This window comes from Ranitomeya variabilis, chromosome 2 (assembly GCF_051348905.1).
Source record: "Ranitomeya variabilis isolate aRanVar5 chromosome 2, aRanVar5.hap1, whole genome shotgun sequence".
Classification (NCBI taxonomy): Eukaryota; Metazoa; Chordata; class Amphibia; order Anura; family Dendrobatidae; genus Ranitomeya; species Ranitomeya variabilis.
Genome location: NC_135233.1, coordinates 721,113,732 through 721,185,820, shown reverse-complemented (window position 1 = coordinate 721,185,820; position 72,089 = coordinate 721,113,732). Strand labels below are relative to the sequence as shown.

Sequence of the window (72,089 nt, the reverse complement as noted above, 5' to 3'; positions counted from 1 at the left end):
TGAACATGCTGCGTTTTTTACCGCGATGCGTTTTTTTCACGGACAAAAACGCATCATGTGCACAAAAATTGCGGAATTCATTCTAAATGATGGGATGCATATTGCGTGCTTTTTTTTTGCGGTTTTATAGCATTTTTATCGGGAAAAACTGCGAAAAATCAGCAACGTGTGCACACAGCCTAAATGTTATAAAATTCTGTGTAATATCTGTGAGTTAAAAATGCTGGCTATACCCTTGGATAAAATCCTCAAGGGGTATATTTTCCAAAATGGGGTCACTTGTGGGGGTTTCTGCAGTTTAGGCTTCTTAGGGGCCCTGCATATGCGACATGGTGCCCACAATCTATTTTCACCAAATTTGTGTTCCAAAATTCAAATGATGCTGTCACAGGTTTACTGCGACGGAGGAGCCAAAAGACCACAGCTTCTGATTTCTGCAACTCCTGTCCTGATCAGAAGCACTTTAACTTCATATTAAATGGTCGATGACCACCATGTCTCCACAAGGCTGCAACGTCAGTAAGGAGGTTGCAGGATCATGTTTGGGGCCGGAATCATGGGGACAGAGCTGGTAGGCCGCATTCTGGTCCCTGAAGGTGTGAAAATGGCCTTGACGAAGAATATAGAATTTCATCCATGGTACAAAAAGAAGAACCAAGCCATTCGTAGCAAAAAGGATCTCATGTTGCAAATAATACCTCTGACTCATTGGCTGCGATAGGCATGAGAGGAGAGAAGCTCATGGTGTGGCCACCATCCTCTCTTATCTCAACCCTATTGAGAACCATTGGAGTATCCTCAAGCAAAAGATCTATGAGGTTGGGAGGCCGTTCACATCAAAACAGCAGCTCTGGGAGGCTATTCTGACATCCTACAAAGAAATTCAAGCAGAAACTATCCAAAAACTCACAAGTTCAATGGATGCAAGAATTGTGAAGGTGATATCAATGAAGGGGTCCTATGCTAACATGTAACTTGGCCTGTTAAGGTATTTTTGATTAAAAAAAGCTTTTGATTATGGTAAATGTTACTTCTTAATGCTGCAAATTCAACAAATTACCATTCTCAGTTCTTTACAACCTATTCCTCAAGTGCTTGCCTCTAATCTTCCACCTGAAGGTTCTCACATATACTTGTAGCTAACGTGTAATTCAGGCATATTTCTGTTCATATGGTTTGTGGCTTGTGAGGCAGGGAGGGGGATAATATGCGAGGGTCGATGTGTATTCCCCAGGATACGGATGGAGTCCTATTAGACCTGATGGAGTACCTTGTGGTCACAGCAGGACGCCTGTGAGTCACAAAGCAAAATAAAAGTAAGCATGGACCTGGTCAAGCTCTTTGGCCAAGACATTGTTCAGGAAAACCCGTTATGGGCTTTTATTTTTGAAACACACTACAGGAAGGTAGCAGTGCGGTCCGTTTCCTCCAGGCCGGGTCTTGCAAGTGGCCCATGGCCACAGATTCCAGTTAAAAAAAAACCCTGCAGCAAGGGTTTGCGTGTGTCGTTTTGGAGTTTGCAACTTGCGGAGCAGTTGGCTCTGCAGAAGCTCAGTCCGTGTGTTAACACAGAGCCAGCAGAGCAAACTCCTTGCACCCTGCAGTGTGATACAGTGGTGCCGTTGCCCTCAGCAACCGGACTCCCACAGACTGTTTCGTTTCCCAGATGCGATCCGGAGGATGCCGTATGCTGTACACTGTGTGAGTGTGGACATTAAAACACGTTTTCTGTGAACTTTTCCTGAGGTCACTGCCTGTCACACTGAACCAACCCCGCTGCACTACAGGCTGTAAAGAATGCTACTGCGTGCCGCATATGGCACCCAGGCCACAAGTTGTGCACCCTGCCATAGAGGGTTAGGAGAACATACCTTTTCCTGTGAGAAGTAATGATAATCAGACCTGATCTCTGAAGCTACTGTTTAGTATACAGCAGAGATGAGTATTATTACAAACACTTTGAGATTTTATCTCATGGCAGTCAGTGTGGGGAGAGGGGTATACTACAAAGTCGACTGTGAAAGGAGAGTTGTAGTTGCTGAGGTGTTTAAAGTCACTGTTAAAGTGACATTACTGCTCTAGTAACAAAATCAGGAATGCAGCAGAGGCCAGAAGCCGATGTTGGAATAAGGGTGGGTGAGTATTGGATGACTTTGGAATTATATGCATTTTACACAGTTTGGGGTCCATTTTACTGAAAGTGTATGTCCCCTTTAAGTAAAAAGTAAATGCATTTCTATATATATATATATATATATATATATATATATATATATATATATATATATATATCCTCCTTCTTCAACTCTCGCTTTCTAAAACTCAATGTAGACAAAACCAAACTCATCATCTTTCCCCCATCTCAAGTATCCCCCCCTACCTTATCTATGTATTACGGTAAACGGCATCATGCTCTCTCCTGCACCTGAAATCCGCTGCCTCGGGGTAACTCTCGACTCTGCCCTGTCCTTCAAGCTGCACATCCAAACTCTTGCCAGCTCCTGTCGCCTCCAAATCAAACATATTGCCAGAATCCATCCCTTCCTCAGCCCACAATCTACTAAAACTCTTGTGCATGCCCTCATCATCTCCCACCTCGATTACTGCAACACCCTCGTCTGTGGCCTCCCCGCTAACTCTCTTGCACCACTCCAGTCTGTCCTCAACTCTGCTGCCCGGCTAATCCACCTCTCTCCTCGCTACTCCCCTGCATCTCCCCTCTGCAAATCCCTCCACTGGCTCCCAATTCCCAAACGAATCCAGTTCAAACTACTAACACTGACCTACAATGCCATCCATAACCTGTCCCCTCCCTATATCTCTGAACTAATCTCCCACTATCTTCCCTCACGTAATCTTCGATCCTCCCAAGACCTCCTACTCTCCTCCACACTTATTCGTTCCTCACACAGCCGCCTCCAAGATTTCTCCCGAATATCCCCCATCCTCTGGAACTCCACGCCTCAACACGTCCGATTATCCACCACCCTCGGATCCTTCAGACGGAACCTGAAAACCCATCTCTTCATCTTCAGGAAAGCCTACAGCCTGCAATAACATTCTGCCGCCTCACCACCACCCGAGCTGCCACGTCACCAACCGCCGGAGCTGCCGCGTCACCAACCGCTGGAGCTGCCGCGTCACCAACCACCGGAGCTGCCGCGTCACCAACTGCCAGAGCTGCCACGCCACCAACCGCCAGAGCTGCTGCCTCACCACCGCCAGAGCTGCCGCTCCCCCGACCTTCTGTCTAATCCCCATTATCCCGTAGAATGTAAGTCCGCAAGGACTGGGACCTCTCCCCTCTGCACCAGTCTGTCATTGTAAATTTGCTTACTGTAAACGTTATCTATAACCCTGTACGTAACCCCTTTTCTCATTTCCAGCACCATGCAATTAATGGCGCAATATAAATAAATAATGATAATAATAATATGGGACCTGTAGTTTTTACAGTTATAAGGGGCTGTGTTCTCACTCTCTATGTAACCATGATGAGTTTCTGGTGAATTTTAGTCACTGTGTGTTTTTGCTTCTTCAAAAACACAGCGTCTTACAGTTCTAGCAAAGTGGATGGGATTTATAGAAATCTCATGCCCATTTTGCTTCTTTTTAAAGCTGCGTCAACGCCACAGCATGTCAATTTCTCATGTGGCTATGCTGATTTTTTTGTGCAGTATTTCCCCCTAGACTTGCATTAGGTGCAGAAATTCCGCAGGTAAAACACGCATATACGTTTTTAGTCCATTTCCATAGCAGAACGCATCAAAAACACATGTAATCCGCATCTAAGTATAGCAATAAATTTTGTCAAAGCAAAAAAACAGAAAGTATAAAAAACAAAGCAACTTTATTTAATTCATGACACACCACAAAGAGACAAAAAACACAGCAATAAAAACATGTTAAAAAATGCATACCAAAGCGCAATGAAAAAAACTAATTTAAATAATAGCTGTAGAAATGGTGCAGAAATTCGGCAACATAAAAACCGCACAAAAAACTCATCTTGGGAACGTAGCCTTAGGAATACTGCTCTATGGGGGTGGCGGTGGCATGGGGGGTGGGCTTAGAACAGTTAGTAATTTAAGAAAGAATAGAGGTACAGAGAGTAACATCAAGTGCATGTATACTAATGCCAGAAGCCTCGCCAACAAAATGGATGAATTAGAACTAATGTTGTTGGAGCATAATTATGACATGGTGGGGATATCTGAAACATGGCTGGATGAGAGCCATGACTGGGCTGTTAACTTGCAGGGCTATAGCCTGTTCAGAAATGACCGTACAGATAAGCGAGGGGGAGGGGTGTGTCTATATGTAAAATCTTCCTTAAAACCCATCCGGCGTCTCACATAAAATGAGAGTAATGGGGATAGGGGAAAATATGTGTAAGTGGGTTGAGAGCTGGCTCAGGGATAGGAAACAAAGGGTGGTTATTAATGGAGCACACTCGGACTGGGTCGCGGTTAGCAGTGGGGTACCACAGGGGTCAGTATTGGGCCCTCTTCTTTTTAACATATTTATTAATGACCTTGTAGGGGGCATTCAGAGTAGAATTTCAATATTTGCAGATGACACTAAACTCTGCAGGGTAATCAATACAGGGGAGGACAATTTTATATTACAGGATGATTTATGTAAACTAGAAGCTTGGGCTGATAAATGGCAAATGAGCTTTAATGGGGATAAATGTAAGGTCATGCACTTGGGTAGAAGTAATAAGATGTATAACTATGTGCTTAATTCTAAAACTCTGGGCAAAACCGTCAATGAAAAAGACCTGGGTATATGGGTGGATGACAAACTCATATTCAGTGGCCAGTGTCAGGCAGCTGCTACAAAGGCAAATAAAATAATGGGATGTATTAAAAGAGGCATAGATGCTCATGAGGAGAACATAATTTTACCTCTATACAAGTCACTAGTTCGACCACACTTAGAATACTGTGCACAGTTCTGGTCTCCGGTGTATAAGAAAGACATAGCTGAACTGGAGCGGGTGCAGAGAAGAGCGACCAAGGTTATTAGAGGACTGGGGGGTCTGCCATACTAAGATAGGTTATTATTACACTTGGGGCTATTTAGTTTGGAAAAACGAAGACTAAGGGGTGATCTTATTTTAATGTATAAATATATGAGGGGACAGTACAAAGACCTTTCTGATGATCTTTTTAATCATAGACCTGAGACAGGGACAAGGGGGCATCCTCTACGTCTGGAGGAAAGAAGGTTTAAGCATAATAACAGACGCAGATTCTTTACTGTAAGAGCAGTGAGACTATGGAACTCTCTGCCGTATGATGTTGTAATGAGTGATTCATTAATTAAATTTAAGAGGGGACTGGATACCTTTCTGGAAAAGTATAATGTTACAGGGTATATACACTAGATTCCTTGATAAGGCGTTGATCCAGGGAACTAGTCTGATTGCCGTATGTGGAGTCGGGAGGGAATTTTTTTCCCCATGGTGGAGTTACTCTTTGCCACATGGTTTTTTTTTGCCTTCCTCTGGATCAACATGTTAGGGCATGTTAGGTTAGGCTATGGGTTGAACTAGATGGACTTACAGTCTTCCTTCAACCTTAATAACTATGTAACTATGACAATCCAAGAAAGCAGCGCACAAAAAAAATTGGACAACTGTACTTTAGCGATTGTTGAATGTTAGCAATTAATGACGCACTCACTGCTTTGACTTATCACCCTACCATACGTGCATAGTGACCTCTATTTGCCTCTTTATCAGTTTTCTGAAACATGCTGCTGCTTACTGGATGCCCCCTCCATTACACATCATCACAAGTAAGAGGGCAAAGCAAGGTTACTATGTGATTGTGATCAGCCATGCAAATACAGGTGTGTTTACTATTTCTATTCGTTCCCATAGTGGTGGACGTAATGGTGGGATCCTCTGAAGAAGCAGCTGTCCCTGCTATCTATCATATGGAAAGTAGAAGGTAAAGCAGTGTTCTTACAAATAAAGCAGAGGAGAGGCAACGCTTTGTGAAGGTTGCTATGTACTATGGGTAAATTAAAGGTTGTATTTTTTTGTAAAAATTCTCTCCAGTGCTGTCTCTTTTCTAGATAATATTGACTGGTATGGATTTTAATTAGGTTTGTAATGCTTAGGTAAACAATTCTCTCCATCGCATTACTGGATTTCATTCAGGTTTTCAGTGTGTAAACTTATTTGTGAAAAGTAAAATAAAACACAGTGGTACATACGGGAAAAAAAATGAAAAAAATATTTTATTGTTAATGTAATTTTATCATTCAATATATTTTTTTATTAAGCAATTAAAGTACTTTTTGTAACATCTGAAAACATTACATATTAAACAAATGAAAGAGACAAGTACAGAATCAATCATTCCCTTTCCCCTTCCCAAATGTTATTTCAGCACTAATATGATAAACCAACTATATATATGCTATAACATGTAACTTGTTTGTATTTCTTAAATGCGAAGGGAGAAAGATTAATGTAATTAAGAAATGTAATAGAAGAGTTATAAAGGAAAAACGAAAAATAGGTAGAACAAAGAAAGAAAGAAAGAAAGAAAGAAAGAAAGAAAGAAAATGGACATCGAAGGCCTCACACCCCCACAACCCCATTTGCTAAGGGGTCAGAGAACACATATCTTGTGTTAACCACGTCTGAAAGTATTGCGACTCTTTAAATTGGATCCATGGATGCCATACCGCAAACCACTTAGTACTCATCTTGTCATCGAACGCCCTAATCTCCTCCATTCGCTGGAAGACATTCATCGCTTCTACCCAATCTATCTTTTTTGGCAAGACCGAGGATCTCCAAAGTCTAGATATAATTTGACGCATCGCTATCATAAGAAATGGTAATAGATCATTCTTGATTTTGGACATGGCTCCTGGAAAAATGGGCAACGCTATTTCTGGAGATGCCTCCACATGAATTTTAGTAATATGACGAGTGATTGCCCTTCGGGTGCGCGCTGTGATTACGAACCACGCAATGGGGTGTAACCACGCAGCACACTGACCTCGCAATGGGGTGTACTCACGCACCAGACTGGCGTATGTGCAGACTAATAGCAAACATAAATACCCGGTGTACCTCTCCTGCCACTCCTTCCTTGTGTATGAAAAAGCTCTGTAGTTAATACTGTTCGGGTAGAGCTATCCGTTAGCGCTATCCATGAAGAAAGTGAACAGGTAGAGCTATCCCATAGCCTATTCCTAAAGGAAATGAACGGGTAGAGCTATCCGATAGCGCTATTCCTCAGTATTCCTGAGCGTAAGCTATTTCACATGGTTGAGCGCACTTGGGATCTGCCCCCAAGGCCCTGCCCATGCCCAATGTTTGGTCGATAGACCGCAGCTAGGAGTTAGTCCCGCTTTTGTGTACAATTTTTTTTGGCTTTTACAATTGTTAAAAAGCTTAATAAAAAACTTATTTGTACACACAGTTGACAGTAAACCATTTGTCAACGTTAGGAATAAGTTTACCTTGCTTCTGTGTCTCAAATATTTTGACCCTTATTTGTTGGCTTTTCCTTCCCCTGGAGAAAGCCACATATAACTGCCCGTGTGAAAACACTGGGAGAGGCAAATAAATTCCTACAATATCCAAGGACTGTCCCTGAGATTTATTGATGGTCATTGCAAAAGCTAACATAACAGGAATCTGACGCCGTGGCATCTGGACTGGCAAGTTTTTATCTTTGGAAATCAGGTCCATTCTTGGAATTAAGAACTGTCTGACCCTTTGCTTTTCCATTTAAACCAACGGCATGAATAACGTTTGCTTTTAAGCTTTTCACATAAAGCCTTGTGCTATTATAAAGGCCACACTTTCTGTTAAGATTAAGCAGGAACATAACTACAGCTCCTGGTTTCAGTTTTAGTTCATGAGGAGGCATCCCAGTGGGATTCAAAGAGTTATGAAACTCTACAGGGTAATCTGTGAGAATCACACCCTCCTCTTCCGCAATTATGTCAATGGAGCGATATGTTGAGCGTTCACCTCGAACTTGACTAAGAATTTTGTAGTTGAAGGCCTGAACGTCATCATTCAATAGCGTAAGAATTGCTTTATTGGCAATTGCTCTACCGTTGCATCGATAATCTCAAATGAGTCGCCAAAAATAGCTGTAATTAAATCACCCTCTTCAATAAAAGAATTTGGGATTTCAATTGTGTCTTCTGGTAGACCATATACATTTGACAACTCTCCATTGCCAAGTTTCAGTAACCATGAGTTGTACTCAACTTCGTCCTGAGACGTTCTCATATTCTGTTGTAACTGGAACCGTGAAAACTAATGTGGAGAAACGGGGTCAGTGGGTGCTCTTGTCCGCTGGCCCGGCTGCATGGACCACAGCTCATACCATTGAACGCCTGCTCTATCTCCCAGTGGGCAATACACTACACAGACAACACAGAGTTAAGGTAAAACAGTGTGGCAATACTTTATTGAACCACAACACACAATAGCAAACAGAATATTCCCACCAATTACCCCAAGATGGTGCACATTACAGGGCCTCACCCTTCCGCTGACTCGCCGAGATAATGGTAGATATTACGTCCGAGCTCCCATGGTCACTACTCCATCTGTGGATGCACGCAGAGAGGAGGTAACGACAAGCATAGGGAGATGACCAAGAACTAGAGTGCATACAAGGCCCAAAGCCAGTTGACACGAGAGTCACCACCTGGCTTATCTGACCATCTCCATGGAACCAGGCGACCAACGGGTCCCAAACCTGGCTTTCTCCAAACATATCCATGATTCAGAAATGGTCACTGGATCAGATCTGTGTTCTTCCAACCGGAGCCGAAAACCCCTAGGTTGTTTCCTATAGAATCATAGATCAGTGTCCCTCGTGATGGTGCCATGATGAATTGGCTGCAGTCCTTTCTCTTGTCTGTTGGGTGGTTTGCAGAATGTCTGGCTGGTAGCTCTGTGTTACTTCAGTCTCCCAGGATGTGATCTCTGAGTCTTTTTATACCCAAGGCATGTAAGCTATTTTGAGAATTACCCAGGGTCCTTCAGTCCAACATCAAGATAAACAATGGTGATGGGATCAAGGTAGCACTATTAGCATATCAGCACACATCAATAAACAAAGCTTAACACACTCTATGTACAGTCACTATTACAGACTTACATAGTATGTTAGATAGTATATCAGTTGGCAAGTCTGTCTTCTTGACCCACCAGACATAAACACTTAAATTCACAAGCTAATATACAGATAAAAAGCCAGTTCTTTTGGTTTGCAAAAACATGGTTGTCTGGGAAATTAAGATACAATCTGGTTTCTTCACAACTAATTCCAGGATTTTGAGTATTTAATGGTGGACTGTACAATTTGGGCTCTTTTTCCACCTTCCACTATTGGTAGGGTTTGACGAAAGTCACCACCGTTTATGAAAACTTTTCCACCAAATGTTTTTTTTTTCCAACATATGTCTTGGAACAAATTATCCACAGCGTTCATATTAAAACAGGGAGTCATTGTTACTTCGTCCCAAATAATGACAGATGACTCCCTAAGCTCCTTTGCTTGAAGTGAGGTTGGCTTAATTTTTGACACTGTGGTCTCATTTGTTGTAATTCCAAGGCCAAACTTGGAATGGTTGGTGCTACCGTTTTGTAGTAATGTAGCCGCCAATCCAGTGGAGGCTACTGAGCAAAAAGACTTCTGTTCTGCTTGTAGTGTCTTGTGCAAGCAGTTGTACAAAAATGTCTTCCCACTGCCTCCTGGGCCGTCCTGAAAAAAACACTGTGTGCTAGTGCCTTCTGGCTGTGATGCAGCATTGACTGCTTGCATAATTGCATCGAAAGCTGATTTCTGAGCTTCATTAAGCATAGCTTTCAATTGCTCAGCCATAATGCCCATGGTTTAGCTGGTTCCCCATATACACAAATTATAGCAAATAATTCACGAAGTTGGTAGGGCATTTGGAAAGCGATTGCATCCGTTATACCGTCTTCCCATTGGGAATCGTCTTCCAAAAGATGAAGGTCAATGCACACATTTTTATACGTGTCATGTACGACTCCATTGACAGTCCTTAAGTCAGCATGAGACTTTGCTCCTCTTACGTGAAGTAAAAGGACTCTTAGGTAATACAACTCACCATCTGTTAAAGAGACTGTATACATTCGGGCAATTGCTTTCCCAAATTGAGCATGTTGTTTTTTCAATCCTTCTGGTACAGCTTTTCTATCGAAGACATAGTGTTCAGGGATTTCACTGTACAAATACTGACGGGCGGAAGCGTCAACTCTGTTTAGCTCAAAATAAGCCTGGAGAGTAGAGGCTTTTGAGTCCAAAATAACCATATCCATGTTACCATCTTCGAAAAACACTTGCTGCATGTTTTCAAGGTGAACAGCAAGCCTTTTAATGGTATGCAAAGCATCATGCATTTTATTTTTTCTGATTCTCCACATGCCCTCGGGGGCGATTAAATACCGAGAATCTAGGTACACGGCTGGTTCATTCCAGTTTAATGTATCAAACTTGATATTTGCACAGTAATGTCCTTTGTATACATATTTGAAAAGATATTTAACACTTTTTATTGAAGCACATATCTCCACATTGATATGGCAATTGTACTTGAGTAATAAATAGGGGTTGTATGGAACAACCCATCTATTGTCGATTTCCTCGTTTGGGTTTCCCAGCATTGCGTTGACGGTACTGTGGGTAACCATCAACATTGAGGTTTGTCTCTGTATTAAATTCCTTTGGGATTTTTTTGCGCATTGACCATCTGCCATGCATATAGCACCAGGTTGATCTTCGCCACATGGGCCATGAATCATGTGCTTCATCACTGCCTCATGCAGTTTTGGATTTGCTGTCTCATTTGGTATTTCAGCAGAGACCAATTAGTCAATTATTTATTTTTCCCTCGGTTTATCTTCCTCTCCGAGGATTAAGAGCATGTGAGTGTGTGGTAGTCCACGCTTTTGAAATTCTATTACATGCACAAGGCAACTACAAGGCCAAAAATGTGTTTTTTCAAAATCTCGTTAAGCACGGCTTGGAGTTTGATTTTAAATACCCATGCAACCAAATCTTGTCTGAACTCTGGCCTTTGCCATGGTTCTAAGTTTTCAGTAATTTCTTTCCACTTTGGGTTACAGTCATCGTAACAAAGAGATCTGGCTTTCCGAATTTTTGGACAATTGTCATGGTGTCTTAGTAATTTTGCTGCATAGCTCTTGGGCTTCCAATGAAAGTGGACGGTAAAATTACTGGTGTCCCAGCTTTTAGCCCTTGGTGTAACGCAGCAATATGGATGTGATCCATAACGCTGGCATAACTGTCGACACATAATGCCTTTTCATTTTGTTTTATATATTCGATCCTGTCGGATTCAATTTTGACGTTACTGTCAACTATAAATTGTTGCGTCAACTTCCCAGCATTTAAAAGGGGATTGAACTTGTCACGAATGGCAAGCTTGTATGCATAGTACTGCAACAAGGTGATTTTTCCTGTTGATCTTGATCCACTGGTATGGATGGTAGATGAATGTTACCATTTCCTTGATGTTGCACACTTAGGGCAATTGGAGTTGTCAAATTTATTGTCCATCCACTGTCCCCATATGGGAATAGACGTGGATATGTCATTGCATCACACTTTTTGTTAAGAAAGCTGATTTGAACAGTTTGTTTTTCACTTTTGAGGTGAACTCTGATGTCCCTATCAAATGGGGGTTCACCCATTGCATTTTGATAAATTATAGCTACTTCATTGCACGTTGGTGAATTGTAGCGCCATCATCGTAGTCATTTATAATTGACAATGTTATTTCGAGTGGGTTCCGATTTTCTAATTCAGCAATCCTCTCTTCCTCTATTTCAAATTCCCTCATCATTGCGAAGGCTCTTGCGAGTGGGTTAATTGCTTTCATTTTCTCTCCAAGAGATGGTAGCAGTGCTGGGAGGCACTTTTTATTTGCTTGACTTCTTGTACTTAATGCTTCTTCACTGTCCAAGATATAAATCTGGGCAAACTTTGGAGTACTACCCACAGCGGGATGCAATGGGGCACTTCTGTGGTAAATTTGTCCATGAATTCATGGCACTGCTTGTGCTCCCATTGATGCTAAAGCAGGGGAGCTATTGTATCGCCTTATATTAGCCATAAAGTTATTGGAGTGCTGATGCTCTCCTTTCATCAACTTGACTAATTGATCATCCTTACGAATGGGACGTAATTGGATGTGCCCTCTCTTGCAGTAGGAAGGGAATATTTTGTCCTGCACCATTTCGTCTTTGACATTTTTAGATTGTCAGAACTGACATCGAAATATCAGTTCACCAGCATAGTGCTCTTCTGTTATGACCCCAATGGCAGAGGGTCTCAAAAGTACATACCAAGTCTGCAAACACAAAAAACCAGCTCATAGGGCAGTGGTAACTGGGCTGACCATATATCTAATCCTAGCACCACAAATAGCAGCAGCCGGGGAACGTGCCTACGTTGGTTCTAGACGTCTCGCGCCAGCCGGAGAACTAACTAACCCTAGAAGGGAAAAGATAGACCTTTCTTGCCTCCAGAGAAAAGACCCCAAAAGTTGGATACAAGCCCCCAACAAATAATAACGGTGAGGTAAGGAGAAAAGACAAACGTAAGAATGAACTAGATATTTAGCAAAGAGAGGCCCACTGACTAATAGCAGAATATAGTAAGATGACTTATATGGTCAGCAAAAACCCTATCAAAAATTTCCACGCTGGATATTCAAGAACCCCCGAACCGTCTAACGGCCCGGGGGGAGAACACCAACCCCCTAGAGCTTCCAGCAAAATCAGGAATACATTTAGTACAAGCTGGACAAAAAATAAGAGCAAAGCAAATAACCAAAAAACAAGGAAGCAGGACTTAGCTTAATTTTGCAAGATCCAAGACCAGCAGACAGGAGCAAACAGAAAGGAACTGATTACAACGATGCCAGGCACTGGACTGAGAAACCAGGAAGTTTATATAGCAACAACCCTGGACTAACGACCCAGGTGGGTGCCAAACTGAGGAAAGACAATCCCAGAGTCATATCACTAGTGACCACAAGAGGGAGCCAAAAAAGTCTAAATCACAACAGTACCCCCCCTTTAAGGAGGGGTCACCGAACCCTCACCAAGACCACCAGGGCGATCAGGATGAGCAGCGTGAAAGGCACAAACTAAATCGGCCGCATGCACATCAGAGGCAACCACCCAGGAATTATCCTCCTGACCATAGCCCTTCCACTTGACCAGATACTGAAGCCTCCGCCTGGAGAGACGAGAATCCAAGATCTTCTCCACCACGTACTCCAACTCGCCCTCAACCAACACCGGAGCAGGAGGCTCAACAGAAGGAACCACAGGTACAACGTACCGCCGCAACAAAGACCTATGGAACACGTTGTGAATGGCAAACGACACCGGAAGATCCAAGCGAAAGGACACAGGATTAAGGATTTCCAATATCTTGTAAGGACCGATGAAGCGAGGCTTAAATTTAGGAGAGGAGACCTTCATAGGAACAAATCGAGAAGACAGCCATACCAAATCCCCAACACGAAGTCGGGGACCCACACCGCGGCGGCGGTTAGCAAAACGCTGAGCCTTCTCCTGTGACAACTTCAAGTTGTCCACCACATGATTCCAGATCCGCTGCAACCTATCCACCACGGAATCCACCCCAGGACAGTCAGAAGGCTCCACATGTCCTGAGGAAAAACGAGGATGGAAACCAGAGTTGCAAAAAAATGGCGAAACCAAAGTAGCGGAACTAGCCCGATTATTAAGGGCAAACTCAGCCAACGGCAAGAAGGTCACCCAATCATCCTGATCTGCAGAAACAAAACACCTCAAATAAGCCTCCAGAGTCTGATTAGTTTGCTCCGTTTGTCCATTAGTCTGAGGATGAAAGGCAGACGAAAACGACAAATCAATGCCCATCTTAGCACAAAAGGATCGCCAGAACCTGGAAACAAACTGGGATCCTCTGTCAGACACAATATTCTCAGGAATGCCGTGTAAACGAACCACATTCTGAAAGAACAAAGGAACCAGATCGGAAGAGGAAGGCAGCTTAGGCAAAGATACCAAATGGACCATCTTGGAAAAACGATCACATACCACCCAGATGACAGACATGCCCTGAGACACCGGAAGATCTGAAATGAAATCCATGGAAATGTGTGTCCAAGGCCTCTTCGGGACAGGCAAGGGCAAGAGCAACCCGCTGGCACGAGAACAGCAAGGCTTAGCTCGAGCACAAGTCCCACAGGACTGCACAAATGACCGCACATCCCGTGACAAGGAAGGCCACCAAAAGGACCTAGCCACCAGATCTCTGGTGCCAAAAATTCCCGGATGCCCTGCCAACACCGAGGAATGAACCTCGGAAATGACTCTGCTGGTCCACTTATCAGGAATAAACAGTCTGTCAGGTGGACAAGAGTCAGGTCTACCAGCCTGAAATCTCTGCAACACACGTCGCAAATCCGGAAAAATGGCTGACAGGATAACTCCCTCTTTGAGAATACCAACTGGTTCTGCGACTTCAGGAGAGTCAGGCACAAAGCTCCTTGAAAGAGCATCAGCCTTCACATTCATTGAACCTGGTAAATATGAGACCACAAAGTCAAAACGGGAGAAAAACAATGACCAGCGGGCCTGTCTAGGATTCAGGCGTTTAGCAGACTCGAGATACATCAGATTTTTGTGATCAGTCAAGACCACCACACGATGCTTAGCACCCTCGAGCCAATGACGCCACTCCTCAAATGCCCACTTCATGGCCAACAACTCCCGATTGCCAACATCATAATTCCGCTCAGCAGGCGAAAACTTCCTAGAGAAAAAAGCACATGGTCTCATTACAGAGCAACCAGGGCCTCTCTGCGACAAAACGGCCCCTGCCCCAATCTCAGAAGCATCCACTTCAACCTGAAAGGGAAGTGACACATCAGGCTGGCACAAAACAGGCGCCGAAGTAAACCGGCACTTCAACTCTTGAAAGGCTTCCACGGCTGCAGGAGCCCAGTTAGCAACATCAGAACCTTTCTTGGTCATATCCGTCCGTCAAAGGTTTAACAACGCTAGAAAAATTAGCGATAAAACGACGGTAGAAGTTAGCAAAACCCAAGAACTTCTGAAGACTCTTAACTGACGTGGGTTGAGTCCAATCATGAATAGCTCGGACCTTGACTGGGTCCATCTCCACCGCAGAAGGGGAAAAAATAAAACCCAAAAAGGGAACCTTCTGTACTCCAAAGAGACACTTTGAGCCCTTAACAAACAAAGCATTCTCACGCAAAACCTGAAACATCATCCTGACCTGCTCTACATGCGAGTCCCAATCATCAGAAAAAAACAGAATATCATCCAGATAAACAATCATAAATTTATCCAGATACTTCCGGAAAATATCATGCATAAAGGACTGAAACACTGAAGGAGCATTAGAGAGCCCGAAAGGCATCACCAAGTACTCAAAATGACCTTCGGGCGTATTAAATGCAGTTTTCCATTCATCTCCTTGCTTAATGCGCACAAGGTTGTACGCACCACGAAGATCTATCTTGGTGAACCACTTGGCACCTTTAATCCGGGCAAACAAGTCCGACAACAGAGGCAAAGGATACTGAAATTTAACAGTGATTTTATTCAGAAGCCGATAGTCAATACAAGGTCTCAAAGATCCGTCCTTCTTGGCCACAAAAAAGAATCCCGCACCAAGAGGGGAAGAGGATAGACGGATATGCCCCTTCTCCAGAGATTCCTTGATATACGAACGCATTGCGGTATGCTCAGGTACAGACAGATTAAATAATCTTCCCTTAGGAAATTTACTACCTGGAATCAAATCTATAGCGCAGTCACAGTCCCTATGAGGAGGAAGAGCACTGGACCTGGACTCGCTGAATACATCCTGGTAATCAGACAAATACTCAGGAACTTCCGAAGGAGTAGAGGAAGCAATAGACACTGGCGGGGAATCACCATGAATTCCCTGACAGCCCCAACTTGACACAGACATTGCCTTCCAATCCAAGACTGGATTATGGGTCTGTAACCATGGCAGACCCAAAACGACCAAATCATGCATTTTATGCAGAACAAGAAAACGAATCACCTCCCGATGTTCAGGAGTCATGCACATGGTTACCTGTGTCCAAAACTGCGGTTTATTTTCCGCCAATGGCGTAGCATCAATACCTCTAAGAGGGATAGGATTTACCAACGGCTCAAGAACAAAACCACAGCGCTTGGCAAACGACAGATCCATAAGACTCAGGGCAGCACCTGAATCCACAAACGCCATAACAGGGTAGGAGGACAATGAGCAAATTAAAGTCACAGACAAAATAAATTTAGGTTGCAAATTACCAATGGCGACAGGACTAACAACCCTAGTTAGACGTTTAGAGCATGCTGATATAACATGTGTAGAATCACCACAGTAAAAACACAACCCATTCTGACGTCTATGATTTTTCCGTTCATTTCTAGTCTGAATTCTACCACATTGCATTAAATCAGGTGTTTGTTCAGACAACACCACCAGAGGATTCGCGGCTTTGCGCTCCCGCAAACGCCGGTCAATTTGAATAGCCAGCGCCATGGAATCATTCAGACCTGTAGGAATGGAGAAACCCACCATCACATTCTTAATGGCTTCAGAAAGGCCATTTCTGAAATTTGCGGCCAGAGCACACTCATTCCACTGAGTAAGCACGGACCATTTCCGAAATTTTTGGCAATACACTTCAGCTTCATCCTGACCCTGAGAAATAGCCAGCAAGGCTTTTTCTGCCTGAATTTCAAGATTGGGTTCCTCGTAAAGCAATCCGAGCGCCAGAAAAAACGCATCAATATTTGCCAATGCCGGATCTCCTGGCGCTAGCGAGAAGGCCCAATCCTGAGGGTCGCCCCGTAAGAAAGAGATAACAATTTTTACTTGCTGAGCTGAGTCTCCAGATGAACGGGGTCTCAGAGATAGAAACAATTTACAATTATTCCTGAAATTCCTAAACTTAAATCGGTCTCCAGAGAACAGTTCAGGAATAGGTATTTTAGGTTCAGACATTGGACTACTGGTAACAAAATCTTGTATGCCCTGCACACGAGCAGCAAGCTGATCCACACTTGTAATCAAAGTCTGGACATTCATGTCTGCAGCAAGCACAAGCCACTCAGAGGTAAAGGGGAGGAAAAAAGAGAGGAAAGAAAAAAAAAAACCTCAGACTTTCCTTTCTTGTAATCCCACTTCTGCAATGCATTAAACATTCAACCTTGGCCTGGCATACTGTTATGACCCCAATGGCAGAGGGTCTCAAAAGTACATACCAAGTCTGCAAACACAAAAAACCAGCTCATAGGGCAGTGGTAACTGGGCTGACCATATATCTAATCCTAGCACCACAAATAGCAGCAGCCGGGAAACGTGCCTACGTTGGTTCTAGACGTCTCGCGCCAGCCGGAGAACTAACTAACCCTAGAAGGGAAAAGATAGACCTTTCTTGCCTCCAGAGAAAAGACCCCAAAAGTTGGATACAAGCCCCCAACAAATAATAACGGTGAGGTAAGGAGAAAAGACAAACGTAAGAATGAACTAGATATTTAGCAAAGAGAGGCCCACTGACTAATAGCAGAATATAGTAAGATGACTTATATGGTCAGCAAAAACCCTATCAAAAATTTCCACGCTGGATATTCAAGAACCCCCGAACCGTCTAACGGCCCGGGGGGAGAACAACAGCCCCCTAGAGCTTCCAGCAAAATCAGGAATACATTTAGTACAAGCTGGACAAAAAATAAGAGCAAAGCAAATAACCAAAAAACAAGGAAGCAGGACTTAGCTTAATTTTGCAAGATCCAAGACCAGCAGACAGGAGCAAACAGAAAGGAACTGATTACAACGATGCCAGGCACTGGACTGAGAAACCAGGAAGTTTATATAGCAACACCCCTGGACTAACGACCCAGGTGGGTGCCAAACTGAGGAAAGACAATCCCAGAGTCATATCACTAGTGACCACAAGAGGGAGCCAAAAAAGTCTAATTCACAACACTCTTCTATACGTGTCTCATCAATTTGATTGAGAAGTCCTCTAGCGGCAAATGTAACTTGGCTCTTGCATTTTGGACACGTATTCTATCTTGTTCTCTTTTTTGTGAAATATGTGTATCACTTTGTGCATTGCGTGTTGTTCATTGTCGTGCAGCATTTGATGCTCTACGTGATTCAGTTACTTCATTCGTTTCTCTTAATCTGGCCGCCCTCTGTCGGGCTGCATCAGCAGTTCTTCGACAATTTTGTTCGTATTCTGTTTCATTAAGATGCAGGTTACGCATCCGTATGCGATTCGCTTCTCTACGTGCAGCAGTGTGCTCAATTTGATCCATCTTTGCAATGTTGCCTCACACTGTTGACTCAGTGTTGCCTGAGTGTTGCCTCACAATGTTGCCTCACAGTGTTGCCTCATAGGCTAACGTTCAAAAAAGGCTTATGCCTTAACTCGCCACCAGGGAGAGCTCCTCTCCTTAGGTATCCTTGGTTACACCCATGCAGTTAGCTGCTAGTGGTAGTAACTATGAATACCTAAGTTACTGTCCAGCTGTGGATGACTCATTGCGCACAGACACACGGACACGTCCAAATTAGGTATGTTGATGGCGTTAATATGTGCTTTCCAGTCCCATTCCTCGTCTGTCATCAGCACCTGCGAGGTTCGCCCATGCCCCGAGGATGTGCTGCGGGGGGAAGATGATGGTGACAGGGAACTCTCACAATGCCCGGGTAACTGATTCCAACATGACACGAGGGATGGGGTATCTTTAGGAGCGGCATTTCCCCATTCAGTTCCTGCTCCCTTCCCCTGTCCAGTACCTGTTGAGTCCCCGCAGCCTCGGGTTTCCTTCACACTCTCCTGCTGCACACAAGGAGCGCCGGCCGGCGCCATCTTGGATAGCATGTCTCCGGTCTGCTGGAGCATAGAATGGTCGAAAAAGTAGGTAATTTCACCTTTTCCTCTGTTCAGGGGTGCTGCTGCCGATGAGGATCTTGTTTTGCGTCTCATTCTGGGATTTCGCCACTAGTTTTATGCCTCTATATCAGGTTTTTGCTGAAAGCACGTCGGAGCTCTGCCTCTCTGCTTCCTATCCAGCCATAGGCAAGCCACGCCCCCATTAATGTAATTTTAAATGTGAAATGTTTTATAACTTTCACTATGCCGAATTATGATAACTGAAGGATTCTGTTGAAAACATGTCACCTTCTGAATTTAATTATTTTGCCAGTTATGTTAATGCTCATAACACCAAATTTTGAATCTGAAATTAAGGTAAGTTTTAAGCGCCACCCATATTCCAACTAAAAATGCTTCCAATGTGCTAAAAATCCCACTCCTGATACAAATTTACAGAAACCATGGTTGATTGGACATTCCCATGAAAAACAGGACTTTAAGTTTTCTTTTTTTCTTATTCTTCTTTAAATTTATACCTTTCCTAAAGTCTATTTTCTATGTGTATGCCTTTTTTATGTTTGTCATTGCAGGCAGCATTTTCAGTTGATTCACTAAATTGCATCTTTTAAAAAAGTTGCATTATTTTGAGCAAATGTCCCTCTTTCCCATCCCCAGAGTGATTTTATATGAATATGAATTTTTCATTGTGACATTTTAGCAGAACATGTGACCTATTGTATTAAAAAGTTGCAGAACAAGCTAAAGACAAATATAACGATCATTTTTTTATATTGTGCAAGATTCACAAACCAGGTGCACCATTTTGAAGCATTTTGTGCAAAATAATAATCTTTATTTATATAGCACAAACATATTCTGTAGCATTTTACAGTCCCGAGGGGACAAAACAGATATTACAGAGTAACACATACCGTAATTCAATAATTTCAAGTAGCGTCCCAAGCTTACAATCTATAGAAAAAATGGAGAAGACACAAAAGGTAAAAAAAAGTCTTGTACTGTATTGTATGGTCCAACCATGACTATAATAAATAGGGGTATTCAAGTAAAGATGCATAAACCGATTATCAGTCAGTATATTGTATAAGTACAGATCTAAAGTGCTATTGAGTGCATGGAGGGTCGGGAAACAGTTGAGACAGGCGACCAGATTCCTAAAGATAATACAGGAAGGGAGAACAGGAAACAACAATTTTATTAGTAAGGTGAAATGATAGTTCAGTCTAAAGAGATGTGTTTTTAGAGCATGCTTTAAACTGTGGATACTGGGAATTAAGAAAATTGTGTGCTAAGTAGTGTTGAGCATTCCGATACTGCAAGTATCGGGTATCGGCCGATACTTGCTGTATCGGAATTCCGATACCGAGATCCGATATTTTTGTGGTATCGGGTATCGGTATCGAAACAACATTAATGTAAAAATGTGTAAAAGAAAGAATTAAAATAAAAAAAATCGCTATACTCACCTCTCCGACGCAGCCGGGACCTCAGCGAGGGAACCGGCAGCGTTGTTTGTTTAAAATTCGCGCTTTTACTTGGTTACGTGAAGTCCCGGCTTGTGATTGGTCAGGGCGGCCATGTTGCCGGGACGCGGACCAATCACAGCAAGCCGTGACGAAATTACGTCACGGCTTGCTGTGATTGGTCCGCGTCCCGGCAACATGGCCGCCATTAACCAATCACAAGCCGTGACGTCACGGGAGGCTGGACTTGCGCGCTTTTTAAAAAGCGCGCGTGTCCAGCCTCCAGTGACGTCCCGGCTTGTGATTGGTTAATGGCGGCCATGTTGCCGGGACGCGGACCAATCACAGCAAGCCGTGACGTAATTTCGTCACGGCTTGCTGTGATTGGTCCGCGTCCCGGCAACATGGCCGCCCTGACCAATCACAAGCCGGGACTTCACGTAACCAAGTAAAAGCGCGAATTTTAAACAAACAACGCTGCCGGTTCCCTCGCTGAGGTCCCGGCTGCGTCGGAGAGGTGAGTATAGCGATTTTTTTTATTTTAATTCTTTCTTTTACACATTTATATGGTTCCCAGGGCCTGAAGGAGAGTTTCCTCTCCTTCAGACCCTGGGAACCATCAGGGATACCGTCCGATACATGAGTCCCATTGACTTGTATTGGTATCGGGTATCGGTATCGGATTGGATCCGATACTTTGCCGGTATCGGCCGATACTTTCCGATACCGATACTTTCAAGTATCGGACGGTATCGCTCAACACTAGTGCTAAGGTATTCCAGAGCACTGGCATTGGTCGTGACTCGTGAGAAGTCTTGGAGATGGGAGTAGGAGGTTTGGATTATAGAGGACATTAGTCTTAGGTCAATAGCGGAATGGAGAGCATGGGTATGGTGTTAGACAGTGATGAGAGAGATCTAGGGTGCTGTAGAACTGTGGAAAGCTTTTTGAGAGAGTGATAAGTTTATATTGTACTCTGCAGTGGATGGGCAACCAGTGCAATGACTGGCACATAGTAGAGGCATCGGTGTAGTGGTTGGACAGAAATATGACTGTCACGATTCCACCCCTCAGTGTGTCTGGGATGCAGTTACTGACAGCTTGGCCGTCCAATCCGATACAGGGACGTGCTGAAGCTGTCAGTACTTTGATTGAAAGCTTGGCCATCCCATCTGGTACAGGGGTGTGCTGAGCTCTCAGAGTGTTGATTGACAGCTTGACTATCCAATCTGTGACTGGGAGGCATCAACTTTCTCCAAGTGTTCATTATTCCGGGTTATTGCCATACCTACTTAAATGAGCTTAAACATTAAAGGGATTGTTCACTACTAGGACAACAGTTTCTTGATCTAAATGTTTGGCCCCGATAAAATAAGAAAGCTATACTCATTTCAGCAGCGTCAGCACTTGCAGCCCCAGGCCTCTGGTGCGTTACTGTGACACGTGGTGCACGGTGCCCATTCAACACTGGCGTCACTGTCCCCTCCTTCGCATGAATTGAACACGAAGAGGAATTTGGAGATCAGCTGAAGCCCTCACTTCCTCTTCATGTTCAATTTGTACAAAGGCGGAGACAGTGACACCAGTGCTGATTGGGCGCCAGGCACCACGTGTCATTCAAACACACGAGGGCTCCAGGACCATGAGTGCTGACACCGCTGGAACAGCACCAGCATGGGAGGTGAGGTTTATTTTATCAGGGCCAAACATTTAGATTAAGAAGGGGTTGTCCTAGTAGTAAACAAACCCTTTAATAAGTAATTATGCCAATTGTATCATTATGTATATTGATGAAAAAGAAGGTGAAATACAACATATAACACAGAGATATTAAAAATGGAAGTAGGCTAGAGGAGCAAATGTTTGCCAAAAAAACAACATTTTAAATAATAGATGTAACATAAAAATGAAAGAAACAATGAAAAATAAATGACAATATAACCATGTCATGAAAAGTGGTACAATAAATATTAGAAAAAATAAATAACACAAATCTATTTAAGTAAATAAGTATAATGTTATCAGTAATAATGGTCAGATGTACAGTACAGACAGGGCCGGACTGGGACTAAAATTCAGCCCTGGCATTTGAAGTTACACAGGCCCACTTGTCACATGGTGACTTTATAATATCTTTGTACACTTGTAGGCAGGGCTGGTTTGAGGCAAAGTGGGGCCCTACGCCTAGGCAAAGTTTAAAATGGGGCCCAAAATGCTAACATATTGCACAACACACAAAAGCATTTCGGTTGTATTTACTAAAGCTGAGTTCAGGCCGCTAAATGAGTTTGATCGACAATACTGAAGTTGTTCAACACTTGTTTCCCGGCCTCTTTCCACCGCCTGAGAAAGAATGATGGGAAAGAACGATCACTAACAGATCACTAACCGATCTCCATACAGTATCATGTTATCAGCAGCGCATCTACAGTTTACAGCGGCGATGTGCTGCTGAGAACAATGATTTTTGTTCCGGCAAAAACAATCTGAATATGCAGCATTTTACTTGTTTAGTAAAATACACCCCATAGTCCTCCATATATTATAATGTGCTCCACAGTCCTCCATATAGTCCTCCATATATTAAAATACACTGCTCAGTCCTCCACATAGTATAATACACTCCTCATAGTGCTCCATATAGTATAATGCACCGCCATAGTCATCCATGTAGTACAATTCACTTCCCATAGTATAATGCACCCCATAGTCCTTCATATAGTATAACATATTCCCCATAGTCCTCGATACAGTACAATGCATCCCACATATAGTATAATGTAGCCACCACCCTACAGAATATAATGCGGCAACCACAAAGTATAATGCAGCCACCCCACAGTATAATGCAGCCACCCCACAGAGTATAATGCAGCCACCCCACAGAGTATAATGTAACCCCATAGAATACAGCCCACCTCCCCATAATACTGCCACAATAGTATATACCACAGCCACATAGTACATAACATGGCCTCCCCATAGAAGATAATATACTCCCCATAGTATATAGCAAAGCCCTCTTAGTATATAGCACAGCCCGCATAGTAGATAACACAGCCCCCACAGCAGTATACAGCACAGCCCGCACAGTAGTATATACAGCACAGCCCGCACAGTGGTATATACAGCACAGCCCGCACAATGGTATATCCAGCACAGCCCGCACAGTGGTATATCCAGCACAGCCCGCAGTGGTATATCCAGCACAGCCCGCAGAGTGGTATATCCAGCACAGCCCGCACAGTGGTATATCCAGCACAGCCCGCACAGTGGTATATCCAGCACAGCCCGCACAGTGGTATATCCAGCACAGCCCGCACAGTGGTATATCCAGCACAGCCCGCACAGTGGTATATACAGCACAGCCCGCACAGTGGTATATACAGCACAGCCCGCACAGTGGTATATACAGCACAGCCCGCACAGTGGTATATCCAGCACAGCCCGCACAGCAGTATATACAGCACAGTCCGCACAGTGGTATATCCAGCACAGCCCGCACAGTGGTATATCCAGCACAGCCCGCACAGTGGTATATACAGCACAGCCCGCACAGTGGTATATACAGCACAGCCCGCACAGTGGTATATACAGCACAGCCCGCACAGTGGTATATCCAGCACAGCCCGCACAGCAGTATATACAGCACAGCCCGCACAGTCGTATATCCAGCACAGCCCACACAGTGGTATATACAGCACAGCCCACACAGTGGTATATACAGCACAGCCCGCACAGTGGTATATCCAGCACAGCTCGCATCTCTCCTCCTCCCCCCGAGAATGTCCCCACAGTCCAGTAAAAAAAAACAAAAAACACTCTCCTCACCTTTCCTTTTGCCCGCGTTGCTTCCTGCTCCTGTCTCAGCGGCTGCAGTCTGCCCGGGACACAGCAGGTGCGCGATGATATGACGTCATCGCGCACCCGCAGTGTCAGAGGCAAAGCGGGGAATGATGGGAGAGGGAGCGTCTGTAGACGCTCTCTCCTCCATCATTGCATTCAACTGTACCGCCGTCATAGACGCCAGTATAGTTGAATGCGACGGCAGGGGGGTGAGTCGGCGGCGGCGGGGGGAGGCGGATCGAGCGGCCCACGACTGGCACCAACCCTTCTGGCATTTGCCAGAAGTGCCCGATGGCCAGTCCGGCCCTGAGTACAGACCAAAAGTTTGGACACTCCCTCATTTAAAGATTTTTCTGTATTTTCTTTATTTTCATGACTATGAAAATTGTACATTCACACTGAAGGCATCAAAACTATGAATTAACACATGTGGAATTATATACAAAAAAGTGTGAAACAACTGAAATTATGTCTTATATTCTAGGTTCTTTAAAGTAGCCACCTTTTGCTTTAATGACTGCTTTGCACACTCTTGGCATTCTCTTGATGAGCTTCAAGAGGTACCGTGTTTCCCCGAAAATAAGCCACCCCCGATAATAAGCCGTAGTGGGGGGTAGAGAAGGGGTGGCTAATATAAGCCATACCCCGAAAATAAGCCGTAGTGGGAAACACGTGGAAAATATAAGCCATGGTACCTTTTGACTGCCTCGGTCCCCTCTGTCCTCTCTCTAGTGGCCCCGAGAGCAGGGTTAACTTTCTGTGTGCCCCGGCCGGAGCTCTGATTGGTCCAGCGGCTCCCCAGCATCTCGAGCGCTGATTGGCTCAGCAGCTCTTCCCCTGAGCGGTCACGTGGGACCGCTCATTAGAGAAATGAATAGGCTGCTCCACATCCCATAGGGGCGGAGCCGCATAATTCATTTCTCTAATCAGCGGTGCCGGTGACCGCTGACAGAGGAAGAGGCTGTGGCACCGAAGACCAGCTGTCCGGGGGAAGGAGCGGGATGCCGGGAGCAGGTAAGTATGACATATTCACCTGTCCGCGTTCCACACGCCGGGCGTCGCGCCATCTTCCCGGCGTCTCTCCTCACTGACTGTGCAGGTGAGAGGGCGCGATGACGCATATAGTGTGCGCGGCGCCCTCTGCCTGATCAGTCAGTGCGGAGAGACGACGGGACGGGACGCTGAGGAGCTGCAAGCAAGAGAGGTGAGTATGTTTTATTATTTTTATTGCAGCAGCACAGCTATGGGGCAATAATGGACGGTGCAGAGCACTGTATGGCACAGCTATGGGGCAATAATGGACGGTGCAGAGCACTATATGGCACAGCTATGGGGCAATAATGGTGCAGAGCACTGTATGGCACAGCTATGGGGCAATAATGGTGCAGAGCACTGTATGGCACAGCTATGGGGCAATAATGAACGGTGCAGAGCACTATATGGCACAGCTACTTTTTGGTTAAAAAAAAAAAGTCGCCTTTTTTTTGGCTAATATAAGCCATACCCCGAAAATAAGTGCAGCGCCCCAGAGTCCTGGTCGTTGCAGTACTGTGGCTCCGCCACTATGGGGAGCTATGGTGCGTCTGATGGCACTGAAGGAGTTCATCTGATCAGGTATCACAGACACCAATACATTTCACAGCCGGGCCTCCGGGGGGAGCTAAGGGTTCTATTCACTAGGCCACTCCCCACCATAGTGGGTAAACTGGGGGTCAGGCAGGAAGTTAGATGAGAAAGCTGACTGGGTTGGAACCAGGCAACACCTTGTGGCAGAGGGTGTTGTGGGGGAAGATACAGTAGGGTCTCTGTCAGGGGTGGGATCCTGACAGAGGCTTGGCAACTTGAACGAACGTAACGGGACCGTGCCTGCTCAGGATAGCAGTGGTGCCCAAGGAAGGACCAGAAGCGAGATAGATTGTGCTGAGTGAGAAACGAGATCAAGCAATAGGAGAATACCAGTAGGGGTCGTGCTGTAAGACCGAAGCAACACCCTACTGAGGCGCACTACCGGTGGCCGGAACGCCGAGGGAGTATTACAACATCCAGCTTCAAGCGATACTCTAAACAGCGGCAGGACAGTCAGTCTAAGGCGGGCTGTCTAACTTTAATCACCTATGCAGTCTTGGGGGGCAACTTGTGGAGAGGGGCGACTCTAGGGTCCCGGAAGAGCTCCGAGCCTACCCGTCAAACGGGTGCCGTCCCAACCAGAACATCAGGGAGGGACGGAGGATTAGCAGAACATCATCTAATCGAGTTGTGAGGGAACTTAAGAAACAGACACAACAGTTGTGGGGACTTTCTGTAAGCACAGCAGGGAAGGACCGCAACACATAGCGCTAGAAGGAAGGCACAGATTTCCACCTGCTAAGAGAACTCTGGAGGTGCCATTGGACCGGCCGGACTTGCGCAGCCTGGTTATCCAGATTCTGGACTGAGGACCCAGAGATCTTCAGTAAAGAGGTAAAGAGACTGCAACCTGATGTCCTCGTTATTTCCTGCACCGCACCACTACCGCTTCACCACCATCATCCGTCATACTTATCTATCCACATCATTTACTGTGCGCCCCTCGGCAGGGTCACGGACCGGGGCCTAGCCACCGTGACAACCCCAGAGCAGAGACTCAGAGGCCCGGTACCGGGTACCCCTCGGCCCTGCGGCAGTGGGGGCGCTACAACTGCCATAGTGGGACTTTTGGGGGTAAAAAGAATATAAGACACTGGCTTATATTTGGGGAAACACGGTAGTCACCGGGAATGGTCTTCCAACAATCTTGAAGGAGTTCCCAGAGATGCTTAGCACTTGTTGGCCCTTTTACCTTCACTCTGCGGTCCGGCTAACCCCAAACCATCTCGATTGGGTTCAGGTCTGGTGACTGTGGAGGCCAGGTCATCTGGCGCAGCACCCCATCACTCTCCTTCTTGGTCAAATAGCCCTTACACAGCCTGGAGGTGTGTTTGGGGTTATTGTCCTGTTGAAAAATAAATGATGGTCCAACTAAACGCAAACCGGATGGAATAGCATGCCACTGCAAAATGCTGTGGTATCCATGCAGGTTCAGTATGCCTTCAATTTTGAATAAATCCCCAACAGTGTCACCAGCAAAGCACCCCCACACCATCACACCTCCTCCATGCTTCACAGTGGGAACCAGGCATGTAGAGTCCATCCGTTCACCTTTTCTGCGTCGCACAAAGACACGGTGGTTGGAACCAAAGATCTCAAATTTGGACTCATCAGACCAAAGCACAGATTTCCACTGGTCTAATGTGCATTCCTTGTGTTCTTTAGCCCAAACAAGTCTCTTCTGCTTGTTCCCTGTCCTTAGCAGTGGTTTCCTAGCAGCTATTTTACCATGAAGGCCTGCTGCACAAAGTCTCCTCTTAACAGTTGTTGTAGAGATGTGTCTGCTGCTAGAACTCTGTGTGGCATTAACCTGGTCTCTAATCTGAGCTACTGTTAACCTGTGATTTCTGAGGCTGGTGACTGGGATAAACTTATCCTCAGAAGCAGAGGTGACTCTTGGTCTTCCTTTCCTGGGGCGGTCCTCATGTGAGCCAGTTTCTTTGTAGCGCTTGATGGTTGTTGCCACTGCACTTGGGGACACTTTCAAAGTTTTCCCAATTTTTCAGACTGACTGACCTTAATTTCTTAAAGTAATGATGGCCAGTCGTTTTTCTTTACTTAGCTGCTTTTTTCTTGCCATAATACAAATTCTAACAGTCTATTCAGTAGGACTATCAGCTGTGTATCCACCAGACTTCTGCACAACACAACTGATGGTCCCAACGCCATTTATAAGGCAAGAAATCCCACTTATTAAACCTGACAGGGCACACCTGTGAAGTGAAAAGCATTCCCGGTGACTACCTCTTGAAGCTCATCAAGAGAATGCCAAGAGTGTGTAAAGCAGTCATCAAAGCAAAAGGTGGCTACTTTGAAGAACCTAGAATATAAGACATATTTTCAGTTGTTTCACAATTTTTTGTTAAGTATATAATTCCACATGTGTTAATTCATAGTTTTGATGCCTTCAGTGTGAATTTACAATTTTCATAGTCATGAAAATACAGAAAAATCTTTAAATGAGAAGGTGTGTCCAAACTTTTGGTCTGTACTGTATCTATAGATATAAAGCTGAGTGTATGTGTGTATATATCCAGCCCCGCCCACTCTGCATAGCCACACTCACTCCACACACAAAGTTTTGTCCACACGGCCCACAGTTAGCGCACTTGGGCGGAGACATATTCACCTCGAAAGCCACCCTGCAAAACTCATCAGCTGCGATGTCCCAGCCGCTGCGAGCTACAATCATGGCTGCCGCCTTCAGAATATCAGTGCGTGGCAGTCACAGGCCACATCTAGATCCGTCGTGTCTAGAATGGAGTTGGTCCTGTGAGGCATGACGTCAAGGGAAAGGGAGAAGCCTCATGGATTACACCGCTGTGCTCATAACAGGAAGTTGCTGTGCATGTGTGAGGAGAAGAGAGGATGAGATGAAAATGAGAGGAGTGAGGGGAAAATGAGAGGCATGAGGGGAAAATAGCGGTGTGAGGGGAAAATAAGAGGTGTGGGGGATAATGAGAGGTGTGAGGGGAAAATAGTGATCGGAAAATGACAGGTGTGAGGTCAAAATGACAGGTGTGAGGGGGAAAATGAGAGGAGGGGGAAAATGAGAGATGTGAAGGGAAAATGAAAGATGTGAGGGGGAAAATGATAGAAGTGAGGTGCTGCTGCAGAATGAGGCTGTGTATAGAGAAGAGTGAGGTGCTGAAGGTGCAGGCTGTGTATTAGGTCACAGTCACACATTCAGTATTTGGTCAGTATTTTACCTCAGTATTTATAAGCCAAAACCACTAGTGGGAGAAAAATACAGAAGTGGTGACGTGTTTCTAATAAACATTTCCTCTGATTGTTGTACTCCAAGTTTTAGCTTACAAATACTGAGGTAAAAATATTGACCAAATAACGTGTGACCGAGGTCTAAAGGCGAAAAGTGTGGTGCTGCAGAAGAAGTAGGCTGTGTATGCGATATGCTTTATTGCAATTAGTGCAATTTCGCTCGTGATCAAGTGTTCCAATTGTATATGGTAGAGCAGTGTGAGGTTCTGCCGGAGGAGGCGACTGTAAGGCCGGGATCACACATACGCGAGATACGGCCGAGTCTTGCAGGTGAAAACCCAGCTCTGGCGCCGGCACTCCGGAGCGGAGCGTGCAGCTCCATGTATTGCTGTGTGGCTGCACGCTCCGCTGGAGCTGGGTTTTAACCTGCGAGACTCGGCCGTATCACACAGCCTAAAGAAGAAATGCTGGGCTGCAGAAAAATGCTGTGTGTAAAGGAGGAGCGTGAGGCGACCTCCTGCACCCATCATGCACACAAATGCGTGTTTCGCAAGTTGCTTCCTCAGGGAGTACGGAGTCAGGTGTGGTAGAGGGATGCCGAGTGCTGAGAAGAAGGCTTCTCCTCGGGGGACGTCTCAATGGGGATTTATAAACAGAGTTATTATTTTAAGACAAGTCTTTATGATTTTGTGCACAGTTTTCTGCGTCAGACAACTCCGTTCGCTACATTGGACCGGGCTCAGTTCGGCATTATGGACATGGCGTTCTGCAATTCAGATGTACGGTCCCAGAGAGTTGCACATGTTGCATCAGTCAGGACAGTGCCACTTCAAGAGACAACAGGTACAACTAGTAACAAAATCCCAATCCCACACTGCCTGACAGGAATGACCACGTGATCCATAACTGGCTCCAGCGGCATCATTCACCGCTGGCAGTCCACACCATACAGTATGGGAGTATCCCTGGTCATGTGATCCCCTGACGATCATTCAGGGATCACTTGATCTGGCCTGAGGCTGAAAGTTGTGGCAGGCTAGAAGTGCAGATGACCTACACGCGCAGAGCCGCCGTTTCCGGGAGCCACGGTTGCATTCAGCAGCGCATGGTGTGTGAGAAATAATTACAGAGTGACTAGTGCTGCCACTACGCCCAGGCTGCACACAGCAACCCCTGGCTCTCTCTAGAAAGCCCCGCCCTGTGTGACAACAGCCAATCAGATGCTAAAAGCTGCAGAATGGGATCCAATCCTAGCGTATTACTCCTGACTAGCCAATCGGAAAGCTCCTGTACGTTTGTGGCCACAGCAGACAGCCAATGGCACTGCGGTCACTGTGACGCTCTCGCTCTGCCGTCTGAAGTCTCCGCTGCTCAGTCATGGCGGTTCCGTGTTCCGTCGCCTCGTCCTCCGGGCCGGTACCGGGAATGTCTATGTTTCGGTGGCTGGAGGTGTTGGAGAAGGAGTTTGATAAGGCGTTCGTGGACGTGGACCTCTTGCTGGGCGAGATAGACCCGGACCAGGCCGACATCACGTATGAGGGCCGCCAGAAGATGACCAGCCTGAGCTCGTGCTTCGCACAGCTGTGCCATAAAGCGCAGACCGTGAGCCAGATCAACCACAAGCTGGAGGTGAGGAGGGGACGAGCAGCCGCCGTTGCTAAGGACAACACATTGCTTTGGCTGTGCCGTGTACCTGCACACAGTGGGTGACATAGTATTGTGCATGTGGAGCCTACAGGGAGACGCCTGCACCACACACCACTAACGGCTGTGTGGATATCTGTGTGAGCCCACAGTGGTGAGGAATCATATAGTGTCTGCTGGGGCACTAGGGGGTCCTGCAGCTCCCCAGCCCCCGCTGTATTAATTCTCCTCTGGTTTATTGACAGATCGTTGTCTCTGCTACATGGCAGGAAATACAGGGTGAGGCGGAGGAGCTGGCAGGGCATGGTCACACCCCAAAGCACTGCCGGACACATATGTACTGAACCACAAAACACCATTTCTTGCTGCTGGGGCATCGCAGGGCTCATAGTGGGGTCTGTTATGTATTAGAGGCAGGCCACACAGACCCCTAGATGGTATGGGGGTGTAGAGCGCTCTGCCAGGTCTGTGCCCAGAACAGTTGGTGCAGATCGCTTTGCAGTGATTTGTGCCCACTGCATGGGAGCCCTGATAACCCGATGGCATTCCCGTTTCCCTGATGTCATCATTGCGGTGTGACATCTCCCCAGGCCAACAAATCAGAAGTTCCATGGGAGGGGGTCCTCAGGTCTTCCAACCAGTGGGCACAGATTAGTGAGGCCAATGGTCCGAATCCTGCAAATTGACCATTCACACCAACTGTGGTGCCCACCTTGTAGTGTCACTGTGATCTGTAACTGATCCTATGGTTTCCTAGAGGATCATCCCCAGGACTGGTCCAGGATCCAGCTCAGACCACACAGCACGTGATGTTTTTTAGTAAGGTCATTGATAAGGCATCAGCACACAACTCGGGCATAACATAACCGTAGCTAGTAGTGTGACAAAATCATACAGATGATATGTGGTGGCTCCAGCAGTCAGACCACCCAGCGATCAGAAGGTGAAGACCTGTCCTATACAAATAGCAAGTAGCTGACAGCACAACAGACATGTAGATGCAAGTCCTAGTTCCACTGGACCACATGGAAAATGTACATACCAAAATAGCAATGAAGGACAGCATCCAATCCAGGTGAAATATACAAAACGATTCCTTTATTTGCCAAAATGCAACGTTTCAACCACTTGAAATAGACCCTTGTGGTTGACACGTTGCATTTTGGTAAATAAAGGAATCGTTTTGTATATTTCACCTGGATTGGATGCTGTCCTTCATTGCTATTTTGGTGAAGACCTGTCCTGTCTGCCATTGACCCTGGTAAGAACACCCCTGTACTAGGCTGGCAGCCGGTACACAGCAAATGATCTGCTGTCCATATCCTGAAGACTGGGAAGGATCCTATATAAAACCGCTTCCGTCCAACGTGTCACTACCACACTGGAGCTGAAGGACACGGCACAGAGCGGCTTTCCCTGTACAGAACCTGGCTACAGCACACATTTCACAGAAGCCTTTTAGTTTAAAGGGAAACTGCTGCTATGACATATGTGGCCCTTAAAGGGACTCTATCACCTGAATTTGGAGGGAACAATTTTCAGCCATAGAGGCGGGGTTTTCGGGTGTTTGATTGACCCTTTCTTTACCCGATGGCTGCATGCTGGCTGCAATATTGGATTGAAGTTCATTCTCTGTCCTCCATAGTACACGCCTGCGTAAGGCAAGATTGCCTTGTGCAGGTGTGTACTACGGAGGACACAGCATGAACTTCAATCCAATATTGCAGCCAGCGGGTAAGGAAAGGGTGAATCAAACACCCGAAAACCCCGCCTCTATGGCTGAAAATTGTTCCCTCCAAATTCAGGTGACAGAGTCCCTTTAAGTATGACTTGATTCTAGAGATAGATTTGTGAGTACTCTTACACTTGGTAAACATGCTCCCCCTCCCCCAAAAAGGAAAGGGCACTTACTGGTTATGTAAAGTGACAAGGGGTATAACATGATTGTCAGCCAGTCACCAGCTCTGAAAAATGTTTTTTAGGAGTTCTAATGTCAGTGGCTTTTTCAGAGTTGCTGAGTAAGCTTGGATACTCCACGTGCAAATTGTCTATTCAGACTTGAACTCTAGCGCCACCCATTGTAAGCAGCTATTTTAAAAGTCAGCATCGACCCTTTAACAAGCCTTGCTATATGACTTAGGATAAAAGCCAAACTAGAATCTCAATTTGCAGATGCATGTTTCTGGGTGTTGCCCCTCGTCAGTGCAAAGCATGAGATGTGATTTGGCTGTATGAGTGGCCTCTGACTGGGGTCTAAGGCTACTTTCACACATCCGTCTGTACGGGGCCGTCGCAAACCGTCGGCCCGACGTACCGACGGACGTTGTGCTAAATGTAGCACAACGTGGGCAGCGGATGCAGTTTTAAAACGCATCCGCTGCCCATTGTGAGTTATGGGGAGGAGGGGGCGGTGTTTTGGCTGCACATGCGTGGTGGAAAATGGCGAACCCGTCGCACAAAAAAAGTTACATTGAACTTTTTTTGTGCGTTGCGGCCGCCAAAACACAACGCATCTGTTGCAAGACGGATGCGACGTGTGGCCATACGTCGCAATGCGTCGCTAATGCAAGTCTATGGAGAGAAAACGCATCCTGCGGGCAACTTTGCAGGATGCGTTTTTTTTTCTCCAAAACGACGCATTATGACGTAGGCCATAAGACGGAAGTGTGAAAGTAGCCTAAGTGGTAACATTTCTCCTTGTGAAGAGGGACATGCTAGGGTATGGAGGCTTATAAGGCTGCGCAATGAGATACTTACAGGAATTGTCCGATTCAAATCGATAAGTCTGCAGTCACTCTGTGTGACTGCAGACTTCTAAGCCCCCGCAGCGCACAGTGCGTGTTGGAATTTGCTGGTTTCTGAGTGGGGACTGGACACTGTGTGTGTGTGTGTGTGTGTGTGTGTGTGTGTGTGTTATATATACTCCAGGCCAGGGCCCATCTAGTGGCATAGCCTCGCTCCATACACTTGTATTGAGCGAGGTCGCACCCCACCTAGTGACGTGGCCTTCCAGTGGACATGCCCGAATAGAGGATGCAGCGTTGCTCAATACGAGTGTATGGAAGTGAGGCCTTGCCCACTGCACGGGAGTGAGTATGCATAACTCATACATGCCCTTCAGTCTCTGCTCAGAAACCAGCGATCCCTGCAGCACACAGTGCGTGCTCTAGGGGGGATTCATAAGTCTGCAGTCACACGGAGTGACTGCAGACTTATCAGTTTGGAATGGACATCCCCTTTAAGACCCGGCCATAGGCCTCTCATACAGTCAAATGAGATCTCGTGCTTTGTACTGAGGAGGGGCAACACCCTGAAACATGTGTCTGCACATTGAGAATATGGTTTGCCCTTTTTTTTATGTCATATGACTAGGCTTCATAAAGGGTTGATACTGACTTTTAGGATTGCTACTTCCAATAGGTGGCTCTAGAGTTCAAGTCCTCCGCCTCTCCAAAGAGACAGTGTGCATATTTAATTTCCCAGAGAAGCATGCATGGATTATAAGCCTCCTTATCCTGGCATCTAAGACATGTCACTCTCCAGAAGGGCAGGAGCAGATGAGTGCATTTTCAGTCCGAGTGTGATCTGAAAAAACATCAGGTCACACCAGCACCAATGCTATGCAGCTATGTACATTCAGTCAGAGGAAAATATCGCTGCATGTCTGAGTTTGATCCAATGTTTGGATCACACTTGGACATGAAAGTCAGTCCATGGGAAACCGCAGACTGCACTCTAATGACATTTGAGTGCAGTCCAATTTCCACTGACTGACAGAATGGAGAAGGTGGAATAACTTTTTCCCTCCTTCTTCTTATCTGATCAGAGTGTGAATAGCATAATGAACCCGATTTTCTTGGATGACAGAATACACGGTTGTCTGCACCTAACTGCCTCTGTTAGGCCATCACACCGGTCTGTCATAGTGAAACGGCTCCCCCCACTGATCTGGTTGAGGGTCACATGTGATTTTGATGATATGAACAAATTGCTGCCTGGTTTCGGTGTGCTTTGAGTCCTGTGTTGGCAGTCGCCTGTTTTTACGACTGTTATGTCTCGGCCGGCTTATCGTCGCCTATATACAGTCACCACATTCGCAATAATCAAGGCTCGACCTTGTGATTTTGGTGTTATTGAGCACAGTGCTTTTCCTCGCTATAAATGCTTGATTGTCCAGAAGCGTGACTTCTCCCATCAGTTATACACATAAAAGGACATTGAAATTGGAATTGAGCAGTATTAATCCAGTCTTCAAAACTCACTACTCCATGTTTCTGGCTCACTTCATTATTTCTTTTGATGAGCCATTAGTGTAATTTATCGCTGATACTTCTTGCTTTATAGCTGGCAGCAAAAATGTAATTGTCGTTTTGGGGAAACACGCTTTTAAAATGCTACTGCAATCTGTATGAGGAACATCTGGGTTCAGTGTTTGCTGGTAAGTGATGGCACCTAAATACTGCAGGGCGGATTATGGATACCCAGGTCTCTTCATATAGACACAGTACACTTCACTTGTACCTAGCAGCAAAGATCTCCAGGGCACATAACATGGATCTTTTTTTTAGACTGCTGTGGAGGATTTTAGTCATAGAATAATATACCGTAGATATGCTCAGTTTAGATATCTTGTTGTGGTCACAACTTTACAGAAAAAAATGTGACAAATCTTTATGCTAATTTTATTCCATTTTATAAGACCAGTCTGGAAAGTGCTAATAGTTTCCTCCTCATTTCAGATTGTGGGTGTTTTTGCTCACACTATTACAAAAAAAAAAAAAAAAGTTATTTTGTGGAAAGAGAATAATGTGCACATACACAGTGGGTGGGAATTGACTACCGGTACATGTGTGTGTAATATATATCCTTTCAAAAGTTTAGGGTCACTTAGAAATTTACTCATTTTTGAAAGAAGAGCAGTTTTTTTCCAATGAAGCTAACATTAAATGATTCAGTAATACACTCTATACATTGTTAATGTGGTAAATGACTATTCTAGCTGCAAAAGTCTGGTTTGTATTGCAATATCTTCCTATATAGGTGTATAGAGGCCCATTTCCAACAACCATCACTCCAGTGTTCTTATGGTACTTTGTGTTTGCTAACTGTGTCAGAAGGATAATGTATGGTTAGAATACCCTTGAAAACCCTTGTGCAAGCATGTTAGCACAGCTGAAAACAGTTTGGCTGATTAGAGAACCTATAAACCTGACCTTCCTTTGAGCTAGTTGAGAATCTGGAGCATTACATTTGTTGGTTCCATTAAACTCTCAAAATGGCCAGAAAAAAAGAACTTTCATGTTAAACTCGACAGTCTATTCGTGTTCTTAGAAATAAAAGCTATTCCATGCGAGAAATTGCCAAGAAACTGAAGATTTCCTACAACGGTGTGTACTACTCCCTTCAGGGGAGAGCACAAACAGGCTCTAACCAGAGTAGAAAAAGAAGTGGGAGGCCCTGCTGCACAACTGAGCAACAAGACAAGTACATTAGAGTCTGAAGTTTGAGAAATCGACACCTCACAGGTCCTCAACTGGCAGCTTCATTACATAGTACACGCAAAACGCCAGTGTCAATGTCTACAGTGAAGAGGCGACTCCGGGATGGTGGCCTTCAGAGCACAGTGGCAAAGAAAAAGCCATATCTGAGACTGGCTAATAAAAGGAAAAGATTAATATGGGCAAAAGAACACAGATATTGGACAGAGGAAGATTGGAAAAGTGTTATGGACAGACGAATCCAAGTTTGAGGTGTTTGGATCACAGAGAAGAACATTTGTGAGATGAAGAACAACTGAAAAGATGCTGGAAGAGTGTCTGACACCATCTGTCAAGCATGGTGGAGGTAATGTGATGGTCTGGAGTTGCATTGGTGCTGGTAAAGTGGGAGATTTGTACAAGGTAAAACGGATATTGAATAAGGAAGGCTATCTCTCCATTTTGCAATGCCATACCCTGTGGACAGCACTTGATTGGAGCCAATTTCATCCTACAACAGGACAATAACCCAAAGCACACCTCCAAATTATGCAAGAACTATTTAGGGAAGAAGCAGGCAGCTGGTATTCTATCTGTAATGGAGTGGCCAGTGCAGTCACCAGATCTGAACCCCATTGAGCTGTTGTGGGAGCAGCTTGACTGTACGGTTCGCAAAAAGTGACCATCAAGCCAAACCAACTTGTGGTAGGGGCTCCTGGAAGCATGGGGTGAAATTTCTCCAGATTACCTCAGCAAATTAACTGCTAGAATGCCAAAGGTCTGCAATGCTGTAATTGATGCAAAGGGAGCATTCTTTGACGAAAGCAAAGTGTGAAGGAGAAAATTATTATTTCAAATTAAAAATCTTTTTTTCGAACCTTGTCAATGTCTGGACTAGATTTTCAATTCATAAAAGTATGAGTTTTCATGGAAAGCACAAAATTGTCTGGGTGACCCCAACATTTTGAATGGTCAAATAGCCCTTACACAGCCTGGAGGTGTGTTTGGGGTCATTGTCCTGATGAAAAATAAATGATGGCCCAATTAAACGCAAACCGGATGGAATAGCATGCCGCTGCAAGATGCTGTGGTAGCCATGCTGGGTCAGTATGCCTTCAATTTTGAATAAATCCCCAACAGTGTCGCCAGCAAAGCACCCCCACACCATCACACCTCCTCCATGCTTCACGGTGGAAACCAGGCATGTAGAGTCCATCCGTTCACCTTTTCTGCGTCGCACAAAGACACGGTGGTTGGAACCAAAGATCTCAAATTTGGACTCGTCAAACCAAAGCACAGATTTCCACTGGTCTAATGTCCATTCCTTGTGTTCTTTAGCCCAAACAAGTCTCTTCTGCTTGTTCCCTGTCCTTAGCAGTGGTTTCCTAGCAGCTATTTTACCATGAAGACCTGCTGCACAAAGTCTCCTCTTAACAGTTGTTGTAGAGATGTGTCTGCTGCTAGAACTCTGTGTGGCATTGACCTGGTCTCTAATCTGAGCTGCTGTTAACCTGCGATTTCTGAGGCTGGTGACTCGGATAAACTTAGGCTACTTTCACACTAGCGTTAACTGCATTCCGTCACAATGCGTCGTTTTGCCGAAAAAACGCATCCTGCAAAAGTGTTTGCAGGATGCGTTTTTTCACCATTGATTAACATTAAGCGACGCATTGTGACGGATTGCCACACGTCGCACCCGTCGTGCGACGGATGCGTCGTGCAGTGGCGGACCGTCGGGAGCAAAAAACGTTGCTTGCAACGTTTTTTGCTCCGTTGTAAACGTCTCCGCCCCCACCTCCCCGCACCTCACAATGGGGCAGCGGATGTGCTGGAAAAATGCATCCGCTGCCCCCGTTGTGCGGCGGAGACAACGCTAGCGTCGGGAACCTCGGCCCGACGCACCGCGATGCGAATGCGAATTCGCGGCAGAATGTGCCCGTCGCTGATTGGTCGAGGCAACCTTTATGACATCATCGTCGCCATGCTGTGCCCGTCGCTAGATTGTGGCCCGATTCTAACGCATCGGGTATTCTAGAATATGCATGTCCCTGTAGTATATGGACAATGATGATTCCGACTGTGCCCGTCGCTGATTGGTCGAGGCAACCTTTTTGACATCATCGTCGCCATGGCAACCATTATGACATCTACGTCGATACTGTGCCCGTCGCTGATTGAATCAGAGACGTGGGATTTCCATTATGACATCATCGTCGCCATGCTATGCCCGTCGCTGATTGGTCGAGGCCCAGGTGGCCTCGACCAATCAGAGAATGAATAAACGGGACAGACGGAAAAACCCTTAGACAATTATATATATATATATATATGTGTGGGTATATACACACACACACACACACACACACACACACACACACACACACACACACACACACACACACACACACACACACACACACGTGGCTGTCGGACATGAACACTTAGAAACTTGTAAGAAGTCATGCTTCCTGGGTCTCCTGTGGATTTTTACTTCCTGCTCCAGCCATCACATCCATGACAATAGGAAATATTGTACTTTATGAATACAAAAAAGTCTTGAAGTCTGTTACTGCCTTGTCATGCCCGTTGAATTACATAAACTAAACTCTGGCTGCTTATTGCCACAATACTCATGATCTGTAGAGTACTATTACTGTGTTAATTATTGTATATAAGAATGAAAACTTTGATTTTTCAAATTTATAAAAAAAAAATCATGTTACTTATAAATACCCTAAAATAATAATTCATTAAAATTGCTATCTGCTGTGCCTAGAAAGAGCCCTCATGTAGCTATGTCAAAGGAAAAAATGGGGAAAACCATGTCTGATCCTGATTGGTATAAGCTTTACAAATTTCTGATTTGCTATAGAGACCTGTCAGAAATTTTGCATTCTTTGGCCTGGTGTTTGGGGGCGTGCAGAAGAGCGCAAGTGAGACCCCGAGTTCAAGTTTGGTGGTTTGAACTTGATGACTAGTCTGATGGAGTAAGATATACCCGATTCTTTCAGCTGCTGTGTCACTGACTGGCGCACATTTGTCGTCATTTCTGCCATCTTTGGGACCTCTCAGCCACATTCTTCAAAAGGTTGGCGTAGCTGACCCGGACGGCAAAGTTCACAATGTCTGCACAACTACAAGATACACACAAATTTTGCGATATTTCACCATTTTTTTGCCAGAAAACTCAAAACCTGCTTCTTGAGTCTGCCCAATAGACTCTGGCATGGCAAGTTTCCTGAACGGGAGTCTACACTTTAATGTGGTATTCCTATCTCTGGAAGGCCAGATTCACACAGCAACATTTCGTGGTTTGAGTATGGACATAAGGTTTTTTCAGTGCAGAACATTGTGTAAAGGGGTTAAAACAATCACTGTACCCTATAATAACTTTCCTTAACACTGCTTTCAGCTTTTGTTGCAAGCACTTGTTTTTCCCACCTGAAAGTAAGAAGTGACTTTAATCCTACATGAAACAATATTTGTGACAGTAGTGTTGCAGTTGTTTTTATTGTGCACCATGTTGCGGAGAGCTGGGGCTCTGCACCACAGTGAATAGAAGTGTTCTTATTAATAATGCATGGACATTTTTTTTCTTCTCTGAAATGTGATTCTTGTGGTCGGTCGTTCCCTTTACAAGCAGCAGTTCTGCTGGGCAGGTTTTTCTTGATGGTTAATGTTTTACATGGCTGTTTGAACGCACCTAGCAGATAATCATTCCTTGATCCTGTTCCTGGAGAAACAATGGTTTTACAGTCAGATATAGTACATGCTGGCATTTTTTTCAAGTTATTGTTCTTCCAACTTAGGCTATGTTCATTTTTGTGGTGGAGTCCGCAGCGTGTCGTCCGCAACTGCATTGCAAAATGCATGATAGTGCTGCGTTTTTTATCCGCATCAACTTACGCAGGATGGATAAAAAAAGCAACGTTCGCATTTTTTATGCGCATGCGTTTGATAGGAAAAATTGTTTCAATAAGAATTTCCTTGAAACAAGCCACGCCAAATGGGCGTGGCTCATGAGATTTCTCCATATAAACCCTTGTACTGATGAAATCCTCACATTTTGCTCCTGTATCCTGTGTCAAGATGGATCTTTGCATGGAGAGTTTCTATCGGAATCTGGATTTGGATGTCAACTTGTTTCTTTGCATTTGCTTGTGAGCAAGAATGGAAAAGAGAAAAACAGAGAAGACGGTGTCGGCACTTTTGGCAGCACCCGATTCTTGAACTCCCAACAGCCGTGGAGCCTACCACTCCTTATTCAGTGAGCTCCGTGAAAACCCACAGAAATATTTTAAGTACACTAGGATGTGTAAAGACAGCTTTATGGAATTGCTGGACCGTGTACAAGGAGCCATCAGGAGGCAGGACACCCAGCTCCGTAGAGCAATTCCTGCTGAGGAACGTCTGCTGGTGACACTAAGGTACGTAATATTTAAACATTAACACCTGTCATAATTATTATTGTTCTGCAATGTACTTTAATATTTTTCCCTTTTTTCTCTGACGCCCATGACGGCACCACGGAGAGAGGGGATCCGCCCACCAAGGACAGGAAACCTACAGATAAAAAGGCGGTACCTCTCTCCTGCATCAGTTGGTTTCCTGTCCTTGATGGGAGACCTACAGACTCACCTCAGAAGAAAGACATCGTCGTGGGATTCCGGGGCCAATCGGCTCGATTCAGGCAGCGGGGGTCCCCCTGCCTCGGCTGGTGTGTTGACCCGAAGCACCACCACTGGGGCTAGTGGGCCTCTAGGGTGCGCGGAGAGAGGTGGTTGGATCACGGCCACCTCTCTAGGTAAGACTCAGCAGCAGCAGCATCCAAGGGGGGTCCCTCTGTGGATAGCAGCCGACATTTTGCTCCTCTAGCGTCAGTCTGTGGGCTGTAGTTCCCGGGGTTTCGGGAATCCAGCAACATGCGGTGATGCGCAGCGCCATCTTGGTTCCATCTGTGCATGCGCGAGATCGGACGAGGGACTCTGCGCACGCGCTGCCGGCTGAGGTACCGCGCACCGCGATTCTCGCTTCTGCGCACGCGCAGGCTCTTAGCAAACTGCACAGGCGCGGGATTTTGTGCGCGATCTTGCGTGGCAACTGCGCATGCGCGGGCAGAAAAAATGGCGCCATCCACCGATATTTAAACAAAGGCACACCTGGGTGCAAACACTTCCAATGGAGACTGGCTAGCGCTCACCAGCCACGAGCGACGCAGAGCAGGCATCTTCCCTGTCCAGGGCATCTCCACCGCCACAGCAGCAGCAGCAGAAGCGACGACCCCAGAAAGGACACCAGGATACTACCGGCAAAGGGCGCTCTGGATCGCTGCACAACAAGGAGTCCAGTATAACGTCCGGCTCAAGGGATAAACCGATAACAGACATGGATCGTCCCCAACCGGTATTTATGGGTCCATAAGGTGGTAAGTGATCTCCGTGAAAGCTAGTGATAGTGAGGGCCTATCTTTGTGTTTTCTTACTATAGGGGAAGAAAAGCACAGGCAAATCTAAGCATAAGATATGTGCCCTGTGTAGAGAGGATCTTCCATCTTCGTGGGAAAAGAGACTTTGCAGTGTTTGTATTCAACAGACAGTGTCAGAAGGCCTTCCCGGGTTCGCAGCGGACCTTAAAAACCTGATCAGGGTCCAGGTAGAAGAGACCTTTAGATCTCTTAAAGGGGGAAAAAAGCGAAGGAAGACCAAGCGCAGATCTCCGTCTCCTGAGTCCGGTGATTCGGGGGAAAATATGGATTCGGACAATTCTAATTCTTCCTCCTCCTCGTCTTCATCATCATCATCTTCATCTTCCTCGGGAGGTCATAGTTGCTTTCCTTTAGAGGAAACGGACAGTCTTGTTAAAGCTGTTAGGAGCACTATGGGGCTGACAGACCCTCACCCTAAGGCCGGAGACACACTGGTGCGAGATACGGCCGAGTCTCGCTGGTTAAAAGCAAGCTGTGGCACCTGCACTCCGGAGCGGAGCGTGCGGCTCCATGTATTGCTATGCAGCTGCACGCTCCGCTCCGGAGTGCAGGTGCCACAGCTTGCTTTTAACCAGCGAGACTCGGCCGTATCTCGCACCAGTGTGTCTCCGGCCTAAAAGATCAGTTCAGGACATAATGTTCGGGGATCTTTCCCCTTAATGAGAAAATCCAGGCTTTAATTAAGAAAGAGTGGAAAAAACCTATAAGAAAGACACTACTTACGCCAAAAAGGAAATATCCATTTGATGACCAATCTTGTTCCTTCTGGGATAAGGCGCCTAAGCTAGATGTTGCCATCGCTAAGGCATCCAAAAAATATGCCCTTCCATTTGAGGACATGGGGGTCTTAAAAGACCCGATGGACAAGAATGCAGATGCCTTCCTCAAAGGTTCATGGGAGGCAGCTGGTGGAGGCCTTAAACCAGCAGTCGCTGCCGCATGTACGTCCCGCTCCCTAATGATATGGTTAGACCAATTAGAAAACCAGCTCAAAAGCAGGTCATCTCGTGATTCAATCTTAAATACTTTACCAGTTATGCGTGGAGCTGCTGCCTTCTTAGTCTGATTGAATCGGCAGAAGCATCTGCTATCTGCTAGGTCAGCGTTTTTTTCTAATGCCGCAAGACGAGCCCTTTGGCTAAAATGTTGGCCGGGAGATCTCCAGACAAAGTCTAAATTGTGTACCATACCCTGTGAAGGAGAATTCCTATTCGGGCCCACTCTAGATGATATCTTAGAGAAAGCGGGTGATAAAAAGAAATCATTTCCCTCCCTCGGTTTCCCTTCATACAGGAGGCCCTTTCTGAGAAAGAGGTTCTTTCGAAGGAAGCCAGGGAAAAACCAAGATAGGTGGGAAGACAAGCGAAACAAAAACAAGGGTTTCATATTCAATAAGAACCCTAACGACAACAAAAAACCTGCCCAATGAATGCTTGCCCCAGGTGGGGGGAAGACTGTCCCTCTTCCTCTCAGCCTGGGAGAAAATTACCAGCAGTCCTTGGGTTTTGAATATAATAAAATCAGGACTAAAGCTGAAATTTCAAAACCTCGTCCCTCTTTCATGACGACATCGCTAAGGTCTTCGGAGGAAGAACAACTAGCATTAGAAAAAGAAGTCATGGGACTAGTGAGCAAAGGTGTTCTCATGGAAGATCCCCTACAAGAAAAAGGGCAAGGATATTACTCCCCTCTGTTCCTGAGGAAGAGACCGGACGGATCTTTCAGGACTATCATAAATCTGAAAAGTCTGAACAAATTCCTGGAAGTCCAGTCATTCAAAATGGAAACAATAAAAACCTCGATAAAAATGTTGTTTCCACTGTGTTAAATGGCAGTCCTGGATCTGGAGGATGCCTACTATCACGTCCCTATCCACAAAGATCACCAAAAATTCCTCAGGATAGCAGTCTACATCAGGGGGGTGATATACCATTTTCAATTCTTAACCCTCCCCTTCGGGCTGGCTATAGCCCCACGGGTCTTCACAAAAATAGTTGCAGAGGTATTGGCTCACCTGAGGGAGCAAGATACCCTGATAGTGCCATACCTCGACTACTTTTTGGTAATCGCCTCCTCTCCACAACACTGCGAAAAACAGCTACAGACGATCATGCATTCATTGGAAAAACTGGGCTGGTTAGTGAACTTAACCCCTTCATGACCTTGTGATTTTCCGTTTTTCCGTGTTCGTTTTTCACTCCCCTCATCCCAGAGCCATAACTTTTTTATTTTTCCGTCAATTTGGCCATGTGAGGGCTTATTTTTTGCGGGACGAGTTGTACTTTTGAACGACATCATTGGTTTTACCATGTCGTGTACTAGAAAACGGGAAAAAAATTCCAAGTGCGGTGAAATTGCAAAAAAAGTGCAATCCCACACTCGTTTTTTGTTTGGATTTTTTGCTAGGTTCACTAAATGCTAAAACTGAGCTGCCATTATGATTCTTCAGGTCAGTACGAGTTCATAGACACCTAACATGACTAGGTTATTTTTTATCTAAGTGGTGAAAAAAAATTCCAAACTTTGCTTAAAAAAAAAAATAAAAATAAATAATTGCGCCATTTTCCGATACTCGTAGCGTCTCCATTTTTCATGATCTGGGGTCGGTTGAGGGCTTATTTTTTGCGTGCCGAGCTGGCGTTTTTAATGATACCATTTCGGTGCAGATACGTTCTTTTGATCGCCCGTTATTGCATTTTAATGCAATGTCGCGGCGACCAAAAAAACGTAATTCTGGCGTTTCTAATTTTTTTCTTGCTAAGCTGTTTAGCGATCAGGTTAATGCGTTTTTTTTTTTATTGATAGATCGGGCGATTCTGAACGCGGCGATACCAAATATGTGTAGGTTTGATTATTTTTTTAATTGATTTATTTTGAATGGGGCGAAAGGGTTTAAGATTTAAAAGATTTAAACTTTTATATATTTTTTTTTTTTTTACTTTTGCCATGCTTCAGTAGCCTCCATGGGAGGCTAGAAGCTGGCACAACACGATCGGCTCTGCTACATAGCAGCGATCTGATGTTCGCTGCTATGTATCAGAAATGCAGGTGTGCTGTGAGCGCCGACCACAGGGTGGCGCTCACAGCTGCCGGGGATCAGTAACCATAGAGGTCTCAAGGACCTCTATGGTTACTATTCAGAAGCATCGCCGTCCTCCGATCATGTGACGGGGTCGGCGATGCTCTCATTAAATGCCGCTGTCTGCGTTTGACAGCGGCATTTAACTAGTTAATAGCGGCGGGTGAATCACGATTTCACCCGCCGCTCTTGCGGGCACATGTCAGCTGTTCAAAACAGCTGACATGTCCCGGCTTTGATGCGGGCTCACCGCGGAGCCCTGCATCAAAGAGGGGGATCTGACCTCGGACGTACTATCCCGTCCGAGGTCAGAAAGGGGTTAAAAAAATCCAGGTTGTTACCGTGCCAAATCCAGGAGTACCTGGGGCTTACTCTGGACTCTATAAAACAAGAATGCCGTCTTCCAGGGGAAAAAATTCAAAACATCATAAGACTAGTATCCAGAAGGCGAGACACCCCCTCCATAACCCTCCGCCAAGCGATGTCCCTCTTGGGATCCATGACGGCCTGCCTCCCTGCAGTCCAATGGGCTCAACTACATTCAAGAGACCTTCAATGGCAAATCTTGTTAGAAGAAGTCTCTCTAAAAGGGAATTTAGAAAGTCGGCTCAATTTATCTTCAAACACGATTCAGTCACTAGATTGGTGGACATCGCAAGACAATCTTTCTCAAGGAGTCCCGTGGGTAACTCCAGTCTCACAAATAGTAACAGATGCGAGTCCCAGCGGGTGGGGGGCACACCTGAACGACCTGTTAGCTCAGGGGGCTTGGCCACCATAACTAAAAAAAAAAGTGTCCTCCAATATGGAGGAACTACTAGCAGTGAAGTTTGCACTATTGGAGTTCCTGGATCCCCTTCGGTCCCACCACGTCAGAATTATGTGACACAACAAAGTGGTGATAGCGTATCTAAATCACCAGGGGGGTACCCGTTCTCGGAGTCTGATGGAGATAACCAAATCAATCTTCCATATAGCCGAGAGCAACCTTCAATCCCTATCGGGCCTTAATATAAAGGGGGTGGACAACTACAGAGCAGATTACCTGAGTCGTTCTCGCTTGAAACGGGGGAATGGGAGCTAAATCAATCAGTGTTCACTCAGATCTCAGTAAAGTGGGGCTTACCAAACATAGACCTTTTCGCAAACCATCTGAACAAAAAAGTGGACACCTTTTGCTCAATAACGCCATTGGGGAGCCCTGTCTCACTAGATGCGTTCCTGATTCCCTGGTACCATCAACTAGCATATGCCTTTCCCCCTATTGCTCTGATTCTGGCAGTGCTGAGGAAGATTTGGGAGGACGGGGCTCACATAATCTTAATAGCCCCGTTCTGGCCGAAGAGGCCTATGTTTTCCTGGATGATGAGGATGTCCATCTCCGATCCATGGGTACTACCGGACCTCCCCAACCTCCTCTCCCAGGGCCCAGTTCATCATCCACAGGTGACAAGTTTACACTTGAGAGCCTGGCATTTGAAAGGTAGTTACTAGAAAACAGAGGGTTTTCTCCGTGGCTGGTATCTACACTGCTACAAAGCAGAAAACCCGTTACAACCAAACAATATGGGAAAGTATGGAAGAAATTCCTTTCAGCCTCAGGTGCCAAAATAGAGGAGGGCGTCCCTCTTAAAGCCATACTTGAGTTCCTGCAGAATGGATTAGAGATTGGTCTGGCCACAAGCACCCTGAAAGTCCATGTAGCAGCTTTAGGAGCTTTATTCAACTATGATTTGGCAGGAAATCGATGGATTTCTAGATTCATCAAAGCAGCCGGTAGATCAAGGCCTCTCCCTGTGAAAATTACCCCTCAGTGGGATTTAATTTTGGTCCTTAAAGCATTGTCTAAACCTTCCTTTGAACCCTTAGCGGATGCTCCAATTAAAATCTTATCCCTTTAAAACTTCCTTGCTTGTCGCTCTCACTTCTGCACGTAGGGTCAGTGACATTCAGGCCCTATCCGCTAACCCCCTTTCACGCAATTCCTCGGTGACAGGGTCGTCCTGATCCGGCATATCTCCCAAAAGTAGCATCCCGTTTCCATAGGACGCAAGAAATATCTCTTCCCTCCTTTTGTCCTAATCCTAAAAACAAAGAGGAAGAGTCATTACATACATTGGATGTGAGGAGATGCCTGATGCATTACATAGAAGCCACTAGGGAGAGTAGGGAGGATGCCTCTCTTTTTGGAAGCTTTCAGGGTCCCCGGAAGGGGAAGAAAACATCTAAAGGCACCCTGGCAAGATAGATCACAGAGGCCATCAGCCTGTCATACTCATCGAGTGGCGAACCCGTCCCGGGAAATATCAAGGCACACTCAACGAGAGCAGTAGCAACCTCTTGGGCGGAGAAGGCCGGAGCCTCAATTGATCAGATATGTAGAGCTGCTACCTGGTCTTCACCATCCTCATTCTATAGGCACTATAGATTGGACCTTATCTCCTCTTCGGACCTTACCTTTGGTAAAAGGGTTCTGGAAGCGGTGGTCCCTCCCTAATGTACAAATCTCTGCAATTCTCTCCGTGGTGCCGTCATGGGAGTCAGAGAAAAATATAGTTCTTACCGATAACGGTATTTCTCTGAGCCCATGACGGCACCCGTACATTCCCTCCCTTCACTTTTTGGGTGTGCACATTAAAATAGTGCCTTATGCTAATAGTATAAATAGTCACGCGGTATCTCAGTTAAGTCTTTAAGTAATGTTAAAAGCAAGTCTCTATTCATAGTCTCCCATCGTTCTTTAGTAAACAACTGATGCGGGAGAGCGGTACCGCCTTTTTATCTGTAGGTTTCCTGTCCTTGGTGGGCGGATCCCCTCTCTCCGTGGTGCCGTCATGGGTTCAGAGAAATACCGTTATCGGTAAGAACTATATTTTTTGTTTTGCTTAAATACTGCCCTAAATACTATTGTTCTAAAGGCCATGTTCTTTCGCTTTTTTTTTTTTTTTCTCTGTTTTGCAAAACCCTAAGTCATACATATTATTGTTCTGATTTATATTTTTCTTTCTCTTTTTGGCAGATTCCTGGCTACCAGAGAGAGCCTATCATAGCTCCATTTTCAGTTCCGGAAAGGAATTTCCACACTCTCTGGGATTATCGCAGACACCTGCCGGGCTTTGTGGGATGTTCTACTTGCGGAATTTATCCCCCTACCCACCACGGAAATCTGGCAGCAAACTGCAGACCAATATTTTGAAGTTTGTAATTTCCCCAACTGTTTGGGAGCAGTGGATGGAAAACATATCAAGATTACCAAACCGGCTGGAACTGGATCCGAGTACTTTAATTCTAAAAAATATATTTCCATAGTGCTCATGGCGATTGCAGCTGCGGACTGTAGGTTTGTTGCCGTGGACATTGGATCTTATGGCCGTGGTAATGACTCCCAGACATTTAAAAACTCAAACATGGGCCAACGGTTGTATGGGAATCATTTTAATCTCCCCCTCTTCCCGACACTCAAGGCCCGCCAATGCTATTTGTTGTGGTTGGGGATAAGGCCTTTCAGATGTGTGGAAACCTCCTGACACCATACTCCAGTCGGGACTTGAACCACACAAAAGGGATTTTTAATTACAGACTGACCAGGGCACGAAGAACTGTTGAGTGTGCCTTTGGAATCCTTGTCTCAAAATTGCGCATTTTAGGGACAGCCATTAATCTCAAAATTGAGACAGTCGATGAGGTGGTCAAGGCGTGTGTGGTTCTGCACAACTATATTATGGCTAAACAGCGACCCAACATTGAACTTGATGAACTTGTTTCTAACCCATTGCCAGATTACCATCATCACCCTTTCAGGACAACAGTTGAAATTGCCCAAATGAGGGATACATTTGCGTCCTACTTTGTTTCTGAGAGTGGACGTTTGTCCTGGCAAGATGACATGAGTTAGTGTTCTTGTAATGTTGTGCAGTGTTATGTACCTGTAATTATTTACATTTACTTTAATGTTTGCTGACAATAAAACACCTCTAGTTAAACACCTGTTTCAAGTGTCCTCTATATTAGAATAATATTTTTTTAAGTTTAATAAGGTGATCACCGGTTCACAACTACAGTTTTTTTTTATATATTCCACTCGCTGTATCATGCAGGTTGAACGAGACAGGGATTGGATTATAACCAAATTGGGTTATGTAACCCATGCTTTACACTACACCTCTTCTCTCAGAGGTCAGTGCTATGGTAGGTGACTTTGGATTAGCTCCATCGTCTCTTCAGTCTGCATTTCTATATATCTATATATTACTGCAGACTGAAGAGATGATGGAGCTAATCCACCTCATATCTTTAGTCACCTGCCCGTGTGTCAGAACTAGTGCTCTCAAGATACAGAAACCACTGCATCCTGAGTGCACTAGTGCTGACACCTGGACAGGTGAGCATTGTTGACCCCTGACCTTTTTTGCTGTATTAATATATATTTTTGGAGGATTTTCAGTCCTCTTTGTGTTTTTGCCACCTCATAGCTCCATTCCACACACAAGAAGCAAAGCTCATGTGTAAAGCAAATAAAAAAGAGGAGCAGTAGATTGTGTGTCATGAAGCTATGAGGTGGCAAAAACACAGTGTGTGTACACGGCGACATGTGTGGTGACGGCGCACGGTGTGTGCTGCGGGCGACGAAAAGAGACAAAGATCAAGCAGTGATTGGGGGAAAACAACCCAAATTTATTTAAAAAAAATTTAACTTTTACGAACCGATGAGGGGGAAATGCTATGGACCTGGGGGTGTGGAGCTGGGAGGATTGGCTAATTACACTGCAGGTCCATTTACGAAGTGTTATAAATAAGAAAAAACCCATGGGGCATGAAATCTGTATTAATCCTACATGCTTGTAAATAGGACCTGTAAATAGGCTGCAGAAAAAATAAATAGCACAGAATACTCATTGGGGGAAATTGGCCTAACACATATTTTAACAACCCCAACCATTGAAAATCCTTACAAAAGATCATTAATTTTTTTTTTTTCCTTTTGTGAAGGCCCAGCTTGTAGACTTGAAATCTGAGCTGACCGAGACTCAGGCAGAGAAGGTCGTTTTGGAGAAAGAGGTTCATGATCAGCTTCTACAGCTCCATGCGGTCCAACTGCAGTTACATGCCAAGACGGGCCAGAATGTGGACTCTGGCGCCATCAAAGCCAAACTGGTAAGTCCTATTGCTATATTGTCATTCCGACTTATGTTGTTTGCTTCTGCGTGGATTTGGCAAAATAGCGACTGCTGGCTGACATTTTTCTAAACCATAAAGGACCAGCAAGAAGTTAAAGGGAACCTGTCACCCCGTTTTTTCGGTATGAGATAAAAATACCGTTAAATAGGGCCTGAGCTGTGCATTACAATAGTGTATTTTGTGGACCCCGATTCCCCACCTATGCTGCCGAAATACGTTACCGAAGTAGTCGTTTTCGCCTGTCAATCAGGCTGGTCAGGTCAAAAGGGTGTGGTGTCCTCCCCCAGATCTTGCGTAGTGTTCCGTTGGTGGCGTAGTGGTGTGCGCATGCCCAAGGTCCCGAATCCTCTGCCAGGGGTGTGAAAACAACAGCGATGTCCGTTATTCCATTGGTGGTCGGTGGGCGCGGCCATCTTGCTTTGGCCGCAGAATCGGCGCTCTGCTGGCCGTGGCTTCAGGAAAATGGCCGCGGGCATCCGCGCGTGCGCAGATGGCTATCGCGGCGGCCATTTTCGTGAAGCCGAGATGCGAATTCTGCTTCACGAAAATGGCCGCCGCGATAGCCATCTGCGCACGCGCGGATGCCCGCGGCCATTTTCCTGAAGCCGCGGCCAGCAGAGCGCCGATTCTGCGGCCAAAGCAAGATGGCCGCGCCCACCGACCACCAATGGAATAACGGACATCGCTGTTGTTTTCACACACCTGGCAGAGGATTCGGGACCTTGGGCATGCGCACACCACTACGCCACCAACGGAACACTACGCAAGATCTGGGGGAGGACACCACACCCTTTTGACCTGACCAGCCTGATTGACAGGCGAAAACGACTACTTCGGTAACGTATTTCGGCAGCATAGGTGGGGAATCGGGGTTCACAAAATACACTATTGTAATGCACAGCTCAGGCCCTATTTAACGGTATTTTTATCTCATACCGAAAAAATGGGGTGACAGGTTCCCTTTAAAAAAAAAAAAACAACTATACCTCTCACTTCTCCAGCTCCTCACAGTCACCTTTGCGGACATCATAACAGCTGGAAATTTCGGCTTGGCGTAAGAATATGGATCTGAGGATGTGATTGGGACCAAATGGATGATGTGTGGGGCAGGAGAGGTGAGCGGTATGGTGAATATAAGCATTTTATTTATTTTTAAATACTATGTTTATTATGGTCTGGGGTCTGGTAAGACCTGGAAGCATAATAAGGGACATTAAATTTGTGAATCAAATTTCCTGGGAAAATCTGCTCAAACAGGTGAATTTTAGTTTTGCCAGATCTGCTCATCTCCACTTGGTACTGCAGCTCAATTGCAGGCTTCATTTCATTGTGGAGGTTTATGGGGTTCCAAGCACCACCAATGATGGCCTGTCCTAATGAACATCTTGGTTAAAACGTTTAGACCACCTTTCTAAGGTAATAAGTGATTTCATACTATGACATGGGAAGGAAGGCCAAAGTATAGTTGAAAATCTAGATATACTGTATTTTTTGGACTATAAGACGCACTTTTTTCTCAAAAATTTTTGAGGGGAAATGGGGGTGCGTCTTAGTCGGAATGTACCGTACTTACAATTAGCGAGGTGGCAGCAGGAGTCAGGCTATTCTTCCGGTGGTCCGACGCTGCAGGGCGATGATCTCACTCCCATCCCGATGCAGCAGGTTTGGTGGTGTGGGGCCTTCGGCGATATTTTGTGAAAGCCCAGAGCCCCTGCACATAAATTGTTGCGATTCGGTGGTCTCTGATATATCCCATCCCAAGACTGGTGCAGTGCAGGTTTGACGGAGCTCGGTGGCGTGGGCGCTCCGTGACTTCTTGTGAAAGACCCTGACCCCCTGCACTTCCATTGCCTCGCTGCTGTGGCCTCCAAGAAAATGGCTGCCAGAGGCAGCACATGCGCAGATTGAGATCTCGGTAGATGAGCTCTTCGTGCCGAAATCTCAATCTGCGCATGCGCCGCCTCCAGCAGCCAATTTCCCAGAGGCGCAGCATCGAGGCCATGGAAGTGCGGGGACTCTGGGTTTTCACAAAATCTCACCGGAGCCCCTGCACCACTGAGCTCCGTCGAACCTGCACAGTACCAGTCTTGGGATGGGATTTCCCGGAGACCACCGAAACGCAACAGTTTATGTGCAGGGGCTCAGGGCTTTCACAAAATGTCAGGGGAGCTCCCACTCCACCGAACCTGCCGCACCAGTCTGAGTCATATAATCCATCGCCTGACCACCATATACCCCATGTAACTCCGTTCCACCAGCGCTGCCGATACCCCTCCCCCCAGGGTAAGCTGAATTCAGGACTGTAAAACAGACCTCCATTTGACGCATTCATTTTTTTTCCTCATTTTCCTTCTGTGCGTCCTATAGTTTGAAAAATACGGCATGTCTCTTCTGCATACACTTCTGCATGGTTTGTAGATGTTGGGCATTGGCATTGTGTTGTAGCAGGTAAACTCTTCTTTTTCTTATTACTCTGCTATATAACAGTAATGGCTCTGCTAATCTGATGTCTTTCTTCTTGCTCTAAGTCTGTCCCTAGTATGGAAGTACTGGTGAGTAACGCATGATTCTGTCATTCACTGTGATTCTATAGCTAAAGATTCTTCACATCATAAAAATAAAGAGTACCTGTCATTTTAACATAGCGTTTATAGTTTAATGTGCTGCCAGTCAGGTGGGGTTTGGGTCCAGAGACCACCACTGATCCAAAAAAAAAACAAACTACAGTAAAACCAGCAGTTTCCTCTCAGGGTGTTGCTGAGGCTTTTGGTGCATGTGCCTGTACTAGTAATTGTATTAGAAAACTCAGTGGTAAAGGTGGTCTCATTACTGTAGTGCAGAGACCAGATGATTTATACTTTTCCATCATTCAAATAACATCTGCAGGGTTTTCCCATCATGTAGTTGTTGGCACTCATCTGTTTTGTTGCGGTAGCCATTTTTTTAGGGGTGACCCCATATTGGTTTGCTGCTTTTCGTTCTCGTCTCAGAAAATGATGATAAACCTATGAACGTGGTGACAGAATTCTCGCTTGTTGGCAGTCTGAGAAGCTATTATGAAATGTTCACCCAAGCGTGAATCTGAGTGCATTGTTTCTGCTATTCAGGGTCTGTCCGACACTTCATATACCAGGATCTGTTCACGTCATGTTCTGCAGCCTAGGACAGCTCCCAAACATTGCCAGAGGCCCTCATTTACTTGATGGGGCAATGCCAGTGTCCTTTTGGACCGCTCCCTGCTGGGATGTGTTCGCATAGTTGTGCACAGAGCATAAAGGTACCGTTACACTAAACGACTTACCAACGATCACGACCAGCGATGCGATCGTTGGTAAGTCGTGTGGTCGCTGGGGAGCTGTCACACAGACAGCTCTCTCCAGCGACCAACAATCAGGGGAACGACTTCGGCATCGTTGAAACTGTCTTCAACGATGCCGAAGTCCCCCTGCAGCACCCGGGTAACCAGGGTAAACATCGGGTTACTAAGTGCAGGGCCGCGCTTAGGAACCCGATATTTACCCTGGTTACCATTGTAAAAGTAAAAAAAAAAACACTACATACTCACCTTCTGATGTCTGTCACGTTCCCCGGCGTCCACAGGGTTACGCGCTGCTGCTCAGAGCTTCCTGCACTGACTGAATGTGTCAGCGCCGGCAGCAGCGGTGACGTCACCGCTGTGCTCTGCTTTACGGCCGGCCGGCACTGACACATTCAGTGCAGGGAAGCCGCCGGCGGGGGACGTGACAGACATCAGAAGGTGAGTATGTATGTATGTATGTATCTTTTTTTTACTTTTACAATGGTAACCAGGGTAAATATTGGGTTACTAAGCGTGGCCCTGCGCTTAGTAACCCGATATTTACCCTGGTTACAAGTGAACACATCGCTGGATCGGTGTCACACACACCGATCCAGCGATGACAGCGGGTGATCAGCGACGAAATAAAGTTCTGGACTTCTAGCTCCGACCAGCGATATCACAGCGGGATCCAGATCGCTGCTGCGTGTCAAACACAACGAGATCGCTATCCAGGACGCTGCAACGTCACGGATCGTCGTCGTTCTCGCTGCAAAGTCGCTGAGTGTGACGGTACCCTTAGCCTGTCTGTTACTCTGGATTTATTTGTAGAAGTTCTTACCATTTAAGCACATGATGGCGGTCATTCACGACTGGAACTAATCTGCAATTGCAGTGGTGTGGTCATACTAACCGGCATGAGATGTCCCTTCTCTCACTCCCCACTACATGTTTATCAGCATGTTCACTTCTATTTCACCCAGTGTAAACATTACAATGGGATGCCATGCATGCCGGTCACTTCATAAACCAATGTACAAGTTGGTTGGACAGGTGATCATGGGGCACTTAGGAAATCTTTAAAGTGAACCTGATATATGTTGTGGCACTGGCTGTGTAATCTCAGCCAGGTATGCTTGACTATGAAATGCTGCGGCATTTCAGAGAAAGACGTACTTTTTCTTCTTACTGGGGGACGCAATAACCGTGGGATAGTCTGCTGACACTATGAGGGTTTGTGCACATGCTGCGGATTAGTCTGCGGATTTTTCTGGACTGATTTTGGTAAATCCACAGGTAAACTGCACTGTGGATTTCCTACGGAATTACCATGGATTTACCGCGATTTTTGTGCGGATTCCACCTGCGGTTTTACACCTGTGGATTCCTATTATGGAGCAGGTGTAAACCGCAGCGGAATCCGAACAAAAAATTGGCATCCTGCGGAATAAACAACGCTACGTTTTTGCGCGTTTTTTTTCCACATGTGCACTGCTTATTTTGTTTTCCATAGGTTTACATGGTTCTGTAAACTCAGGGAAAACTGCTGCGAATCCACAGCGGCCAATCCGCTGCGGATCCGCAGCAAAATCCGCAACGTGTGCACATACCCTTAGGCTATGTGCACATGATGTGGATTTGTAGCGTTTCCGTGTTTTTTCACACAGAAATGCTCCAAAAACGCAATGGATTACTTAAGCAATGTTAATCAGACATTCCTGAAGTGTTGTGCACATGATGCAAAAATTTCCGTCCGTATTTGTAATGTTTTATTTTCCGCATGTCAATTTTTTTGTGTTTCTGCAGCATTTATACACCCATTGACTTCCATTGAGTCAGTCAAATCCGCAGCAAAAACGCAGATGTAAAAAGGTTTGCGTATCTGCTGCAGATTTGCTGCCAAAAAATGCTGCGAATTGTCAAAGGGAAATGATGTCCGGAGAATGTGTGTGTGTGTGTGTGTGTGTGTGTGTGTGTGTGTGTGTGTGTGTGTGTGTGTGTGTGTGTGTGTGTGTGTGTGTGTGTGTGGAGAATATGTGTCTGTGTGTATGTGTGGAGAATATGTGCATGTGTCTGTGTGTGTGGAGAATATGTGTGTATGTGTGGAGAATATGTGCATGTGTGTGTATGTGTGGAGAATGTGTGTCTGTGTACGTGTGGAGAATATGTGCATGTGTGGAGAATATGTCCGTGTCTGTGTGGGCGGAGAATATGTGCATGTGTCTGGGCGGAAAATATGTGCATGTGTGGAGAATGTCCGTGTCTGTGTGGGCGGAGAATATGTGCATGTGTCTGTGGGTGGAGAATATGTGCATGTGTCTGTGTGGGCAGAGAATGTGTGTTCGTGTGTCTGTGTGTGTGGATAATATGTGCATGTGTGTGTGTGGAGAATATGTGTGTGTGGAGAATGTGTGTGTGGAGAATGTGTGTGTGGAGAATGTGTGTGTGGAGAATGTGTGTGTGGAGAATGTGTGTGTGGAGAATGTGTGTGTGGAGAATGTGTGTGTGTGTGTGGAGAATGTGTGTGTGGAGAATGTGTGTGTGGAGAATGTGTGTGTGTGTGTGGAGAATGTGTGTGTGTGTGTGGAGAATGTGTGTGTGTGTGTGGAGAATGTGTGTGTGTGGAGAATGTGTGTGTGTGGAGAATGTGTGTGTGTGGAGAATGTGTGTGTGTGTGTGTGGAGAATGTGTGTGTGTGGAGAATGTGTGTGTGTGGAGAATGTGTGTGTGTGTGGAGAATGTGTGTGTGTGTGTGTGGAGAATGTGTGTGTGTGTGTGTGTGTGTGGAGAATGTGTGTGTGTGTGTGTGTGTGTGTGGAGAATGTGTGTGTGTGTGTGTGTGTGTGTGTGGAGAATGTGTGTGTGTGTGTGTGTGTGTGTGTGTGTGTGTGTGTGGAGAATGTGTGTGTGTGTGTGTGTGGAGAATGTGTGTGTGTGTGTGTGTGTGTGGAGAATGTGTGTGTGTGTGTGTGTGGAGAATGTGTGTGTGTGTGTGGAGAATGTGTGTGTGTGTGTGTGGAGAATGTGTGTGTGTGTGGAGAATGTGCGTGTGGAGAATGTGCATGTGTCTGTGTGGGCGGAGAATGTGTGTTCGTGTGTCTGTGTGTGTGTGGAGAATATGTGCATGTGTCTGTGTGGGCGGAGAATGTCTGTTCGTGTGTCTGTGTGTGGAGAATATGTGCGTGTGTCTGTGTGTGTGGAGAATGTGTGTGTGTGGAGAATGTGTGTGTGCGTGGAGAATGTGTGTGTGTGTGTGTGGAGAATGTGTGTGTGTGTGGAGAATGTGCGTGTGGAGAATGTGCATGTGTCTGTGTGGGCGGAGAATGTGTGTTCGTGTGTCTGTGTGTGTGTGGAGAATATGTGCATGTGTCTGTGTGGGCGGAGAATGTCTGTTCGTGTGTCTGTGTGTGGAGAATATGTGCGTGTGTCTGTGTGTGTGGAGAATGTGTGTGTGTGGAGAATGTGTGTGTGTGTGGAGAATGTGTGTGTGCGTGGAGAATGTGTGTGTGTGTGGAGAATGTGTGTGTGCGTGGAGAATGTGTGTGTGTGTGGAGAATGTGTGTGTGTGGAGAATGTGTGTGTGGAGAGAATGTGTGTGTGTGTGTGGAGAATGTGTGTGTGTGTGGAGAATGTGTGTGTGTGTGGAGAATGTGTGTGTGTGTGTGTGTGTGGAGAATGTGTGTGTGTGTGTGTGTGGAGAATGTGTGTGTGGAGAATGTGCGTGTGGAGAATGTGCATGTGTCTGTGTGGGCGGAGAATGTGTGTTCGTGTGTCTGTGTGTGTGTGGAGAATATGTGCATGTGTCTGTGTGGGCGGAGAATGTCTGTTCGTGTGTCTGTGTGTGGAGAATATGTGCGTGTGTCTGTGTGCGTGGAGAATGTGTGTGTGTGTGGAGAATGTGTGTGTGCGTGGAGAATGTGTGTGTGTGGAGAATGTGTGTGTGTGTGGAGAATGTGTGTGTGCGTGGAGAATGTGTGTGTGTGTGGAGAATGTGTGTGTGTGTGTGGAGAATGTGTGTGTGTGTGTGTGTGTGTGTGTGTGGAGAATGTGTGTGTGTGTGGAGAATGTGTGTGTGTGTGGAGAATGTGTGTGTGTGTGTGGAGAATGTGTGTGTGTGTGTGTGGAGAATGTGTGTGTGTGTGTGTGGAGAATGTGTGTGTGTGTGGAGAATGTGTGTGGAGAATGTGTGTGTGTGTGGAGAATGTGTGTGTGTGTGGAGAATGTGTGTGTGTGTGGAGAGTGTGTGTGTGTGTGTGGAGAATGTGTGTGTGTGTGGAGAGTGTGTGTGTGTGGAGAGTGTGTGTGTGTGGAGAATGTGTCTGTGTGTGTGGAGAATGTGTCTGTGTGTGTGGAGAATGTGTCTGTGTGTGTGGAGAATGTGTGTGTGGAGAATGTGTCTGTGTGTGTGGAGAATGTGTCTGTGTGTGTGGAGAATGTGTCTGTGTGTGTGGAGAATGTGTGTCTGTGTGTGTGGAGAATGTGTGTCTGTGTGTGTGGAGAATGTGTGTCTGTGTGTGTGGAGAATGTGTGTGTGTGTGTGGAGAATGTGTGTGTGTGTGTGGAGAATGTGTGTGTGTGTGTGTGTGGAGAATGTGTGTGTGTGTGTGTGTGTAGAGTGTGTGTGTGTGGAGAATGTGCGTGTGGAGAATGTGCATGTGTCTGTGGGCGGAGAATGTGTGTTCGTGTGTCTGTGTGTGTGGAGAATATGTGCGTGTGTCTGGGCAGAGAATATGTGCATGTGTCTGGGCGGAGAATGTGTGTGTGTGGAGAATATGTGCGTGTGTCTGTGTGTGTGGAGAATATGTGCGTGTGTCTGTGGAGAATATGTGCGTGTGTCTGTGTGAGCGGAGAATATGTGTTTGTCTCTCTGTGGGTGGAGAATATGTGTGTGTCTGTGTTTGGGCGGAGAATATGTGCATGTTTGTGTGGGCGGAGAATATGTGCATGTGTCTGTGTGGGCAGAGAATATATTTGTGCGTGTGTCTCTGTGGGTGGAGAATGTGCATGTGTCTGTGTGGGCGGAGAATATGTCTCTGTGTGGGTTGAGAATAAGTGTGTGCGTGTCTCTGTGTGTGGGCGGAGAAATGATATGTGTGTGTGTGTGTGTGTGTGTGTGTGTGTGTGTGTGTGTGTGTGTGTGTGTGTGGAGAATATGTGTGTGTGTACCCAGGCGTTGTCTGAGGGAACTACTACTCCCATCCGGCTACATCTTTTGTCTCATTTAACAGATACAGCATGAGCCAATGATGGGAGAATAGTCTCATCAGCCTGTGTTCAGTTGTAAATCAAAACATTTTCATAGTTACATGCATATTCACATACTCACCGAACACCTAATCCCCCGATGCCTGTGTCTCCTGCAAACAATCAAAAATAGTAAACCAACATATACGCCCCTTTCCGCCGTAGTCCATTTAAGGGCTCCTTCTCACTTGTGAGCAACTCGGAAGAGTCTCGCATGGTTAAAACCCGGCTCTGCACCCGGCACTCAGATCAGAGCGTGCGGCCGCATAGCAATACATTCAGCCGCACACTCCGCTCCTCTGTGCCGGCAGCAGCGCCGGGGTATTGAGTCTCGCACAAGTGAGAAGGAGCCCTAATACCGAGTGTCCCACGTCGATGTTACCCAGCCGCTGGCGATACACTGTGGGAGCAATCACCTCCTGTCAGTGTATCACTAAGCTGTCGTGAGAGTTCACCGGAGTTAATCAGCTGATCAGTGCCGGTGCTCGCACTTAAGGTACCGCTGCATGGGAAAGTTCTCACACAGCGGTAGTACTGTAAGTGAGAGCACCAGATCTGATCAGCTGATGAACTCTGGTAAACTCACAGCAGCTTAGTGATACACTGCGGGAGCGATCTCCTCCTGTCAATGTATCTCTGGAGGCCGGCTAGAGTGGCCACATCTTCCGATGTGACTGTTCTATACGTGAGATCTCCATGGGACATGGTATTAAATGTACTACATCAAACAGGATAGTATTATTTGTTGGTTTATTAATTTTTGATTGTTTGCAGGAGACGAGAGCTTCGGGGATTAGGCGTTCAGTAAGCATGGTAAATTTAGATTCAATAAAGGAGTCAGTGTGATTATTTCAAACAAAGGACTTTTATTCTGGTTGTGTCTTTATTTACCATATATCTATAGGATTAGTAATAGATAGGTGTCTTATAGACGCCTCTCCATTGCTAAGTTGTGGGCTTGATGTCACCTGACAATACAAAGGTGACATCAACTCCGCAAATATGAACCCCACTTGCCACCGCTACGGGGCAAGTGGGAAGAGCGAGGCTAAGTGCCAGAATTGGTGCATCTATAAGATACACCATTTCTGGGACGACTGAGAGCTGATGTTTTTAGTCTGGGGGGTGCCAATATCCATGGCCCCTTCCCAGGCAATTAATACCAGCCCGCAGCTGTCTGCCTAGCCTTTGCTGGTTTAATTTTATAGGGGGACCCCATGTCAAGTGTTTTCTGGGGTTCCCCTGTGAACTAGCCCGTAAAGGCTAAGCAAACAGCTGTGCGCTGATATTAATAGCCTGGGAACCTTTGGCAATTGGCTCCTTTCCAGAATATTAACATCAGCCCTCAGCCGTCGGCTTTTCCTCTGCTGGTTATGAAAATTATGTGGGAGCCTTCCCAATTAAAAAAATTTTTTTTTTTTGAAAAACGACCACTCTTATGGTGTTCTCCTCTAGGAAGACACTCTGTGCTTTACAATACATGTCAATGGGAAGATGCCCGGGTGTCTTTTTGAGTGTTTTGTCCTGGTTTTGCTTAAAAAAACAAAAACAAACTCACTCTGCCTTGTTTAATGGGTTTAAAAAAAGTTTGAAAAATAGCTGTACAAAAACTGCTGACTAAAAACAAAACCCCCAAAAAGCTGGTCTCCCAATGTAAGCTTCTGACGTGTGTCCCTCTGTAGGCATACATTGCAGCCTCACTCAGAAATTTTACTTTTCTTCCATATTGTTAAAAAGAGATGTACTGTCAGCAGCTAAAAGGCAACACTTTTTATTGTCTGCGCGGTGAATTTCGGATACATTTGACATATGTCTTAGCCTAGGACACAAATCAGACACATCCTGCAATTTTAAGTCGGCCTAATAAATGGACCATACGGTATTTGGACAGCCCCTACCCATGCAGCAGGTCCCCTGGCACTTCGCCTCTGTTAGTTCCAAGGAAACCATTTTTTTTTTTTTTTTTTTTTAAAGCCAAAAACCTTCTTTGCGTTATGTCCTTAAAGTAAAAAAACCTTCTTTGCATTTACCATATCCTTTCATTCAATGTTTTTAATGCAGGAAAAGGAATTGGAGGCCAGCAAGAAGGAAAAGGTGAAGGAAGCCCAGCTGGAGGCTGAAGTGAAGCTGCTTCGTAAAGAAAATGAGGCTCTCCGTAGACACATTGCTGTTCTCCAGGCAGAAGTGTATGGAGCTCGGCTGGCTGCTAAATATTTAGATAAAGAGCTGGCCGGAAGGTAAGAGCTTCTATGGAACAAGGTGCCCACCTTCTGTTCAAATAAAAGTTCAAGAAATATTTGTCATGTCTGCTATGTATTACTGCCTTGAGGGATCTGTCTGCTGGTGGCTGATCAAGAATAGTCCTTTTTTATATGTCTAAATTCTAGTTGATGGCAGATTAATACTTGGCTATAGTTTCATGATGTGGTTTTTAGAGTGAGCAATAAGTTATTCTTAACTGTAGTTCTCATACTGTAGCTTCCATAATGCTGTAAAGTAGCGTAATGACTGCGATCGCGTCTGTGACGGGGCCCGTCCACACTAACAGAAACTTCATCTAGATGTGCTTCCTCGGATGCACATCCAGTTGAAGTGTATTGCAGCGCACAGACACATTGGGTCCCCAGGCCACAATACACACTGCTGGCTAATGAGAGGCCAGCAGCTGTTGTCAACGTGCATGTGACTTGAAGGGGCGGATGGCAGAGATGTCATACACTCCCCTCACACACTGAAGTCAGCTGCCGGCTTTACAAGAGGACGCACGTGGCGAGGGATTAAGGGAAAGGTGAGTATTTATTGTTTTAAAAAATTAGTGGCCATACTAGTACATTTATGACTATGGGGGTGCATTATACTTTATGGATGACCATAGGGGTGCATTATACTACATGGATGACTATGAGCTGTGCAGTATATAGTATATGGAGGACTACGGGATGCATTATACTAGATGGAGGACTATGGGGGATGTCATAAAATCATTATTCAAGCTGGTGGTATAAAGTATTCTAATTTGCTGAGATTATGAATTATTAGTTTTCATTGACTGTAATCCATAATCATCAACATTAACAGAAATAAACACTTGAAATAGGTCACTCTGTAATGACTCTATATAATATGAGTTTCACTTTTTGTATTGAAAAACTGAAGTAAATTCACTTTTTGATGATATTCTAATTTTGTGAGAAGCACCTGTATATAATACAGGGTTTTTTAAGGGGTTGTCCACTACTCAGATAACCCCTTCTTAAGTACTGTGTTCTCAGCTGAAAGATAAATGACTGATACCTTCAGCACTAGCGCTGTTTCCAGCTGTGTCAGTGCTTGGTTTCCCAGTGCTTACATACCATAAGAGAAAAAAGAATGGATCTACCTGTGGCAATACATTTCTGTCTCCCAAATCATAACATTATGGACATGAAATTACTTGTATTAAAGGGTAACTTCAAATCGCAGAAAGACAGGAGAGTCTGGGAACATAAACTGATGACGACCTTTGACACTCTAAATGCAGGAATGAATGTGTCACACGGATTTATGTCTTTTTACATCAACTAATGAACTTGCCCATCAGACCATGTGGGGTCATCACAACAGAACCAGACCCTAATCACAGGACAATAAAACAATCCTTATCTAAGAATTGGCCCAATATTTATGGACGTAACTGTTTATCACCCATGGTAATTCTGCTTCATGTCACCTGGCTTATCCATGGTTTTTTTCCCCCTCTCCCTTTTTTTTTTCTATACTATGTTGTGCATAAATATGTGATTCTTCAGAATTTGTTTTAGTCTATGCCTGATGAAGAGACCTGTGTAGTCTCGAAAGCTTGCAATTTGTTACCATCTTTTCAGTTAGCCATTAAAAGGTATCAACCACTGAGGACTCTCAATTCTAAATATTTCCCAGTGCTTACATGACATTTTTATGCCACGTGGTGTGTAGGACAGCAGCCCATTAGTGGCTGAAGGCTCACATGGTGTAACAATATCATTCATGTCCTGGGAGACCCTGTGCCAGAGCTGGAGGGGAGTATCTATTATTTTACACTTATGGATATAGTAATGGACATCCCCTTTCATATGTAACATACAACCAAATGACAAAAACTACATGACTGAAAGACTGGCGCAAAAACGGAGGGCCTTATCTTCAAAGGATTACTAGTAAGAAACAGGAGGTGACAGGTGAGGTTCTTGGTTTCCAGATCACAGGTGAATACCTCTATAATGTATATCGCAACTACCAGTTTTGTGTATATAATTTGTGAAATAGTTGAATAAGCTCAGAAGTCGGCCTGTTTTCTGTAAAGTGGCTGATCGCTTGTTTTACTGATATGTACGAGTTCATCATTTTTTGTCTTTTTCCATTGATCTCCCCAAAGGGTGCAGCAGATCCAGTTGCTAGGTCGTGATATGAAGGGGCCAGCCCACGACAAGCTATGGAATCAACTTGAGGCCGAAATTCACCTCCACAGACATAAAACAGTCATCAGAGCCTGCAGAGGACGAAATGACTTGAAACGGCCATTGCCAGTGCCTCAAGGACATGTAAGTCCCTTTTCCTGCTCATTAGCCACTCCTTAGGCATATTAGAAATGCATATGTGTATATAGAATATGTCTGTTTGTGTATAATCCCCATGATTGATTTTTTTAATTGCATGTTAATTATTTTTATTAAGTCATGTGAGCCACAGCTCCGTTTATAAATGCGCGAGTCGTTTGCACTAAATATAAAGGCCAATATCTCTGCAACTGTATGACTGATTAAAAAAAATTAAGGGGAGCCTCAAGAATAAAATATAATGCAAATACTGAACACTTGACCTGGTGACAGGTTCTCTCTAAATTAAACAGCATTGGCAAAATGGAAAAATATATTGCAGCATCCATAGAATTGCAGCATAAAGCGCATATACACCAGTGACCGCACAGCCCTTATTAACTGTATTCATTTGTGTGACTTTAACGGTCTGCACACAGATTTTCTTAGCTGTGGGTAATGTTATTCTCAGCGACACCCCATTTCTGGCAAAGTGTAAGTCACCTGGCCAGTGTAGGAACACCCAGCAGCAGGAATCTTTATACGACTAGGGCTTAGCCCATGTGTGCCTAGGAAAGCCCACTGACGCCCTGTGTGCACACAGTCACATACTGCAGAGAGAATCGGGGAACCTCTAAGGTTCACTATAGCATATAATAGATATTGCACTAAGGTATATGTAATGGTAAGTTATGGTTTAATGGTCAGTAGTTTTGAGAACACGTGAGGACTCCAGTGATCTTTATGATTTGCGAACCCCTGCTCTCCAGTCATGGCAGAAGCTCAGGAGCAGCCAACACATAGTGCATACATAGTGGTCTGCTATGAGGCTGGAATTATTCTGGCAGTAAGTCACAAAGCTTAAAACGTCACATCTCAAGAAATTCCGACCGTTAACACATACGCTACAGGCCACAGAAACCGTGCAGTATAACCAACCCGACAGGTTGCCTTTATTGACTGTGACCTTTGTATCAAGCTTTCTATGTTTTTTTTTTTTTATTTTCCTTGTTCAGAAGTAAAAATAGAAAACTTCACTACATTCTTTTGTCCTCTGTTACTCATTTCTTTGTGTGAGATTGTAAGTGTGGCCTTTTGAACTAGCAGGATCCAGACTGCCTAAAGAAAAGTCAAGGAGTTGGTCCCATCAGAAAAGTAATTTTGGTTAAAGAAGATCATGAAGGACTCGGCATATCAATCACGGTGAGAAGGACATGGTGTGTTGTACAGCGTCTTAATCAGTAGCGTAAATAGAGTCTGATGGGCCCCGGTGCAATATTTGGACCTGGCCGCCCCCGCATTTTGGGTCATAGGAAAAACAAGATGCACCTCCTCCTCCATTATGTGCTAATGTCCCACATCCTGGTATGTGTGACTGAAAGTGTTAGCACCCTTGAAATTGTTCTGGAAAATGAAAGTATTTATCCCAGAAAATTATTGCACTCACAATGACCCCAAGCATACTTCAAGAAGCATCCAAAAATGGATGGAAACAAAGCCCTGGAGAGTTCTGAAGTGGCCAGCAATGAGTCCAGATCTAAATCCCATTGAACACCTGTGGAGAGATCTTAAAATTGCTGTTGGGAGATGGCGCCTTCATATATGAGAGATCTGGAGCAGTTGGCATAAGAGTGCTCCAACATTTCAGTTGAGAGGTGTAAGAAGCTTGTTAATGGTTATTGGAAGTGATTGTTTCAGTAATTTTTTCCAAAGGATGTGAAACCAAATATTAAGTTGAGGGTGCCAACAATTGTTTGGCCTAGTTTTGGGGATTTGTGTGAAATTACGTCCAATTTGCCTTTTTTTTTTTTCTGTGTTTTTGTGTTGTTCCAATACACACAAAGGAAATAAACGTTTTTAGCTGCAATAATTCTGGGAAAAATACTTCATTTTCTGGAACAATTTGAAGGGAGCCAACACTTTCGGCCTGACTGTATCCTCCGGCGATGAACCCGCACCTTTTCCGGCACATGACAGCTGATCTGACTGGCTGAACCCACTGACAGTCACCTGTTGTATGCTGCCCAAGTGTTCCACCTAATTAGGAGCTGCTAACCTGCAAGTGTTGGGGATAACACCCTACCACTCTGGTGCCCCACAGCACCCTACATTCCACTCGGTGCACATGGCGCTCCACATCTTCCCCAGAACACCACCAGCAAGCAATCATTTTCCACCTTGTTAAACATGTTCTTCAGCACCCACATGTTGTTTTTTTCGGGGACTTTATATCATTGGGGTGACAGGTGTGGTGAGCGGAAATCTGCAGCCTGGTACTGTACCTGACTTAACGTCAGGCTGCTGATCACTGCTCATCACTGCCGATATTCACCTTATTCCGGGCCTCCGTCCCTGCATCCCAGCAACTCATGTCACCCCTGTCAGTGGTGACAAGGAAAGTGAAGCTCGCAGCTTAGCTTTGGGCTTTAAAAAAAAAAAAAAAAATGCTGCCCATCTCCTCCCACAGCTTTGACCTAACATCTCAGTGGGCGTGCAAAGGTCACAGCAGAAGATGTGGTCGGAGATGGACTGCAATCTCCTATGTGCAGGGGCTGCTGTCTTTGAGGTGCGTAAATGGTCGTGTTTACACTTACACATCAGCAAATTGCAGCCCCCAGTGGTGTAAGAAAAAACTAATAGATAAAAAAATGTTACACCAGTGCATTTAATTTTTCATTAAAAATAAATAATTTTATAGTCAATAATTATCAATACAAAAATAAAAATAATGGCAGCTTCCCTTTTAATGCTCAGTGAGAGGTTTTGGTCATACACTTGACACTATGTGTGTAAGAGATGAAAAAGGATACTGATGTATACTGTACTGTGACCATGAGCTAATATTGTAAGACAATAAACATGGAAGAGCGCAGCATGAGAAGCACCAGGTGGTTTGATTGGGATGTTTCAATGGAAGGTGGGGGGATTACCTGGAAGGATTGTGCACCCCTGCACAACTCCGGTAGCGGATGTCTCCGTGTACTCCTGTTCTGTTACTCTGGGACCGCTCCTGTGCTGTGCTTCCTGTTCCGGTCACGTGGGCCCAAGATCCAGTCACATGATGCCACTTCAGGTTCTGTTGCCTGGAGATGAACTCTATGGCCCCATGCTGCTCCAGCCACAATCCCTCAAGGGGAATGTAAATGTCTTTTGGTGGTAAATCCACCTGAGGAAGGTAGCAGTCCGCTGCCGAAACGCGTAGTGCTTCAATAAAAGGTTTGTTTACCACTAATCTATTGCAGTATGCTCTATAGCCATAGTGCTCCTTAAATTGACCACATTTTTTCCGAAAAACATGAGCTAAGATTGGGCAGACGCATGCCAAGTGTGTACACTTGGCAGGTTTACATTTGGACATACAAATCTTTTCTCCCAGATAGCCTGATATTCTGTTCTAATCACACATTGATAAGTTAATGCTTTCCTGTCCAGACCATGGGTAACATGCAGCAGATGCCCTGTCTCAAACAACTATGTTGTACCCCATGAAACTCACCAAAGGAACAAGGGGGGAACATTGAGTAGAGATGAGCGAACCTTCGCTTCGGCTATGTTTGCTATGTTCACCGAACATAGCCAAACAGTATAGAATTGAATGGGAGGCAAAACCAAACACATAGACAACACCTTCAGGGGGGCCCAAAAGATGCTAAAATGGCTCAAGTTAGGGGCAGAAACATGGCATCAATTGACCCATCAATTGCGCTAGAAAATAAATAATGAAAAAAAATAAAATCACTTGGGTTCCCCTGTATTTTTGATAACCAGCCAGGCAAAACTGACAGCTGCAGGTTGCAACCCTCAGCTGTCAGTGTTAGCAAGGCTGTTTATCAAGAATAGAGGGGTTCCCACCATGTGTTTTTCTAATTATTTAAATAATAAAAAAAGGCTTGGGGTCCACCCTATTTTTGACAATCAGCCAAGGTAAAGCTGGAGGCTAGTATTCTCAGACTGGTAAGGGGTCATTGATATTGCCCTCCCCCAGACTAAAAATAGCAGTCTGCAGCATCCCAGAAATGGCACATCTATTAGATGTGCCAGTTCTGGCGCTTTGCCTGGCTCTTCCACTTGCCCTGTGGCAGTGGCAAGTACGGTTCATATTTATGGTGTTGATGTCAACTTTGCATTGTCCGGTGACTTGAAGCCCATGGATTAGTAATGGAGAGGCGTCTATAGGACACCTATAATGGAGAGGCGTTTATAGGACACCTATCTATTACTAATCCTATAGTTATATTGTAAATAAACACACAGAATAAAGTCCTTTAATTGAAAGAATGACACAGACTTCTTTAATGAATCTAAATTAAACCATACTCGAGTCATTGCCCAGTCCACAGAAGCCAATGTCTCCTGTAACAAAATTAAAATAAGCAACACTACTCACTTTATTCTGGGTATGTGTTTTTTCTTATACATGATCACTATGGGGTTAGTAATGGGTGCGTCTATAGACGCCTCTCCTTTAGGCTACTTTCACACATGAGGTTTATACTTTCACACATGAGGTTTTCAGTGTCAGGCTAAATCCGGCGAATGTTGGAAAAACTGGATCTGGCTCAGATTGTGAAAAACTGATGCGATGGATCCGTTTTTTAGACGGATTCGGCTAACATCTAGATTATTGGATAAAAAAAAAAATTGGAGCATGCTCAGTTTAAAAAACCGCACCTTCCGGCTCCCATAGGCTTCCATTCTAGCAAACAGCCAGAAGCGCCGGATTCGGCGCTTCAGGATTTTTCGCCGGTGACAAAAAACTTTGCAATGGACGTTTTTTCAAGAAACTGGAAGCGGCAGATTTGCCGGATCCGGTGAAAACCGGACGAAACACAATGTTATCCGGTGCAATCCGGCACTAATACAAGTCTATGGGAAAAAGACCTGATCCGGCGGCAACATTCGCCTGATCCGGTTTTTTGAAAATTAGCCGGATTTAGCCTGACCCTGAAAACCTGATGTGTGAAAGTATCCTTACGTTATAACCTCTTGATATCACCTGACAATACAAAGGTGTCGTGAACAAGCGGGCATGTGTGTGGGACGTTTTGCGGCCTATGCTGCTACTGGAAACATTGACATCGGAAAGAGCCCTTAGTGGAAACTTGATCATTTACTGAACTTTGGCCAAATTTTGCCAATTTTTAGGAAAAATGCTCGGCAATCTGAACACGAGTCCGAATGTGCAACGTTCGTGCCGAATTTTGAGATTGGTCAATGTTTTCTGAGCAAGTTTGGTCATCTCTACCAATGAGTTCACCTTAAACTTATTTGATACAGGGTGGCACATCTGTGTGTAGTTCTGTGTCATTTCATTTGGATATGTTATTAATATATTTTATATTTTTTTATAGGGGGGAAAGGAGCATGGTGTTCCCATTTTAATATCAGAAATTCATCCAGCTCAGCCTGCTGACCGCTGTGGAGGCCTCCATGTTGGTGATGCTATCTTGGCAGTAAATGGCATAAATTTAAGGGATGCCAAGCACAAAGAAGCAGTCACCATTCTTTCTCAACAGGTAATGTCTGTCTGTGTGTAGTTAACAGGATAATGGTGATATTCTTTGCATCTTAATCTTGCCACAAATGTTTAGGATGCTTATGTCTGTGGGGCTACCCCTTTATGAGCAAGACAAGCTCACTGTTAATGCCATATAGGGGACATTACTAATCCTCAGTAGTCGGAATAGTGGTAACCACCTCTCTCGAGTAAATATTTGATCTTAAAAGCAAAAAACAGCAGCCAAGAATGGCCAAAATATATTCTGCACTTTTATACAGACACAATCTTTTATTGTATCTTTTCTTCTTTTTTTTCCCACTTTGTGCTAGTACTTTGCAGCTTTATGGCCCTACACGGACACTGCTTTACCTACCAATCCTATTTTCATGTTTTCTTTCAGCGAGGAGAAATTGAGTTTGAAGTAGTTTATGTTGCTCCAGAGATAGATTCAGATGATGAGAATGTGGAGTATGAGGATGAGACGGGACATCGCTATCGCTTGTACCTTGATGAGTTGGAGGAAGGTGGCACTAGCCCTAGGGCAACCAATAAAGATGGAAGTGGTGATGCTAAACCATTTCGAGGCAAGTTTGATTTCCCCAGGTATAATCTCAGGAATGCTTTATGTGGAGTCTGTCGGCACAGAATGACTGTTCAAACCAAGTACAGTTGTTCGGTGCACCCATGAAATGACCAAACATTTAAGTGCAACTTCCCACCTAATTTCCCTCTGTCTCCCCCCTCTGTTGTTTCAACACCTAAATACCGCAGTAATTCTGACACATTATAGTGCTGCTTTCCGGGTGGGACTTTCCGAAGCAAATTTATTTATTTATTTTTATTTCCTATTTCTCTTTTAGTGTGTGACCAAAAACACGTTGAGGTACATGAAAATGGGGAGCTGGAGTCGACAAGTGAATCTCTTGCGGGCGATCCGGCTTCCAAGCTGGCGTATTCTTCCGAATCGCTGTCATAGGAGCAGCCCTACAGTTTACTTAGAGGAAGAGACCAATACTCGCTCCAGTGGATGAGACACTACCGTCTCGAGGGGGGCTGGCTACCTCTGCCTCCAATGCGGTTTCTCAGGGTTTGTCTGAGCAATTCTACATGTGCAAAAATCTGTCATTTATCCACTAGGAGTTGTAGCTGTTGGCATTGCATGTTTCTTTCTTTTATTTTCTACTTCTTTTGTAAGCACCAAAGCATGTCTTTCAATAGTAACCTGAAAAGACCTTTTGTAATTGCTTTCTGTCATTGACGAAACTGGACTGATAGTGTTTACAAGACAGATTGAGAAGGGATAGAGAAGGTGCAAGAATCATCATGTAGTCTGACATCGAAGTGCCAACCTAGGCCAGCACAATCCTACAAGGACGGATGAGTTTGTTCTTGGGCATGCAGTAAACTTATATCCTGCCCTCTGCAGTTATTTTTTTTGTATTTAATATTTTCTAAAAAGATTGTTAACCCGTCCATGTGTGTATTTCTTATTTATCCAGAGCATAGGTGAACTATGACATTACCTTGTGCACTTTCAGAGCCCCGCCAACTGTAGGCGAGAAGATTTAGCCACCATTTTTGGATCTTCACTTTCCAAAAGGATGAATTGACTAGGAATGCATAGTATGAATACTGTTCAATAAGCCAGAACATTAACAAGTACGGGATCCTATGCATTCAAGAAAAGGGAGAGAAATTAGGTGGAAAGATTGTCTAGAAACTTTTTTTTTTTTTTTTTTTAATGAAATCTGAGGTTTAAACCCGATGTATGAGCCCAGCAGGAGGCTGTAGGAATGTGTGGAGCAGTGTACAAAAATAGGGATTTACCCATCCCTATTTATGTAGAAAATGGATGTGAAGCTATGCTGCCCACCGCCTCCCCCCACATTGTACGGATTTATTTTCTTTCCCTCTGCACTAAAGGCATTATGACAAAGCCTTGGGAAGTGTATATAGTAGTTTAAATTGCTATTTATAAATCTATTTAGTCTCTCCTGTTTGTGACCTGATCTCTTGGTGTCACTTAACCTAGGTTATGTATATGTTTAAGGCTTTTTATACTGTATATTTTTTTAGGTTCCCAGTTTTTTGGTTTATATTATATTGATATCGCTCCGTTCACAGCCAATACATATGAACATATACTGCATATATCAATATATTCATTGTCATTTTTCTCTTCAAAACATATTTGCTTTAATAGATAGCAGTAATAGGATGTTTCCAGGATGTCTGTCCTCTTACCCGAGCAATGGTGGATATCCGTGTGCAATGTGTACATCGTGTTCCATGCCAAAGTGGTGCAAAAGGATTTCATCCTGATACATATCCATGTTTTGTACTGTTTCCTCCTTGGGACTACAGTGATTATAAGTTCCACCAAATTAAATAAATGCACTAAATCTGTCACGTGTTATTCTTTTTACACCACATTCGGCGTTTCATTCCTATGTAGTGTACTACAGCGTTTCAATAACTTCCTGGCATTAAAATCAGCACAAAAAGTGTCAAAAGCTTCATGGCATGAGTGTCCATGGCCAAGTAACTCTATGCAAGCCTTACATCACCAAGCACAATTCCAAGCAATGGATAGATTCTTGTCCTCTATGGGATTAAAAAAAAAAAAAAAAAAATTAAGATCTTAACACTTTGATTTTTATTTTCAACTGGGAAAAATGGAAGATTCAAACATATTTTGTATCATCGTAACTGTAAAATATAAAAAATACGTGAACCATTGGTAAATGCTGCAAAAAGAAAAAAAGCAAAATGTTACATTTCCTAAAATTGGATCGATTAAAAACAACATCTTGCCAAGCAAAAAAAAAAGTCCTCATGCAGGTAAATTGATGCAAAAAAAAAAGCTGCAGACCAGTTTTTATTTCACCCTGCATGGAATTTGTTTTACTTCTTTCAATACATGATATGGTGAAATAATGGTGTCAAGATATGCCTCTCCCTCCACCCACCACAAAAAAAGTTATCTTTTGGAAAAATTTGGGGAATTAAAAACGCCTAGTTTAACCCCTTCATGACCGTGGGATTTTCCGTTTTTCCGTATTCGTTTTTCACTCCCCTCCTTCCCAGAGCCATAACTTTTTTATTTTTCCGGCAATTTGGTCATGTGAGGGCTTATTTTTTGCGGGACGAGTTGTACTTTTGAACGACATCATTGGTTTTACCATGTCGTGTACTAGAAAACGGGAAAAAAATTCCAAGTGCGGTGAAATTGCAAAAAAAGTGCAATCCCACACTTGTTTTTTGCTTGGCTTTTTTGCTTGGCTTTTTTGCTAGGTTCACTAAATGCTAAAACTGCCATTATGATTCTCTAGGTCATTACGAGTTCATAGACACCTAACATGACGATGTTATTTTTTACCTAAGTGGTGAAAAAAAATTCCAAGCTTTGCTAAAAAAAAAAAAAAAAAAAAAATTGCGCCATTTTCCGATACTTTTAGCGTCTCCATTTTTCATGATC

General features: G+C 44.9%; 1 protein-coding gene across 4 annotated transcripts; it reads left to right on the top strand.

The window, feature by feature from the left end:
• Positions 1–30,274: 30,274 nt before the first annotated feature.
• Positions 30,275–71,017, top strand: GOPC (golgi associated PDZ and coiled-coil motif containing). Of its 4 annotated transcripts, none has more exons than XM_077289528.1 (9): positions 30,444–30,782; positions 49,828–49,992; positions 52,545–52,568; positions 60,620–60,795; positions 62,952–63,117; positions 64,219–64,314; positions 68,463–68,627; positions 69,012–69,195; positions 69,472–71,017. In XM_077289528.1, exons 1-9 carry the CDS (start codon positions 30,531–30,533, stop codon positions 69,585–69,587), a joined length of 1,344 nt encoding a protein of 447 aa, XP_077145643.1. In that variant the 5' UTR covers positions 30,444–30,530; the 3' UTR covers positions 69,588–71,017. The 4 variants fall into 4 exon arrangements, with proteins under 4 accessions (XP_077145645.1, XP_077145643.1, XP_077145642.1 ...); XM_077289527.1 differs by having other exon boundaries at positions 64,216–64,314; XM_077289530.1 differs by lacking the exon at positions 52,545–52,568 and having other exon boundaries at positions 30,275–30,782.
• Positions 71,018–72,089: the final 1,072 nt, after the last annotated feature.

Coding starts and splice junctions, on each gene's coding strand:
- GOPC (XM_077289527.1), top strand. CDS start 30,531: ATGGCGGTTCCGTGTTCCGTCGCCTCGTCCTCCGGGCCGGTACCGGGA. Junction 60,796..62,951: donor GATAAAGAGCTGGCCGGAAG/GTAAGAGCTTCT, acceptor ATCTCCCCAAAG/GGTGCAGCAGATCCAGTTGC. Junction 63,118..64,215: donor TGCCAGTGCCTCAAGGACAT/GTAAGTCCCTTT, acceptor CTTTTGAACTAG/CAGGATCCAGACTGCCTAAA.